At 44.5% G+C, this 72,089-nt stretch overlaps 1 protein-coding gene and 1 long non-coding RNA gene across 2 annotated transcripts; both read left to right on the top strand.

Moving 5' to 3' along the window:
• The first annotated feature begins 42,997 nt into the window (after positions 1–42,997).
• LOC146196830 (mitochondrial sodium/calcium exchanger protein-like) lies at positions 42,998–59,811 on the top strand. Its single transcript, XM_084598556.1, has 16 exons — positions 42,998–43,192; positions 44,426–44,578; positions 46,551–46,603; positions 47,281–47,338; positions 47,739–47,841; positions 48,731–48,898; positions 49,265–49,405; positions 51,812–51,898; positions 52,629–52,760; positions 53,437–53,627; positions 54,305–54,437; positions 55,076–55,275; positions 56,444–56,519; positions 56,943–57,023; positions 57,370–57,434; positions 58,245–59,811. The coding sequence occupies exons 1-16, from the start codon at positions 43,154–43,156 to the stop codon at positions 58,422–58,424; spliced, it is 1,860 nt and encodes a 619-aa protein (XP_084454682.1). The 5' UTR covers positions 42,998–43,153; the 3' UTR covers positions 58,425–59,811.
• On the top strand, positions 49,412–51,704 carry LOC146196831 (uncharacterized). Its single transcript, XR_014706147.1, has 2 exons — positions 49,412–49,731; positions 51,296–51,704. It is a non-coding gene; the product is annotated as an uncharacterized LOC146196831 (long non-coding RNA).
• Positions 59,812–72,089: the final 12,278 nt, after the last annotated feature.

The following is a 72,089-nucleotide window of genomic DNA, read 5'->3' as shown; positions in this document are numbered from 1 at the left end:
AAGGCTTTAGCTGCACCGAGGTTTCGTTCTGTGATGGAAAGCAATTGTAGCACGTCTTCATCTTGAAGGAAGAGAATCTCACGCCCTCCGCGAGATAAATTATAAAGAAAATGCCCTAGCATATGAACTCCTTAGGTTTTCTTCTTGAAATGAACGGCGCGAAAAATTCAGGGCAGATGACAGAAGTAAAATAAAAGCAGAAAAAGTAAAAAGACAGCTGGAAAAGAGGTCTGCTATGTTCTATTGTCTTCAGAGACAGCGCTACCCACCTGCAAATGAAATAAAAATAAGGGGTATGAATTTTCCTTCACATTTTGCACAGTAAAATTTTTGTTCAATGATGGAATACTGAACTTGCTCAAAAGGCAAGTGGGTGACATGCATTGGGCACCCCTTGCAAGCATTTTATTATAATAGTGATATAATTATTTACAAATCGAAAGAAATTCTGCTTCTCTTGTCTCCGTAAAGAACGTTAATTCGTCAGCCAATGCAGCTTCCTAGAAGCGCACCAGCGGGGAGTCGTACGATTTAATTACTCGTCACGGCAGAGTGTCAGAGTCAGATGTTTTCGGTCTTTCGCTTGTCCAGCAAATTCACGACTGTAGAGATGTGAGAAACAGACGCTTTTGTTTGAATATACAAAGGACGATAGCGAAGCTCGAATAATTTTGAGTATTCAGCGCGCATGGATGAAGTAATAGCTCTGGATGGTGGCTCCCTTCAGGCGCAGACCAAACTTTGTTCCATATCAACCCACCTGAGAAGATGTGAGCGCCCTTCAAATTCAGCTGTTGCCAAGGAGGTGTGTTATTCACTGTTATTGCCTGCTGATCAATCCTAGAAAGGGGATGTAGATGGAATAAAAAAAAAAATCTAGCGAACGACATTAGATGATTTGCAGCATTTCGGATATAGCATGCCATGCGTACCCGCTCTGGAGATTAAAACCTAAAAAGTGATAAGACAGCCCTCTTTTTCTTAGCAAGCCTGCTTCTTCCACTTATATCCGAGTACGATGTGCAGTTGACATGCACAAATGTTACGTAGTGTCTCAGCCATTCACTCGGTGCTGATTCTTGAATTTAGGTGGTACGGATGTGACTTTATCTCTCGCGGTTATGGCGCTGTGGTGTGAGCGTTATATTGCCCTAAAGTCCCGCTCTATTGGTGTCCTAACAGCATTTCCAGTAAGAGTCATTTCGGAGTGGTTTTACAGTGCGCTAAACACATAAACAGAAAGGTGTTAATGAAACCAGGTCTCCGCAGTAAAGTACACAACATAAAACACAGGAAGAAACTAACCGAAAAAAAAAATGTATAATAAGAGCATATATGGCGCTCCCTTATCTCCATAACACAAAAGTGCATATAATACGAGCATATATGCTGCTCCCTTATCTCTTCCTTTTTTGCACTCTTGCCAGCAAGAGTTTTTGTGATTGTTTTCGTAGATGTTTACAAGCTTCTTTTTATGGCTCTGTAAACAGAAATGTCAAGCAGCGCCCCATCTAGATGTCACGCAGTTCTCACGCATAATGTCCCGAGCAACGTCATAAAAATTCTGACAGTTTTTCGGGCTTATATAAGATATTTTTATGTTTCATTTCATTTAAGCTGAGGCGTTCGGTAAGCACCACATTATCCCACCACCCGAACCTGGGAGAAGTCTCCTATACCAGTGTGGAAAGTTACCGCAACAGCTCCCACTCCTGCTGAGATGATTTAGTGTTTGCGTAATGTGGCCAATAGTCCAGCTTATCGCGGATGTCCATAGCATAAAATTTTGCAGCCAGGCCGCTGGACGTTGTCATCCGCGCTGTCTGTTAATACGATGCCAACGTCGCAACGCAGTTTTTGTTTCTTTTTTTCTTTTTGGTAAGTGTAACCTTCATATATTTCATCCGTTGCATCAAGTGGTACATCACATAAGCAATAATTGTGCACATAAGCATTTTTATCTAGAACTTATTGAACACATCTATATTTCTGCCTTAAATAGCTATAATCTTGCGGCACAAATGAGATGTTCTCTGGAGGAAGTTATTTATGAGCGCAGTTTTTCTCTATTTTTTTAACATCGTAAATTACACAGTGATAATCAACGTATTGCTAGGTTCCTTCTAACGATGCCTGTATTTTTTTTTTTCATATTCATTCTGAGAACCTTGATTCACTCGTTTTCTCAAGCAGTGTTAACTATTGAGTGTGGGCGCAGGACCAACTTTAAAAACCCAGGTGTGGTACGAATCCGAAGATGGCTATTTTTACCACTTACTTCATGAGGGTATCCCAGAATAATCCGCAGTTACCTTAGAAATAAACGTGAAGTCCAAAAATGTCTCAGTTGACGAATGGAAGCGAGAAGAATGTCCACACTAGAAAGGCTGCCTTCTCCGTTTGTACTCACCTCCGGTCTTTTGTTTCACTTCCACATAGCACATTAGAAGCCGGCTAGGTCTACTGTGTACACAGTCGGTCAAAAGTTTTAAAACTTTGCCGCTTTTATTCCTTTAAATGTAGGGTGGTATACATACACACGACCCGCCACAAAATTTACGCTGAGGGGTTTCCTCATCCAGGAGTTAGAGGAGCTCCATGAGCGATCCGCTGCAAAGCACAAAAAGAAAGCTCTTGCGGCGGCAGACTTTCCACCGAGTATGTACGTACATTGGTTATTTTACTTACGAGTGCGTTTTCACTATCATTCCATTGCATTAGGATTAAGCAACTGGTGAATACTTTTCTGCTTCGAATAATGCCTTCTCAGGTGCTGAGGTCGGGGAAATTGCGTTCCAGAAGAACAAACCTTATATGGGACAGTGATTAAAACTTAACGTATTATTACTAAGCAAGGTGCTCGCCATAATGCTGCAGAATATCTAACGCCTGCCCTAAGGGGCTGTAAAAGCTTGCGATGAGATTGCTGTAGGTTCCTGATGCTCAAGGCTTCAGGCTATTGCAAGAAATTTCAAAACCTGCCTTTTGATTTCAGAGCGCACAAAATAGCGCAAATCTTGCGCACTACGCGCATGGTGGCTGCGCCGATGATGGTGAGCCCGAATCCCGAAATAATGTACAGCCTTGAATGAAGAGCCCGTAAGAACTTAACTGCTGAATGTTTTTCTGTTGAGATGTCGCTTACTGAGCGAATTTGGGAGCATGCAGTCGTATGAAAAAAATCTAAATATTTTTTATAAATTTGAGAAGAAACACATGCGAAAGCTGTGAAATTTGAAAACCAAAATAGATCGAAAGACAAGCGAGAAAAACAATGAAAACACGCCGGTTCCCAAATGTTTAAAAAAATTACGTGCTGTATGTAATGAAAATAGGAGCGATATTTGTCGGCTAAATTTAACGAAGTGTGGCTACCTCACTGAAGGGTTTCGTTTCGATGGATGCATGGTTTCGGTAGCATAGGCACACACACACACACCTTGCAGTGCCCAGGTAGGTGACACGTCAGAGAACAATTCATGATCCGATTAGGTGCATGCAGCATGGGATTGCGCTGCCGGGTGATTTTTCCACCTTACAGTTTACAAAACTCAAGAGGCATCACAAGGAAAAATGAATTCTTGCTCAGTCAGAAAGAGGAGACAAGCGTAGTGGGATAGGCGGTCACCAGCATTTCATTGCACATACGGTCAACCACAGCCTTCCGCTTTCTCTCTGCACATTTGTTTTTCTCCTTAATAAAATTTTATTTCACCCAGCAGTATTACGGTAAATTAGATATTCCAGTATGGCATCACTAGTATATATGCAGTTTATTGAAAATTATTATGTACACTCTACCCCTCAGTTAGGCCCTCTGACCCCAACGTTCGTAAACGCAGTTCCTGGTGAAAAATAGTTAAAGAAATAAGACGCAGCATATCCACGTCATGGCGTTTTCCATCGTTTTACAAACCATGCCACTAGCCTGCGCGGTGTTGCTATTCCTAGAGCGCGCATTTTATTACAACCCGTGCGTCTGATTCTGCTGGTTGACACGTGGCTTCACGACAAAAAAAAAAGTTGTTTGAAGAAACAGGACGGTGGGCACACCTGTGTGTTGTTGTTTTTTCGCCATTTAATTTACCTTTTACAGTTGAGAGCTAGTACTTCTACGTGTGTTTGACCTTGTGATTTGCGCCCTGTTATAAAAAGAATGCTTCCCTGCGGATTGATACGTTTGTGGAGGACGACATCGTCTCAAGAAAAATCACCTTCGTCAGGAGAAGAGCAGATATTCTTGCAAAAAATAAGTTCGCGCACTTGCAATATTTCCCTCCGCACTCCTCTGTCTGCAAATTCCGCATTTTTCCTTTGTTAAGTGGTTGCGGGCAGTAAGACCGGTGGGTGTCTGATATCCAATGCGTTCAGGAAAAAGCAGGCTGTGTGTTGCGACATCGAGTGAGCTGGAAACTGATTATGGGTGCTCATGTTCGTTTGCGCTTGAGCCGCTCCCTCCACTTTATTTATTTATTTTTATTTATTTGATCATACTGCAGACCCAGTGAAGGCTCCTGCCAGGAGGGGCAACAATTCCAAAAGAAAACACAGAAGCATAAAATGCGAAAACATGAACATAAAATTTACACAAGTACAAGCAAGATGTAGAAAACCAGCAAATCAGTGCACGGCCTGTTCCAAAGAATCAAAGTCCTGAAGTGATGATAATGGCAGGCTATTCCATTCGGCTATGGTGCGCGGGAAAAAAGAAAATTTGAAGATGTCAGTTCTGGCGAAGTAAGGTGTTAGTGATTCGATGTGCGTATTTCTTGTTGCCATAAACGATGCCGGTTTAAGATACAAATCAGCGGCCTTGCGATATTCCAAGCTTATGCTCGACAGAAGGTTGCCTTCCTTTCCGTTGTCAGTTTTCTACAGCTATTCTGCGGCGATAGCCAGTGCTTATCTAAAGTATTAGAAATATCCGACCGGAAAGTATTCTTGCAATATACGGCGTCTGTAATTTTCAGTCGGTATGTTTGTAGTTATTCCTCGTGTGGCAGTGGACGCTGGAGACCTAAGGCTATGTTCCCACATACGCTCATTTCAGTCTCAAAGATGGAATATCAAGTGTCTTTTCCACTCAAATGAAAACGGTTTAAACAGCGCTCTATATCTTCTACCATCCACGGAGGGCACATATTTAAAAAAGAAAAATAAAGCATAGTTTTCTTGCGAGCAGAGGAAATTCTTTCAAACGACCGTCATTTCTCTTGCAAAGCGGTGATCACTATGGAGAGAGCCGTATTTTACATATTATGCAGGCGTTGTATAATATGTCTGTTCTCGATCGGCCCTTTGAAAAGTCGGCTTCAAGCTGACTGAGCCTTCATTAACATTCATTCCTCCTTCATAGTTGTAAATGTCATAGTAAATCACGCACTATATACATTACTATGCATTTTCACTCGTTTTCTTGATAAATTCAGCTAGAAGTGATGCACCATGACCTTTCTTTAACCATTTATATGCAAGAACAAAGTCAGAATCGATTATAATGCCGCACAAGAAATAAAAGGGAGCCAATGTATTTTAGGCTGTCTGTGCGGCCCGCCAGAGCACATTCGTACAAGCTTGCAGTAATTTGGAACTGCTGTTAAAATTTACGTATTCTTTTCCTCCTTGCTGTAGAGCTAGGACCAGGGAGCACCTTCACTGTGTTTGCTGCGCGGATATCAGCACATAGTTTTTTTTAAATGACAATGTTTACCACATCGGCATTACACGACCCTAGCGCTTAGGTTTAATTTTGCTGCGAAACATTAAGGATGCCCATCTAAGCTGCTGATAACAACGTTCTTTCGAACGAGTCCAAATAAAAATCAAACAATACTTAAAACCAGAAAATAAGCTCTTGCCTCAGTTACAATAGTGAAGTGGACTTTATTTAGCTAAAACAGACTAAAACAGACGCTTGGGCAAGTTGTTAATCCATTGAGGGTAGACAGCGCAAAAAAAAAAAGACGAGGTCGTATGAAGTAAACAAACAAGCGCTTTTACTTTATACTGATGCTTTATTGCTTGTCCCGCGAAAATATATACACTGGGAACAATCAACAAAAGAAAACTTAATGACAGTGGTATACGAAGATAGATAATCTTTTCAGCTACGGATGACAACAGCGGCGTCATTGCCTTGTGCTCAAAAAGCTCAATTTCTTCGCTGTTAGTGCCACTGAAGCACTACTAACACAATCAACATCTAACCTCGCGTTCGAAATGTAGTTGTTTTCATCGGCGTCTGATATGTACCCGCGTTTAATGAGAGAATTTTGTTTTCTTGTCAAAGTTCCTCCGTTCTTCCAGGTAGCTCTTGTGATACAGGATACGATTACTTCTTTTATCAGTGATTCTTAGTACAGCTTTGACTGCAACTTGTTCCTAAGGAGTGAGAGTAACATGCACGGTGTTTTGTTTTTTTTCCTCCCGCCATAACGGGGGCAAAAAAAGGGCACTAAACTGATAATTCAGATTGGCCGCAGTGTAACCTATAAACGTGGAGAAGCCAGAAGTGACAGCGCAGAAAGCACGTAATAAGTATTTGCACTAATACTGTGCATCGCTTTGAAAGCGTTAGCCAGCGCCAGCCATTACGAAGCATTTCGCTAAATCTTTCGAGCTGCAATTGGCTGGCGTCATTGAATCTGGCCAATCAGGTTGGGGAACGATGCGAACAACAGTGGCGCTGGCCAATCAAAAGCCTCTATTGGCGACTTCAGCTTCGTGGATTCGACAGCTGATTCCCTGGCTCCAGCCGTGCAGTTTCGACAGCAGTGCACGTCTTTTGTGGGACACCAGGGCACAGGAGATGCTGTCGATGGGGAAACCAGGCGAAGCTCTCGTTCACGGGGCTGCGCGTACCGGTGCACGGTGGAGCTGGTCGCTGCCGCTTCGAAGCGGATCAAACCGCTTCGACGCCGTGTCGCCGCGCGCATTTCGACAGGCGCTAGTTGCTACATTATACGCCAGCCGCATCGCCTTTCCTCTCTCTCACCTCTGGTATGGCCGTGTCACGTAACACAGTAGAAGCCACGGGCGCATAGCTCCTCGGGTATCATGCTGCTGTATTCTGTCTCAATCTGAGCCTTGTTATGGGACCCAAAGCGATATAGTCCAAAGAACAGGGGAGAAGTCGCGAAGATGTGCGAGTATAATGTATAAGTTTCGTCCGCCGAGACCAGTGGCGGATCTCAGAGAAAACGAGCAGTAGTTTGATAGCCTAAGTCGCTGACGTTTGAATGAGCGACTAAAAACGAGCTGGATTCAAATCCGCATAACTATATATGACATTCAGCCGCAGTTTCAAGAAAATAATATGGTGAATGGCCATAGACTGACTTATGGCCGAGTGGGCACCAGTGTTAACGCTTACCATTTCCACGCTAAATTTTGCCGGTTTTATTTCAGAAGGCGAGATTTTTGCCAGTTTTAAATCCCGTTGGCTTTTTTTTTTTTCTTTGCGGTTTTAGGTGGTAGCAGTCTACATATTTGGCATAGCATAAATTACTTAATATTAGCGTTTCGGCAAGAGAACGTTGTGTGAGCACATGACATCACTAAGATGCCAAGGTGGCGAATACAGGAATGCTCCTTATAACTTTAATCGATTTTTAAGCAGTCGCCGAGTTTTCTTTTGCTAGGCATGCATTTCGGTGGACTGGGGCCTGCCAAGTGTGTGCCGGAGTTTAAGAATGAGTGGCTGCAGGTCTCTAAAGTTTTCAGGCTACGGGAAGTTCAAATGCAAATCATCGTTTCGTGTTATTAAATGTTCGTCGGTGCCTCTTATGGAATTCATGAGTGCTGTGAACATTAATCGCTGACATTCACTCCTATGGAAAAATCCTCCCTCGTCAGTCGTTACAACTGTAGAAACAAACGATATGGGACGAAGCGAACAAGTTACCGGTATGCTTCCGACACATATTCGAGCCTGGACTCCTAAGGCAGAGTAAATTCTGCTCAATCTAAGAACTGCTTACAGATTTATTCCAAACGATAGGCACAATATGGAGGTGTACGTTGACAACAGTGCTGGAATCCCGCCTAGAACAGGAAGTGCGAGTGGTCGATAGCTCGCAGAGTGCATGGTGATGTAAGGCGAAGTTGACGACTTCTTTTTTACCGGAGAATTAAGTATGCTGCTGCAGATATTATGCCAGAGAAAAATGCTGAACAAAGCGAACAAAAGAAAACGAATTACCAGTTATCGGACGTTGCTTGCAAACATAACGTTTTGTTTCAAGAGGCAGGCCCTGAAATGTGAATATATTGAGCAGCATGCACGTTAGAAAGCGGCCTATTTTTTGTATAATTGCATGTAGAACGTACCTTTGCCTTCAGTTCTTCCGTATACAATTATTCGTGTGGCCTCTTGTGCTTCGTGGACATCAGTTACCTGAAAGGCGTATTTAGTGTTAAGCTTATACGTATGCACAATATTGATCGCATTCATTTTCTCTACTTCGATACTCTGCTGGTTGTACACAGTAGCTAATTTTGTCCTCTTTCCCGGTCTTGCTGAAATGTGGCAATGTTGCAAGTTTAGCACATATATCCGTTCCAATGACTGACCCTAATTCTGATTGGCCAAATGAAATTGTGGTAAGAATGCTATTCTTTCTGTGGATGTGCTTGTCGTTGGATGTGTCCTTCCACTGCCTTCGCTTTCCGTTTTCCAAATCAGGCATTGCAAGCTTAAGTGTATTTAACCTGAGACGATGAGCCGCAGTAGTGTCGAATAAAGTCATTGCATTGAATATAAACACAATGAATAAATAAATACAATTGAATAAAGGCAATCATTGAATATAGTAACATATATCGGAAGGAAAGGGTTAAAACGCTTTCTAGAGGAGTCAACAAAAATGAACTAAAGCAATTTTAAAAAATCTTACTCGAAGAGTTGATATTTAAAGCCAGGGTTAGTCATTTTATTATCTTGAGAAACATGAGAGAAAGTTTATTCTACTCATCTTGTGTGTTCCTATGAATGTGGGGAACTGTTTTCGCAGCCCTCAATTCAACATAATTTCTTTTACGGCCTCTTTTCTTTTTTCTTTTCTTTTTCCTTTTTTGTAGAGAGACATTGGCCACAGTCTCGCCATTTCCCCGTGCCTGTGCAAAGAAAGAAGAAATAAGAAGTCGTTGGAGGCGGTAGCTGGCAGCTGACTTGGCCGAGCAATAACTGGACGTAGGGCTTCCTGACATTACGTTTGGCAGGAGCCGCCGACCCAGCTCTCTCCTTTCATTGGGTGGGTGATATCACGATCAGCCTGCCAAAATTCCCGTTATCTCTAAGCCACGAAGACACGTTCATGTTGGCTAGTATCTTAGGCTATCGCGTCATCGCGAAGGTGGGAGCGAAAACAAAGAGAAAGAGGTGCCATAAGGGAGGGCTTCGGACCACCACGCGATAGAGGCTTTCGCCTCATCGCGCTTTAAGTGGTCAAAAGTGCCCCAGAGGCTTTCGCCTCATCGCGCTCTAGTGGTCAAAAGGGCCCCATATGGCATGAAGCTGAAACGACAGAGCAAACTACAATGTGCAAAAGCCATGTCTTTACTTTCAAAGCGAACCTAGCATAGTCATTGCGTAACTCCAGGTTCAACCACAAGCTAAACTGCAGCTAAATGTTCTTTTGTTTTTTTTTACTCTCTATCGAATCCGTCTTCGTGCCTCCAGAAATATTTAACAGCGCCTTATGACACATTTCCGTTCAATATACTGCGATGAAATGCACCTTATAATAATAAGGAAAGCACTTCCAAAATAATCCCACGGAGAAGTACGATTTAATGGAGAGTTTTCTTCTTATTTTTTTTTTTAAGGCTGCCGTCAAGAGGCTGCTTAGAGAAGTCTGTCACCTTGCAAGGCTGCTCAAAGTTTCGTTACAACTATACGATCCTTGAAAATGTTAATATATGGAAGTCTTAACGAGCATGCGCGGAGATTTTCAATTCGTTAGGCTACAGGACTTGCTTGATTTTCTTTAAATGCTGCAAGAGGCTAACTGGTGTACATTGTACGCGGGGTCTAACGAGAGCATTATAGGTCCAGAACAATAGGGTCCTCCAAATTCGCGTTCACCCAACCATTGAAACATTTTCCATAGTCCTCCAAAGATCGCTTCAGACAATACGCGGTGCTCCATTTCGATAATATTTGGCAGAATAAACCGCGTTGTACAAGCATATGCATGAAAAGCTGATTCGTGCAACGCGATGTCATAAATTCTGCGCCTGAGAGACAAAAACTCATTACGCCCACAATGTCTCCCCACTGCAATGTTCTCTTCTCAGAATTGCCTCATATACCGGCGCTCTCTCGCCGGTGTAAATACACCGAACGAGGGCGTTGCATCACCACATATTGCCCGGTTACCTAGAAATAAAACCGAGGCGATAAAGTAAGCCTGGGTTCCCGCTCTCTTTCGAAGATGCTGCAATAAGCCTGTCTCCATCCGACGACGGCCAACGTGTACCCCGAAGAAAAGAAGATACAAACGACTGGCGGGCTGCCGGGTAAAACGCGCGAATTGTGTGGATCGAGCTTGCTCAAGCGCCACCTATATGCCGTTCTAGGCAAGTGCACATCGTCTTTTTCTCCTCCATGCACCCCCTCTTCAACCCCTGCCTCTAACTTTTCTTTCTGTTTATGGAGCCACCGCACTGTAGAAGATGGGGACTACGTCAATCCAGCGCTGATTCCGAAGAAATGCGCCAGCCGCGACCATATAACGCCCGTCGATATTTACGTGCAGTGGGATGGAGGCTAAGCGAGTCATGTAATTCGATTTTCTCTGGGAAGAATACTCGCATCGTTAAATTCACTTTGGATGCAATGAAGAGGCGTTGACGTTGCCTATGGAGGACAAAGCGGAAAATTTATTGTTCGCAAAACGAAGTGAGAAGTACGATATGGTTAAAGCATAGCCTCCACGTGTCACTGAAGCGCGGACGCGCGAGAAATTTCCTCATACAAAATTGTCACAAAGGTGCACCATGACCCACATCTCCTAGGTAGGGAAGCGTCTAGTGGGTCCGTCGCCATTAGCTCATTCCATCTTCTGTAGCACTGCACCAAACTATTAAGATGCAGTAAAGGTGCCGTGGGCGCTCGGTTGCGCAGGCTCTGCGGCAGGCTGCTCAAGTCTAATTATATCTGCCCGGTGTTCCGAGCACACCGATGCCGCAATGCCTTCATTTCAGGCCCAGGCCTGCATGACTGCGAGTGCTTGTCTAGGATCCATTGGCTTGATGGTACCTGAGCTTCTTTACCTGGCATGTATTTGTTCTCTCCGTTATTGTTTCCTTGTCACCTTTCTGCACTGCGTCTCGTCTGCGTTTATATTTTATTTGCTGTCTTCATAAGAAAGCAACGAAGTGTATTGCATTGCACACTCTATCGAACCACGTTCAGTCCGTGGCGCAACCATTAGGATCAGCCATTGTGCGGCCTCGACTAATTATATTCCAGCATATGGAGCTCACCATCGCCTATCGCACCAATCGTACGTGTTTTTTTTATTATTATTATTTGATCTTAGTCACAACCTTTGCCTCAGCAAGCAATTTTTTAATCTGTGTATTTGCGTCATTGATAAGACACTGTACAAATTGAAGTGACAGCTCTGCTTTAGAGCGGATCTTTTTTGCTTCTTTTCTTGGCCACCTGTGTTTCATTTCAGCCGCTGTGAGAATGTTCCCTGTTCTTCGCGGCTGCGGCGGCCATAGTGAAGAGCGTCTAAATCAATACCTAGAGGCGCGTGCACCATGGTCATGCGAAAAAATAGCGCTTTTTATTTTAAACTGTATTCGAATAACCCGAAGCATGAGTAATGTACATGCCATTACACCAAAGAAAGAAAGAAATTAACCCAAAAGTCATTTTTAGAGGGTTCTATTTCTTACAGAATTTTCTACAACACTGCGCATTAGAGTTGCACATGCAAGAAACCTTCACTTCTGGCGTATACTCAAAATTAATAACTTTATGAAACGGTTTCTTATTTTCGCAGGCGCCCATTTACTATGCATAAACGAAACAAAATTACACGCACGCACACACTGATTTTCTCGGTTCTCACAGAAAAATTATTTGTGTAATCGCTTCCACCGCTATAAAAGAGCAGAATCGTTTTTATTTTTTTTTTATTGCAAAACTGAGATGAACTTCTGGGAATCTCCACCCGCGAAGGAGCAACATCGACCTGTCAAAGCAGCTTCGCCAGAGGACATTATTCACATTTTAAAAATGAACGCTTTCCTCCCAGCACCCGTAGCAAGGATAAAGTAAAATTGACGTTTCTTTGGCAGCAAGGCAACTGGTATATAACGTATTTATTGATTATGTTTCCTGTGGGTTGACGTAGAGCACTTTGAGAATCGCTTGCTGGTTCTCGTCATGGGGTGGGTCGATGCAGCGCTGCGTATGTGGTTTCTTTTACGCTGAACGGAATTATTACTTGGGTGTGACACAGAAAAACAAGCTCACAAAGCATACTGGGATATTAAATGCATTTTCAGGTTTTTTGGGGTATGGTTTCCATTCCAAACAAAACAAAAATAAATTAACAGCCAACCGCGATTCTCAGCTGTCATACCAAGAATTGTTTGACATTTTCTGGAAAAGATTTGCGAACGCAGATTCCTCGAATGTTGCGTAACTTCGCGGTAACAATCAATATAACCGAAGATGTTCCCCCTGCAAGGTTCTAGCTTTTTGCTATTTTCAAAAACGCGACCAATAGGTTTTCTAAGGCAGTATACTGATTTGTCGCGAGCGGGCAAGACAATCTACATACCATAAAAATGTACTCTATCGGAAACTTAGACTCTTTCCACCAACATAGTCATAAAAGTATCTTACAATAAATACTACACAGTTATCTCGCAGCTATTTTCAAAACTGCAGCCAAATGTTTCCCATAAAAGTTTTAACTACTTAGTGGGAGTGCAGGAAACACTTTCACGGCTAATGTTTTCCACTCATCACAAGCTTTGACCATTACCATCATAATGTACATAACAGTACCTTGCAATAGACCATACGGGACTCACTGTTAAAAAGCTTCCCAGAATGCTGACTAAGCATATGTTAAAGAGGCTGTTCCTAAAGTCGGGTCAAAGTTTAAAAACAAGTTTTGCGACCAAAACTTATTTTTTACTTTCTACTTTACGTTCAGAATTTCACGCTTATTGGGTGTTCAGTATACAAAGCCTACACGGCCATTTATGAGCTACTGCCCTGCATATTTATACCGTGTTCAATGCACACCATTTCTTCCTGATAATGCTTGAAACGACATGTTCAACTTTTTGATACACTTGTCTGTGTAATATGCTGGTGTTATTTAGAATTTTACAGCGTTTTAAGTAAATGTCCAATTTCGGCTGTAGAGACGGAGGACTGATTTTCTTTAGTCATTCTAAAACATGTATACTGAAACAAGGTTATCGTCATCAAATCGGTACACTAGTTTAACAATTGTACCTACCAGGCGTTTTTCGAGTGTCCTGTCATTCATTGCAAGAAATAAGTCGCTAAGCAATGGAGAGATGCATGAACCAATGCATGAACCAATGCATATCTAATCTTTGTTTTAATAAAGACCTTCCCTTCCCATTTGGCATAAGTATAGACTGAAGGAAAGTAAATAGTAGGTCTAAAAGTTATCTGCCGCAATACCAGGAGCATTCTGAAATGCTACCGTTCTCTAGCTGGCAATGTCGTCACTAATGCACTAAACAGCTTGTCAATAGGTATAGAATAAAAGAGGCATTTAATGCCAATAGAAAACGCGCGTAATGGCTTGCCCTGGTCATTTTTCAAAAGTTCAGTTACTACGTCCGACTTTTTTACGTAATAAGGATCGTCAATGGTTAGAAGAACTAGATTATTCTGCAAAAACTTTTCCGAGCACTTTTGTCATGTGTCATTCTCTGAAACAATTGCACGTAAAGGCATACCTAATTTATATAATTTTTGCGCTGAAGAACATATTGAGGCTCGGTTTTTCATAATTATTTATCGAGGACAACATGTTTTCTAAATTAAGCCGCTTGCACATTCGTTTCGCCTTCAATTTATCTTCTGCGAGGCAAACCTTTCTACATTGTTTAAAAAGTGAACAAACCGCGTCATTTGCTTTCTGCTTGAAGCCATACTTCAAAAGTACAGCGAAGCGCCCTGCTCGTCCAGGGTTAACAAAACCAGATAATTATTCCGCACGTATCTGACTGTCCACGCTATCGGCAAGTTTTTCTTACCTGATCTCGGGCGCAGCACGACGTCTACTGCATCGGAAAGGCATCTACTGGCTTCAGATTCCTTGGCACATCGGAAAACACGCCTTATTATGGCGAGTAGTTCAGGAGACCGCAATTTAGGCTCAGCGGCAAACTCTAAGCCTAGTTGTAGAACACATTGAACGTCCTCCAATAAGGAGACACTTTCTTCGTTGCGTACTTCGTTCATCATTCATTCTGGTTCTGCCCCGCCGGGGTGGCGCAGAACAGAGAGTTTTAGAATAGGGGGCCCCAAGCTTTGGGGCCCCCAAGGAGCTTGGGGCGTCGAAATGCGCATGCGCAGAACGTAAGGCGCGCTTGGGGTCTTGGGTTAACGCTTGGGGCGGCCCCTATTTTTCCAAAATAGCGTTCGCCCCAAGCCGCCGTTGGGTCGCTTGGGTTACGGCAACATGGCGGCGCTCGGCCCAGCGGCGGCCGCTCGCCTCGGCACACATTCGTCGTCGCCGATCCATGGTGTCACGCGTTCATGGAAAACGAAAGGCCAACGAAGCTGATGCTATGTCTCATGATGCCCGCACAACCAAATTTTAGCGATAAAACGCACTATATTTTCAGATTGCTTCCGGATTTACCGAGCTGTTAGGCTTAGCGAGTTCGCCTCCTTTGGTTGTCATGGGGACCAGACGGCGGAAAGCGCGGAAGGTTCAAATGAGATTTCCCGGTCTCGGTGTGGATTGACAATTGGCCGATTTCGTCTTGTCTGACGAAAACGGTTTATATAACCGGTAGTCTTAAGATAGTTTTTGCACAATAATAGTACTTTTTTATGAATAATATAACGTTGTTTGCTTTTATATATCAAAATTCTTTTCCTTGCCTACCGTCGTGGCGCTGCAATCGACGAACGCAAGCCCGGCTCCGCTGCGTCGGGAAAACCCCTATTCTAAAACTCGCCGCTCGGCTAGCACGTAGCGCTGCCGCGCGCTATTTCCTTGGGGGCCCCAAGCCTTGGGTCCCCCTATTCTAAAACTCCCTACTTTCTTCGTTGCGTACTTCGTTCATCATTCCTTCTGGTTCTGCCCCGCCGGGGTGGCGCAGTGGTTGCGGCGCTCGATTACTGTTCCAAAGGATGCGGGATCGAATCCCGGCCTCGGCGACCGCTTTTCGATGGAGGCGAACGGCAAGGCGCTCGTGTGCTGTGCGATGTCAGTGCACGTTAAAGAACCCCAGGTGGTCGAAATTTCCGGAGTCCTCCACTACGGCGTCTCTCATAGCCCGAGTCGCTTTGAAACGTTAAACCCCACAAACCAAACCAAACGGCCTGGTTTTCTTGAGACGAACCTTCGAAGTGCCCCGCCGTGGAGGCGCAGTGGTTAGGGCGCGCTCGACTACTGTTCCCAAGGATGCGGGATCGAAGCCCGGCCTCCGCGGCCACCTTTCGGTGGAGGCGAAAAGCTAGTGCCCGTTTGCTGTGCGATGTCAGTGCACGTTAAACCCAAGGTGGTCGAAATTTCCGGAGCCTTCCTCTACGGCGTCCCTCATAGCCTGAGTCGCTTTGAGATGTTAAACCCCAAGACCAAGACCAAGAACCTTCGATGTAGCGATGGCATCATGAATAAACCTTTTTTGTCCGTTCAGAGCTGTATTTGTCCCTTTCCCTCGTCTAGGCCTCTTGCCGTTGCGCTGCATCACCTGAAGCTATGTCCGAACAATTAGCCCACCAGTGCACGTTGTCCGGAACTGGCTGCGAAGCGTGACGGCGGCGTTGGAAATGAAGTGGGGAGTGCGGCGATGTTCCGTCTAATGGCCGCACCCAGCGCACTACGCCAAACTTTTACATGGAGAGCTAAATATCAATCCTGTGCCGTGCTGCCTTTAAATGATGCCACCACCCACTTCACGCAAAATCGAGACAATGGCTGATAGCGAAGAAAGGAAGCATGTTGATTTGACGCTCACCAATAAAAAGGAAACAGAGAAATAAACATGAAAAGCAACGAATGCTACAAAGCGTTGAGTGCTTTTATCTGTTTTAACTTTTGTCTCCTGCTGCTCTGAAGGCGTCCGTTTCGTTGATACCCTAGCTATAGCCTCGGAACGGTGCGGCAGGCAGAACTTCAGCCATTGAGTACTAAAGCAAATCTAGCACACTTCTCTTTGAGGATGACTAATGTGCCTGTCAATGAATGAATCCGAATCGTAGAGCTTTCTTTAAGAGTCTACAAAGAAAGGCGAATCACTGCTCTGAGTTCATTTTTATCGCCGAGAATCAAAAACAAACAAAAACTCACTTTTCTGCCACTCGATCAGCCGCTGTCCTGGCTGAGACTTTCAAAAATTCCTAAATATAAATATTTCGACATCTGAAAAAAATATTTGCAGTAACCTTTGCACCGGCGAAAGCACTGTACTGCGCAACTACTCTAACGATACAATTAATTAACTGAAAATCACAAATTACTTCTTTTTTTAATGCATTTCAGTGGTTAGTGTCGATTGGGAATTGAAATCCGTCAACAAGAAGATGCCAAATCAGTTTTTGAAACAACGAAAAACTCAATTTTTTAAACCGCGCCGAGCTAGGAGGTTAGGCTTCTTTGCGCACGAAACCGAAGAAACAAAGCGCATTGGAAACGCAGAAAGCCTGAGTGCTGACAGCCGTCCACTTCTGACCGGTTCCATTGACTGTGGCGGCAAATTCGAACTGCGTGCTCCACTAGGCCGTGTCATGATTATTATTTTAAGTCGCTCTTTCGTGCCGGAAAAGCACCGAAATTCCTCACGTCGAATAGATTTATAAAATGAGTTTTTCGTAGCTTCAAAAACTGATGTGGTGTCTCCTTGTCCACAGCTTCAAACTCCACGTTGACAGTGACAACCTGATTGTGTGAAATAAAAGGATAATTAGTGAGTTGAATTAGTGAGTGAAATGCAAGCAACGCCATTTTAAAACTGTGTATTGCGGAGAGGCAACTCTCCGAGCTAAAAAATGCGTAGATTGGAAGTTAAATATCTCGAACAGCAGTGGCGACAAAAAAGGGACTAAAAGTTTATGTTCGCGGCCTTCAGTTTTTTAATATAGCATGGCTGCTTACTTTCAGAAGTAAAAAAAAAAAAAAGAAAACGATCACTAACATTTAATTTATTAGTCAGGTAGCCTCTGAGCTTTATCACGTACATACTGTCCATCTTGCTCTACAATTAACCTGCAAAGACGATACCGACGTTTCTCTCATGGGGTTTAAAGTAACGATCTGTAAACAGTTAAAAAAACAAACAGCATATTTAAGAGCTTTCGCTCCGCGATCCATTATTTTTAATTACCGTCTGCAAGTTCCAGTTGCCGAATGCGACATGAGAGCCAATTAATGGCGCAAGTTGCTGATGGCAAAGACCTGTAGTAAGGAATCTAGGAAGAATTGTTTCAGATGATCAATCTATATGCGTGTTGTTCAAACTTGTTTCACTCCATTTCTTTTTTTTCTTTTTTTTTTGTGTGTGTGCTCGTGAACTGGCCCCACGCAGTGCTGCTGATAGGAAAGACCTCTATCATTTAAAATGCCGAAAATGTATATGCCACTGTTCTTGTTTTTTCCTTCATGTTATCAGCGGTTGTATACTTTAGCCGATGCCTAATGGATGAAAGTACTTTCGGCAAGTACGAATCGTTATTTTTAGCGCACTTCCGAAGGACTTAAAATAAAAGAGATGGGCACGACGGGGGGCCTGGGCACTCACCGATACCAGACGTCTTTACGGTTGTTTCAAAACTATTTAAGCCTTGATCTATGGCTGTATAGACATCACCGATACAGAAAGAAAACAAAAGCCATTCATGCGTTATTCATTACACTTTTTAGTTAAAGACGCCCGTGTTTCCTTCCTTCTTCGTATGGAAGCACTTTACTGTTTTACTGATAGTCAGTCACGATAGTGTCGATTCATCGGGCTTACTTAAGTTCACTCCTTGGTCGTGTCTAAAAAATCGTCTCCCCAACTCTGTGGTCGTTTTCCATCCGCATGTTTTCCGTACCTCGCTAAAGGAGCGAGTATTTATCTTAAAAATTCTCAAACTCTAATTAGGACACTTTTTTTTCCAGCACGCTGTTGCTGAACAAAAATAAAATGAATTCTGGTTTCAGCCCACTCGGATGTTAGTGACTCCGCTTTCAATTTTGATTTACAGCATTGAAAGTTCTCTCGAATATTTACATCTGCTGATATAATTTTCTTTAAAGAAAATGTCGCTAGGAAGTGCCTTACAGAAAAGCCTGCATTAATCCAGGTAGCTTAGCTACGTTAGGTCCCAACATTACTTGTTTATTGTATATGTACTAATGGAGGAACTTATCCCAGATAGAGTTTCCGGATAAGGTGAAGGACCGAAGGGAAGGTTTATCTGAAGCAATTAAATTCTGCTTCCTGGCTCACTGACATTTTTTTCCACGCTTCCTCTACTTCTTCAACCTCTAGCGGTGTATACTTCCGGTGAGTGTCTGAGAGGTTTCACTTCCAAGTCGCCTTTGACGTCTCCTTCTTTTTGTTATCTTCACTTCCGTCGTGGTGTGTTCACAGGGCTTAATCGGCGCCTATGTATTTATTTATTTTATTTTATTTATTTATTTTAGATGCCCTCAGGGCCAAAACTTTTACTGTGGGGAGTGATCGGAGAAGAAAAATACAGGCATAAATGGTTCCTATGTATACAGTGATAGCTAAAAATTGTTTACAAAGTGTGTTGCTTTCCTAAACTTTATAATCTTGTCTAAGGCACTGCGAAAACGCGAAAGATCAACAGTGGCCGATCCAGGAAGTCAGTTCCAGTACTGTGAAGAACGGGGAATGAATGACTGAAGGGAAGTTTTCGTGTGGCAGAAAGCGATGCCAACTTTTTGGCTGAGACCAATGCGAGGAGAGATTTACAAAGGAGGAATAAGGAGGTCAACGTAGGACGGGATGATAAAATATTTTCTGAAATAAAGAAAAGTGAGAAACTTTACGACGGGATGCGAGCGATGTAAGTTCCAATAAGTTTTTCATTGAAGGTATGCTAGCAATGCGATTATATATGACTAAGAATAAAACGGACGGAGTTATTTTAAACCAAATGGTCATTGTTAACAACTCCGGTACTGGAAGATCCTGCACACTTACTTGCGAGACGACTTTTAATACAGCCGCCCAAACACTTAACTGACGTGCGTGGCGGCCGCGTTATCTGTGTGATTCTGAGCGTTATAGAGGAACTTAACTGCGACAAGTCAAAGCGTAATCAAGGGCTTTTTAAGCCCTTGCTTAATCGTAACCTTCTGGCAAGTTTGATCAACCCTGTGACGCAGGAGCCAGAAAAGGCGGCCATCACGCTCTTCAATTAAAGATTTGGGCGGCTGTAGATGCAGTACGAGAGGACATACACGGTTCATCCGCTGGATACAATAACCATTCAAGAGATATAGTGACGCATGGCAACAATAATTTTTTTTCCAAGAGTGCGCATGCTGTATAAAATTTCTGGTCCCACTAGAACGTCTGCACGTGGCCATGTAAAAAACAACTATTTCTAGAAACGCGTGAATTTTTTCACCGCGTAAGATAACCGCGTGCATCGACAGAACGGTGATTTGTTCAAGTCAAAATTAGCCAGAGGCGCGCTGTGAGAACTGGCTACATGGCGACAGAGAGAAGGAAGATGACACGGCGGGCATGATTTGTCAATGGTTGGTCATTTTTTTGTAAAAAAAAGATGTGGGACCGGCTTGACGAGGGCTTGACGAGAGCAAGCAATAAACGAAGTGCACGCGCGCTCTGTCTACTCGGCTAATAAAGTACGACTTGATGGCAATCTAAAACAGCCGTCAAAAGTAGAGTCCTTTCACTAGCCTCCGATTGTTCAAACTCATCGCACTAGTTAGCGCCCTGAACTCGATTAAGTACGTGCGTATTGAAAAGAGCTTGACAGCGGCCGGCCACCCCTTCTTCTCAACCTCCACCGCAGCCAGTGGTACACATATGCAACCAATGCTTTGCATTACATTGGATTAGCTAGAACTGTTTTTGGCAAACTTATTCATTACAAAGTTTTTTTTTTTTTTTTTCTGTTAGTCGCTTTGAAACACACGATATGAGTTCAAAGGCACTTTTTTATGCTGTCTGCGCCCTGCTCGGGTTTATATAGCACATCTAATCGTGCATACGAACATTTCTCCCGGCACCTGCCTAGATACCCTGAGGTGGCCCCATTTCTGTAGTGGTTCTGCCATATTTTTAAATTGGTATAAGGAGAGCATTGATATTAACGTTTTTCGCATTTATTGGCCCTAACAACCGCGATGCCATCCGAGAGTCTCAAAGCACCTTACAGTGATTTGCTTAGTGATCATCTGATTCTGCTTTCGCATTTCAGAAAGGGACGAAGCGCTAACAAGACATTCACAAGAAAGGGGATACGGACAAGCGCTTGTCCACGTCCCCTTTCTTGTGAATTTGTCGGTGTCCCCTTTCTTGTGAATGTCTTGCTAGCACTTCGTCCATTTTTGAAATGTTGCACCAACTAGCCCAGCAAAAAGTTCCTGAATGCTTTCGCATGATTGCTCAGTCGCACAACGCTAATCAAAATTTTAAACTGCCACACCGATGACCTAAGGGCGACCGGGCAGGTGACGTAATTAATCCCTGGTGCCGCCAGCCAGCAATTGGTTTCCCGTTTGTTGCAAGCAAGTGAAGTAGACGACATTCTTCTACGGGGTAAAATTTTAACAAAAGCAGTTTTTAACCTAACCTCGTCTATGTAGCAAACACTAGTATGCAGTCATCGCGTTCATGGCCAAATATCTGCCATTATAACCATTAAAACTAAAGAATCATCATCGCAAATTATCCTAGAGGACATATCTTTTAAGAACCTAACCCTATCTTCTATGGAAAAAGTCAAATATTAGTTTTCATAGCCGGATGATTGATCAGTTGGTTAACACTTTAGCATGCATAACAGAAATTTGCTGAGAAAAGGTGAGAGAAAACACGACATACAAGGGGCGGTGGCGTGGGTTGTCTCTTTCCTTTTCCGCTTCTACGCACTATATATTTTTTTCATGTTCTGATAGACAAGAACTAAGGACACGTAACAATGTACTCTAAAATAAAATTAAATTACATTAGATAGAATGTTCGTCAAATATTGATCAGTTACTGTAATGTCTTTGTACCTAGAGACCGTATCACTCAGCGTAGTTTCCATCGGCCTCAAGAAGTATTCACAGTTCCACCACATAAGGGCCTTGTGGAGGCCTCTGACCGCATTCTGCGCCGGATGTCTATCCCTCTCTCGCCACGCGCTGTTGAGTGAACTGAACAAAATAAAAGCAGGAACAATGCGAAGGTGAAACGTGCGAGAAGCGACAAGTACCCAGCTTGGCGGGCCCCGCGGCCAAGATGTCCTAGTTATTCTGCTTGGCCGCACATCACTATCGCGCTGTTCGTCATTGCGCAGTCAGAGCCGTGTTTGGACGATGTCGGTTTTATACCCGCACATTTCCGCTGTAAACGCATTGTACGCGCGCGCGCGCGCACCTATTCCCCCCGTCTGTTCCATCTGTTTGTGCGACGGACGGTGTATGGCCTTGTAACAGCTCGTGTACTGAGGAAAAAAGAAAATATGAAAATGGGCTAGAGGTAAAATAAGAGAGAGAGAGAGGGGGGGGGGGGGTGTAAACGTGATCTCTCGCTGTTCCTTGTCCATTGTGAAAACCATGGGGTTGAAGGTGCGGTGAAACGCGCGATGTACAGCTCAATTTACGTGAAGCGTCGCAGCGAGATCTTCAGGCTGTAGTGACCTGTGCATGCTCCGGGAATTGAACTTATATACCAGTACCTCAAAATTATTTAACAGGTATTCTAAACAGCTCAGCTTATGTTGACGCCTCGTATTCTATCCATGCGCTGAAAAAAAAAAAAATAAAGGACGGGTGGTGGAGGGAGGTGGTTAAGGAAATGAAGCACCCTTTAATGGAGACAGAAGATATCTTCCTGGCAGCATTTAGGCAGGCTATATCTGACGAAAAATGTTAACATGTAGCCTTCTCCATAATCGCAAGGAATTCATGGACATATGTCATAAGAACAAGTATAAGTCCTGTATATTTTAAGAATATCTTATAGTCATTTGTGACGCTGTCTTGTGGTGGGAATTATATTAGTTGGGACTGTGGAAGGGTTTTAGTAGGGGCGACATATGACCATATGTGGTAAATAAAACAAACAAATCAATGCACTCAACGCGTTACGATTCTCGCGCTGCTTTCTCAAAATATTCACACTTTGAGAAAAATCTCTATTGTGGACTCGTACCATGCACCTCGTATGTCCGGAATATAAAAATATACGGCGCGTTCTCTATCCTGGGATGATCTCGGTATTCGCGCATGTCCTAAGCAGCCAACGTCAGTGTGCATTGAAGTGCCCGCAGTATTCGAAGGCGAAAGAAAGAGACAAATAAGGCTGGAAAATCAGCGACCCATGCTCTCACTGAGTCACTGAAAGATTGGAAAGTCCAGACATACTGCTAAACTTGGCTCATCATACCGACAAAAATTGAGGTATATCCTTTACAATGCTAAGCTTTTTGAATAGGAAGCAGGCGGACTTCCGCTGAGCACGCACTAATAGTCTCTCCGGGAGCGGTAACCCTCCACTGTGGTTTTACCAGTCCTGAGCAGGCTGCGGACGGGGTCAGTATCACTCAAGCCATATAACTTGGAAGTGGCATAATTTTCGAGGCTTGTCACCTCACCCTTGATGTTCGCTATTTTGTCTCAGGACGTTGTAGCCAACACTGAACGCTATACTGTCGGTCTGACCAGCATTGAAACGTACAAAATTCCAGCGCCAGTCCAAAGCGGACCTTTGCCGGGCAGGGCAGCGTCCCATGCTGCTTCGACGCATGAAAAACATCGGTCTTTCAGAGCGTTATATATAGTTATGTTTGTCAAAATCATGTTTTCCGCAATCCAAGGTCATGTGAGCCATAGTTTCAATATGGTAACCCAGTGTGGCCGCCGCACAGCAACAACGCATATATATATACTAAACGGTCAAGGTGGAGCATACCACTGGACCAAAATGGAACCATACCACATGACTCCGTGACAGTTGCGCGACAGTCGTGTAGTCACGATGTAGCGGCGGTGCTCACGCACCGCAATGCAGACGTATACTTTCATATCGCTATATATAGGCGTGTAGCAGGCATCGAAGTTGGATGGCCCCCTTAGTGCCCCGTTCTATAAAATTTTTGGGCCACCCGTATGACGCAGAAGGTTCGGGTGGTGCCAGGCGATTCGGCGCATCACGGAGCGCAAAATTTCTTGCGCCAAAGCCTAGGCTATGCGGGGTACTCGCAACGTTGGCTTTTGCCCTCCCAAACCATGGCCCGCGAGGATATTGAAACAGCCGTTGCAGCCCAATGGTTTGTCGCTAGATGTTCCGGATGGGATGGAACGATTCGTCCTTGTCCACTGTACTATGGAGCCTGCATGAACCTCGGATATAAATTTATATTTCTTGAATTACGAAGAAAGCCGGAAATTTCTCATCACCTGCTCCTAAACAACTGACATTGGATTACCTGAACCTCAAACATCAACAGCGCATACATGTTTACAAAGATGGCTCAATTAATGCAACCAGTTCCGCGGGGTCTGTGATAATACCGGCCAAGTCAATTCTGATCAAGGTTAAGTCGTCATATCTGACTTCAACTGGTGCTGAACTTGCTGCACTACGCGCAGTAGTCGAATTCATTTGCAAAGAACATCCACACAGTGTTTACAGATTCTAAAGCAGACCTTCAAGGCCTGGAAGCTGCACTACGCCGCGGGTAGCATGACCAACACGTTCGAGAGATCCGCTAGGTGTACCACGATGCAATATTGAAATTTCATAGTATTATTTTCCAGTGGCCACCAGGACACTGCGGTATCAATGGAGACTACCAGGCGGATGAGGCTGCCCGTTCTGCCCACAACGACAGCGTTCCAATCAAAATCCTCGAGGGTTGACGCAGCATGTGCGTTTCGCCCTCAGTATGGCCGTGGAGATCGCACTTTCAGCGTGGAACACGGGGGAGGTTTCCAACTGCCACCTCAGGGCACTGGATCCTGAACTGCGCCTCCATCTTCCCCATAAGACAGCGCGTCGAGAAGCAACGTTGCTGTGTTGTTTGTGGCTGTATGTTGCTTTCACAAACAAGTATGCTTTCAAGATTGGAACGGCCGATAGCGCTGCCTGTGAAAATTGTGGCTGGGAAGAGACAATTGAACATCTCCTATGTGAATGTCCTGCATTTGTGAGTGAAAGACATGAGCTGCGTTGTGCGCTGGGCCGCCTCTATCCTCGCCCTTTAACGGCGGATAAGATCCGTGGTCCGTGGCCACGACATTCGACTGTCTTCGAGGCATACAGGGTACTGTTTATTTATGTAACAGCCACCGGCTTGAGTGACAAATTCTGGCTGTGCTTCAAGTCCCTTTCCTCTTCCCCTCTTTAGTCCATTTATCCCTTTTTCCCAGTGTAGAGTAGCCAACTGGACGCCTTTCTGGTTAACATTGCTGCCTTCCCTCCTCCTCCCTATCTATCTCTAAATTTGGCTCCCAGCGTTCATTTTGGATATAACGAAGGGGTATACCGGAAATAGAAAGGTCGATATGCACCATGTGATTCAGATATATAAACGAAGTTGGTTACAGCAAGCCTAAATCAGTTTAAGCAAGAACGAAAAAACACAATATATTTATACAGATAACGCTCAGTAATCTATTGGCACCTCAGCGGTCACTCTCTATTTTGAAATTCATTAAGCCCGAAATGCTGTTTTCATTCATTTACCTGTCCGTATTTCATGTGAGGGTGCAAGGATTCTTCTCAGTGTAATCTGTGGCAACCGTAACTGAGTAACTGAAATGAATTTTGAAAGAAATTGGACAAACTTCAGCGCCTTGTGTTTTCTGCAGCTCCTACTGGACGCAATTATTTTGACATATATGAAATAATGAATAGGTATGATAGGCACATTGATATGTGTACTCTCACTATATATTTAGCCGCTTTTTCCATGCCTGTATATCCGAATCTTCAGAAGAAGCGCCGTTCACAGGGGTGTCATGTCCCTTTCCCAGCGCATGGCTTTTCCAAATTTTGGTCCGTAGCTGCACGGTTGTTTTAATAGGACAAGTTGTCGGGCTAGTTGTTTTTCCATAGTTTTTGCAGCGCGTAGCCGGACAAGGACAAAGACGGAAGAACGCTCAATTAAAAAGCACCATCCCTGATTACTTCGTTGCGCCAATATCACGAGAGCGGAAGGAAACAAACTGTTTTCATTTTCGTGACTCGTTTCAATAGATTTTTAAACCCAATTAAACAGCAGTTCCCCTGATTACCTTTCGGCGCCACTATCACGACTACCAGCGGAGACAACCTGTTTTTATTGTTGTTTTAAGAGCTTTCAGTAAACACATTTTCCACCCATTTAAAACTCAGTAGCCCTGATTGCCTTTTCGCGTCTCTATCACAATTTCGAGCGGAGAAAACTTTATCATAAAGTTTGTTTCAATAGATTTTTACCCCCAATTAAAGTTCAGCAGCACTGATTACCTTCTGGCAGGAGTATCACGATTGCCAATGAAGAAAAAAGGCTGTTAACATTTTTGTTTTCGCGGCTTGTTTTAATAGATGTTTACACTCAGCTGAAGCATAATACGCCTGATTACTTTCTCGCGCCACTATAGTGAGGCTAAAGGCAGAAGTATGCTTTCATCTGTATTTTCACAGCTTGCTTATGTTGATTTTACACCCAAATAAAAAGTAGCACCCCTGAATACCTTCTCGTCCCTCTATCGCGAGTGCGAACGGGAAGAAGCCTGCTTTCGTTATTATTTTCGCTGCCTTGTTAATACATTTTTACGCCCAATTAAGAAGTAATACCCAAGATTATTTTTTCGTGCCATAATCACAAATGCGAACGAAAAATAAAATGTTCTCTTTCGTTTCAGCGGCTTGATTTAATAAATTTGTACACCCAACTAAAATGTAGTCCTCCTGATTACCTTTTTGTGCCCCTTACGCAAATGCATACGGACAAACTCTGTTTTCATTGCCATTTAAACATTTTATTCAAATACAATTTTCCCCACAATTGAAAATGAGCACCCCTTATTACCTTTTCGTGGCACTATTACGAGTACGAACGGAAAAAGTCTGTTTTCATTTGAATTTTGACAGCTTATTATTATTATTATTATTATTATTATTATTATTATTATTATTATTATTATTATTATTATTATTATTATTATTATTATTATTATTATTATTATTATTATTATTATTATTATTATTATTATTATTATTATTGGTCCCGGAAAAATTATTACAGCACATCACAAAACAAAAATGTTGATTCCGTGGTTAACGGCATTATTACTGCGCAGCTATGCAAATCAATGCCAGGCCGGGACGTACTTATTGCTGGTGATCTTGTTGCGCAAATGTGTTCCAATTCTCGTGCCCCATGGCATCATCCGAACTTCATAACAATGAAGCAGTGTGTGGTGTCTTTTTTTTTTTTTTTTGTACGCAAACTTGCCATAAGACATATTATATAAACTCATGTAAATGGTTTTCCGTGAGGAACCGGAGCAGGCTCCCGCTCTTAGCGTTGTCGGTGAGCCATTTAGAAAAGTCATCTTCCCTTGTTGTGGTTAGACCCACTTCGCGCAGAATCTTTGTCCTTGATTCCCTTGTCCCTGCACAAGTCCATAGCAGGTGACGAACATCCACTTCTGCAGCTGGTGTGGAACACTTTGGGCATGTTGTTGGTCCGATTTCAGCTTGCGATTCCCATCGGCATTTTACCGACGGGGTAAGGGCCGCCCCAGCTCTTATCCTTCTAAGGGAAACCTCCTCCAATCTCGTTAAGTTACGAGGGAGTGGGAATGTACACGGGGGAATAAGGGCACGTGTACTTTTCCTTAAAGAGGATGCTAAAATGGAAACAGCGGAGCGGGCATCGAAAGGGAGCCTGGTGGGGGGCGCATTAGTGTGTGGAACTTCGTGTGTGAGGTGGTCAACTTTTCTCTGCTCAGCGTTCTCAGCATTGCCTTGTGTCCAATGTATCTGGATGCTTATCTTTGTTTTTTTATTGAGTGCGTGGATTTCCTGGGTAACAAATAGCGTCTTCGTCACTTTCTTTAGTTGTTTTATGGCGGCTAAGGAGTCTGTATAGATGTGGGCTTCTGTTATCGAATCTATTTTATTTATGGCCTCCATAGCATCGCGGATTGCATAGAGTTCCATCACAAGCGGGTCCGGGTATTCTAAAAGATATTCTTTATGTACCTTTAGTTCGCTGTGTGTTGGACTAGTAGCTGCTGTTCTACCGTCATTTTCTATAATTGATGCGTCCGTATATGCAATTAAGGTACCTGGAAGTGCATCAACCAGAGGTCGAGATGCCAGCTTTTCTTTGCGACGAAGCCGAGTGGTCTTGTTTGTCGTGATAGTAGTGAATTCCCAAGGAGGGGGGTCAGCCATTGGTGGTGTTCGAACTGCCACTTCGTTGTACAAGGATGCCATGGGCGTAACGTACTTTCGCTTCATATCCCTTGTTGCCTCTCGTTGCTCAATTAATTCTGTCAACGTATTTATCTGTGCAAACTCTTGGAGAATAGGGATAGGGGTAAGTTTTGGTAAGGCCGTGATAGTGCGCATTGCGTTTCTATTTATTGTTTCCAATTTTGCCCATTGCCGCCTCGTGAGTCTTTGGAATTGGGCCTGGTATAGTATCCTCGGCTGTAACACTGATTGTACAAGACGTCTTGCCATGTCCGCTCGAGCTCCTCCTCCCCTAGACGAAATGCGTTTTATCAAGTTTAAGGAAGTCGCAGCTACTTTTTTCACTTTATGAAGCCATTGTGTTCCTTTGCCGGATTTGTGAATTTCTAGGCCAAGAACTCTCAACTCGTCCACCTCTTCCAGTGCCTGATTTCCAATCTTTAGGGAGACTCTTTGCGCTGCCAAATGTTTTCTTCCATTCTTGTTGGCAACATAAATGTAACTGGACTTTTGAGGTGATAATTCCAGGCCTGCACTTTGCACGTACTCATCTATGGTATTTAAAGCCTCTTGCAGATGCCGAATCTGTCTGTCAATTTGTTTATGAACAGACCAAATCGTGACATCATCTGCGTATATCATGAACCCCACTTCTGGTATTTTAGCTAATTTCCACGCCAATGGGATCAGTGCGATATTAAATAATAAAGGTGCTAACACTGACCCTTGTGGCACGCCTCTGTTCGAGGTGTAATTGCCAATTTGTTTTCCGTTTATCCGGATAGAAAACGTCCTGTCCTTAAGCAGATTATGTACTGCTTTTATGACCTGCAAGGGAATGCCCATACATTCCATGTTGCTAAGAATATTGGCATGTAACACGTTGTCGTATGCCTTCGCCATGTCCGTAGCCACTACAGTGCGCACTATGTGGCTATAAGGCGACACGTGTATGACCTCTTCAGCGAGCACAGCCAGTCCATTTTCTGTCCCAAGGTTTGTTCGGAACCCAATTTGTCGAGCATGGTATTTTTTATTACTTTCCAACCACCATGACAGGCGGGTGGCTATCATCTTTTCATAGATTTTGCAAATTGTGGGTGTTAGCGAGATAGGCCGCAAAGATTCTAGACTTGTGGGAGGTTTCCCAGCCTTTGGTATTGTTACCACCACCGAGTGTTTCCAGCCGAGTGGAATGTCTCCTCCTTGCCATACCTCATTTACCACATCCAACAAGCCGTCAACTGCGGCTCCTTCTAAATTCTTGAATACTTCATAAGGAATATCGTCATGTCCAGGCGCAGTTTTACCATTCGCTTCTTCTATAGCAGCCAATAACTCCAATTTTGTAAATGGTAATGTTATTCCTGTTTTATCAACCGCATCCACTGTCGGTGAAGGCGCCGGATAATGTGCGTGGTTCGGGAAGAAAAGGGCAGCAGCCTGATCTGCAAACTCTTCTGGTGTAAGCTGTAATGCGAGTCTAATACTTTCTGCATGATCTTTAACCTGCCGCCTCTTTTCCATGCCATGGAAAGTCCTCCAGAGGGCCTTGTTATTCGTTCCTGAGCCCAAACGACTGCACCACTCATCCCATCTCCTATGAGCCAGCTGTTTTTCATATCGGCGTGCCTGTGCCGCCACTCTGTTTACCTCAATTCTTCTTTGCACGTCTTCAGGATGGCGACCAGCCTGTATCTCGGCCCGCTTTCGGCGTGCCCAAAGTTTTAGTAGGTGCAGGTCGGGAGTTCGCTGATCTTCGTTCACTGTAGTTGTAATGGTGTGATCCTTGAGTACCTTTTGAAGAGGGGTATGAGTATTCGGGTTGACTGAATGCGTTCGAGTATCCTGCCGTACACCATCCCAATGTGTAACAGACGCTTTCTTTCGAATTTTCTTCATATGTCCCAAATTAAGACCAATACCAATGGGGACATGATCACTACCCCACGCATCTAATTCCGCCTGCCATAGTGGTGCACCAGGGCCCTTCCACCACGTCAAGTCTGGTGAGCGTGTTTGTGTTGCAGGTAGTGTTGCGACTCCTGGATGATTTAGCAGTGTAAATTCCATTTCTGTGAAGGCAGTATGAACTTGATCACCCCTTTTAGAATCATAATCATATCCCCATACGGTGTGCGGAGCGTTAAAATCTCCACCGATTAGTATCGCAATTCCAGGGTATGAATGGCGAATATGCTTAACCCATCCAAGATTAAGCACTGTGTTTCTTGGCCTAGCGTACATGGACACTAATATAAGGGGCCCCTATAAACGCCCCTTATATTAGTGTGTGGTGTCGACCTCTCATTTGGCAGGCGTCATTGTGGTAAGCGCAATGGTAAGCTTTATACTTCCGCTTCCTACTCCTCCTTCTTAATGGAGTGTCTTTGCTTGGGACGGCACACATATGCTTCGGGCGTCACATTTGTGCTGTGGGCATCACAGGCGTGCGCAACAGTCAAAGGGCTGCCTGCAACAAAAACATCTGCACCAGCGGTTTCCCCGTAGCGTTAAATATGGAGTACAGTTACAGATGAAGACAGCGTTCAAAAACAAAAACAAAAAAGTAATTTGGTTGCAGGCGGCACGCGAGTATTGTAAATTAATGGAGGGTATACATTCATACTTTGTTTTCGATTCCCCTCTTCTTTAAATAAAACCCAACTAGTCCCACTTTTTGCACCCCCCTTCCCCCACCCCTCAAGTATTACACCCCCCTCCCCCCCCCCTTCACCTCTACTGAGTCACGTTGATGTTAAGTAAAACCCAAATTAATACCAATAACTTCGATTTAGTAAAAGATTTTGCTCCTGCGAATAGCTCAGCTTAAGTACTGAGGACAAGAGGGCAGTTGCATTATACATTGTGGAAGCAAGCTGTGAAAGTATTTGCCATCAATTCTTGCTTGCGTAGCGCTTGTCACCTTCCATTATATTCATTTAGATATCAGTTAGAAAATAATTTATTTCATGGTCCGTTTATGCTGCACCCGTTCTACGTTCGCACTCGAGATACAGATTACAAGCGCTACTGCTGCGGGCATGTGCGCTAACCTAAACATGGTCGCAATTCAAATGGAATATATGTGACGCTAAAAAAAGATTCTCACAACTGGACCACTTCCCGAAATTAGAGCCAGCACAGTCTCTAGAAGAATACAACTATGCCGCTAACCAAGATGTAAATAGTATTGAACTACGCTCCCGCGAACAATGAAAAGTTATTTACGAGAACGTTGCTTGTTGTGGGGCGTCTTTTGTTGCTGGTTTATCGATTAATTGCATTTTATGACCCTCAACAAAACAAGCTTCAGTTTTAAATTGCTTTCATTTTACCAATAACTCGAAGAGAAAGTCCATAATTGGAACACTTCCTCAGAAAACCGAAATTCCTATCACTGAAGCAAATAATGGCACCCGGATCTTCACTTTCCGAATTTACGACAACATACAGCCCAGAAAAGGTCTGCCCTGGGTGAGTCTTGAAAGCACATACAGCCACTGCTTACTTATAAAAAAATTATCGATAGATTAACAACAAATGCCAGCCGCCGACGCGTCATAAATAACATATACAGCCTCTCCTTGTTTTATTGCGAAAGCAATACTACTTCAGGTTTCGAGCCTTCAGCGTAGCGCGGCCGGTAGCCACGTCTTACCCACGTGACGCTGTGACGTCACACCCCACGTGGGCTGGCAGGAGCTGCCAACTTGGGTATCTCGTTTCACATGGGACGGTTGTGTCAGAATCAGCCTGCCAGGACTCTGGCATTCATGTTACCGCTATAGGCAAATAAGGCACATTCAAAGAAGAGGGAGAGAAAGACTCGCGCCGTAACAGCCGTCGTCCACCACCTAAGCGGGGGCGGGGGCAATGACGGCCTACAACAAATAAAAATTTGGTGGCTGGCTAGCCCCTGCCGCAAGCGGCATTGACCTACCGTCCTAGCCCCGTAGGGCTGACAAAAAAGTGGTCGGCATGGCGCGCTAGAGGTACAGCTGGTGCTCACGTGATTCGTGACGTCAGGCACGTTCATACGGCTTAGTTAAAGCGGGGCTTTATATGTGGGCTGGCAGAAGTTGCCAACTTGGGTCTCTCCTTTCACATGGGACGGTTATGTCAGAATCAGCCTGCTAAGACCCTGGCATTCACGTTACCCCTATAGGCCACTAAGGCACGTTCATACGGCTTGGTTAAAGCGGGGCTTTATATGTGGGATGAGGAAGAAGAAAAAGAGAAGAAGAACGCTCGGTCACCCGCAGCTAATGCTTTCGCTCAATATCGGTTCAGCAGCGTTGAACCCTTGCAATTTTTTTTTGGCGATGTGGTTTCTGTCTTGAAAGCTTCCGAAGAAATTGAAACTCAACCCAACGCGAGTAATGCAACTTGCATCGCAGTATGGCGGTCTGAGCAGTGCTACAAAGACCTCCCTACTTGGAGAATCACTTGACGTACGCGATGCTGAAAAAAAAGAAACAGCGTTACACAAAATCTCAAAATACTAAGAGCGCTACGCACAAGAACACAACGCTGTGTCCCCTCTTTGTTTTATTGCGTGTGCGCTTTTGTTATTTCGAGATGAATGTACACTAACTTGCTCAGTTGTTCTGCCTTGATGTTTAACAGTATAAATGGCCCCCATGTTCTGAGAAATCACCGACTTGTAACACCACGTGACAGCCTTAACACAGGTACCGCTCCTAGTCAACGTCCAGTTCCATTAGGAACTTTCCTTCAGGTGCTGAAGTCGGTGCAACAGAAACAGAAAGCATTTAATTTTTTTTTTTTATTCAATCGGAAAAGCGTGTGGTGCATTCTGAATTCTACAGAGTTTATGACATTTGCATGGCGAAAAACACCAAGTAGGCAATGTTTTGATGCACCCCCACGTTTCTAGATTAGATTGTTTTGGTTGCATTTATGCGTGCTTTATTATCGGCCACGTAGGAAAGTAAAGAAAGAACGGGTACACAAGGCAAACAGACCTTATAGTTCCGGTAGCAGTGGTTTGAAAGTCGTAAATCACAGTCTGCGTATCATCTATAACTGTGACCTGTCTTCTATGCGGAAGAGGCGAGACCTTGTCTTGTTGCCAAATACGAGCTCGTACAAAAGCGAATAAATTTGATTATTCTTTCGACCGTTATTGTGCTGCGCCTCAGACCTCGCCTGTTTAAATACTATTTCACGTTATTCCCTTAGAGCCGAAAATTTGTAGTAAAGCAATTTCCCGAGAAAAATATGTCCTTTTGCTAATAGAAGAGCCGTCAATGAGTGTCTTTCATCGCGATTGCCTCCAGCCTAGACGCTTATCTTTTGCAACAAGCCTGTTAAGCTCTTGAGTTATTAATTCAGAAGAAAAGCGGCTTTGACTTGATTCTTGCTACGCGTGGAGTACGCATAACGATCGAATTCGTATCGGTTTATCTTTGTGACAAACGGCTGTTAATATATTGTTGTGGCTGGATATTCTTGCAAAATTGTTGTTTATGTCCGTTTAGTTCACCTTGAAGTCTAATTTTTTCAGGAACTGACGCCCAGAGAAAGGGAGAGAAAAAGCATGTTTGCAAGTCATCTGTTAATGCGTTTCAACAGAGGCTTGGAAATTAATCGCCAAATCACCAACGAGATGAGGGGAAAATGGTGCAGAATAATGCCTATTTACTATTTTTGAATGCTGGCAGCTTTTGTTTACAGCCTAACACTGTATTACTTAGTGCAGTGTAAGGCGGTATTACTTAATACACGGGAATTACAATACAAACAAAAAGTCAACGAGTAAGAGTAATTAAAATAGAAAGATTGCCAAAAAATTAACACAAGAAAGTAAAGACTAGCTCAAAGGCGGGCGCATACTTCGAGAGGAGCCGAGGAATGAGGACTTTTCTGTTAAAACAAAAAAAAAATGTCCGCCTGGTAGAATAGTACGTACCAACTTGTCCCGGAAAGGGCACCTACAGCGCATATTTCAGGGCGGAACCCTTTGAGAAATTTTGCACATAAGGCGAATGCTCACTGTTCGAGTGAAAAATAAAGTGCACAAACTTCAACAAAATTTGGTTTGGCAGAGAACGAGAGGCAGCTGTGATACGAAACGCTGGCCTGCGTCAGCGTGCTGCCTTCGCCAACCTACAGCCGCTTCACTTCCTTTCTGACAAATGTGCTTTTAGAACACACCACGTTCATTTTCCGCCCGCCCGTGAGGAGCCAGAAAGCGAACGCCACCAGCGAGCAAGAAAAAAATACGTCGTGCTGTCATGACAGCCTGACTCGCCGATAACTAGAACCGAGAAACAGCAGCGATTCGGGGCGACGCAAAAGAGAAAAGCTAAAACATGAGCTCTATGCAGGCATGATTGAACTTCCACACGAAACCGTTTCGACGGCAAACAAGAGTAAAAGAGGCTTCACTTGCAACACAGGAAAATTTCGCTGCACGCTACGGCCGGATTACAGACACAGAAGACCCACACACTGACGCACACAAACGAACACAAACATGTGCGAGCGAGTGCGCGCGTTGCGCTCCCTAAATCCTTGACCCAGTTTTGTCAATGTCGAGCACCGCCGTGTTTGGGGATGAAGTAAGGTAAACAAGGGCAAGCAACCGCCTGGAGGCAAAAGGGAGAGTATGCAATGGGAAGGTGAAACCTAGCATAGAAGAAAAAACGCTGCCGCATTTTGAGCACCAAACATGAAAGGTTCTTAAGCTGTAGAGCTAAAGGCGGCTCACAAATGAGCGTCTTGGCGTGTGCGCGTGTCAGATGACGCGGTCTAGTGGGCGCAGGCGTCCTATTCGGTTAACACCTTAATAGGAGGCCCATCTAACGGCTTTTTTGGCGCGCACTCATCGATCGGCCCGCCGCCACTATGGCCGCGCCGTATGATGGCATTGATTACACGAGGCCTTGCCTCCTCGTGCAGAAAGAAAGTGTGGCGAAGCGAACGACTGGTAAGGAACAGCTTGCGAGCACAGAGCGGCTGGCATGGCAGAGGGAATCTGGGGAAGGCTGCTCTCGATCCCGAAAGGAAAAGTAGGGAGACTGGGGAGAGGAGCGCTGGTCGGGGAACACGATGAAGCGCGTGTCCTTCGGCGCATAATTAGCGCGCGAAAGCTCCTGCTCGAGCAATATTGTAACGTTTGCCCGAGCGGCTCTTTTTCCTTGAACTCGGTGAGAGGGAGCGAGTTCGAAATTGCGTCAAACCTCTGGCTGGAAGGTTTCTATAGTGTTCTTAGCTTATCGTGTCTAGAAAGTTCGCAATGTGTGCGCGCCGAGGGAGCCAATAGAAAAGTGAGTGGAAAGCAATTCCTCGATAGCCCAGGAGTGTGGGAACAGCACTCTCTCTCCACATATGTTAACTACCTGCGACTTACGGAAAGGACGCCGCGGAGCGATATGTGGGCCTTTTTTGGGTATAAGTCTGGGCATTTTAGTTGCAGTAATTTGGCGGTGAATGACGAGATTGAAGACGTGCCACTTTTTTTGTGTTGTCTATGAGTGTTGTCCGAACAACTTAGGTGTGATCTCTTTATTTCTGGTAACAAACTATTTGCTCAAATTTCTTTTAGACGATTTTCTGGACATTGTAACTTATATTCTGTTCTATAGTCTGGGTTCAGTGACTTGTTTGATTCAACATTTGTCTATACTACCCATACCAGGGCCAACAAGCAGATTGTCATCTGCATCAATGCATTTATAAGTATGTATGCTGTTACAATTCACTAATTTGGTAAATAACTTCTATAACACAGATATATAAAAAAATTAAGAAACACGGGCTAGAGAGCTGACTCAGAAAAAACAAATCTCGTGTCTCAAATCATCGATCGCAACACACTGGGAAAATACTATCCTCCATCTTATTCGCGGCTCTTATGAGGATCTAAGGTGCTCAAAGTTCGCATTGGTTTTCTTTTATTTTCAGCTCCTCATAGCTGTTGCCGGCAACGTTACTGCGATTTGACATTCACAATTCTATGCAAAATGTTTATTTCTAATACTCCTGCACCCTTTCCACATAAAACGTTGCGCAGGCATTTTAATCGCCTTAAACTTCAATCGCTGAATTACTTTGAAACGTCTTTAGCAAAGCGCCGTTAAGGCTCTCTCGAGTTCCATGTAGGGCGATGTGGCAATACACGATCGGTCGTTTCTGCAAACGATCACGTGGAAACCGGCGAGCAGCTTAGCACATACCCTGAAATTCGCACGCGAAAAGCTCATTATGCGCTTTTAGTGCTGTCGATTTCTCGTTCAATTCCATTGCGACACGTGGCTTTGCATGAAATAGTTTCTTACGCCACACCAAACACGTGCCCTAGCCGTCAAGAGAGGCTCTATTTATTGCAGAATGTTTTTAATAAGTATTTCTTCAATCTTTTCACGCAACTAATCAAATGCTCTAATAATGTTTGAAGAACAACTCCCCGATGTAGAAAGTATCAGCAAAACATTAGTTATTGAATCATGAGTGGTTCATTTGACAGATGACCGGTCGCATACCTTCCGCTCTATTTGTGACTCGGCTTGTTCTGGGAAGCCCTTGACTCCGGCGAACTAAGTATGCTCGACCAAGCACAATTCACGCTCGCCACGTGGGTAGTCACGATACCATATCTACAACAAATTAAATCGCCTTTCATGGCAAGAAAGTTAAGTTTACGTGATCATGAACGTTACTAAATTTTACGGCTATGAAACGGAGTTTAAAGTCTTCGATGAGTGTGACAAGAGCAACCAAAGTATTCCATTGTTATGCTTATACGAGGGTGCTCCATTCGTTCCTGGTCAGTTTTGAACACCTATCGTTGTTATATTAGTAAATAATTTACCGGAAATTGCATTACGTTTCAACACGACCTTTCAAGAGCACTGTAATGCTAAATCATGATCTATTGGCGCAAAGCTTCTGGAAACAGGTAAAACGTTTTCAGCGCATGAAAGGGGGCGTTTTTCCCGCCCGAGTAGCACCTCATGCCCCCAGAGTGCGTAATCTTTCCTACGGCTAATACATTCACTGAAAATAACACGTAATTTTCTCCCACGAGAAAAGTATTCATTAGGGCAATGAGATTTATGCGCTAGCTGTACAGCTGTAGACTCACTGAGCTAAAAACGCTGGTGCTTGTTTTCCGTTTTTCTGGCACGTGCAAAAGGGTACGAAGGCAAATTAAGTAAACGGTCATCGCCCAATATACACTCGAAAGAAATGCAAACGAAGAAAAATGAACGCTAGAATAATAAATGAATGAATGTCAGTTCTGGGACCGAATTCGTGAGCCTTTTCCTCGTGGAATGGGCTCACGACCATAGCAAGTTCCATGCCTGTCGCCTTATCGCCTACCTTTAGGACAGACAAGGGCAAATGTTTTGGCGTATATTGGCGACTAATAAAACCGCGGATGCGTCGCTAGGTGTTCCGGAACAGCTTTAATCAGGTAATTGCTTCGTCCCAGCTTTAAAAACGAGTTTAAATCATTTGCAAAGCAAAGTTTATTCTTGCTTTCTACTGTGTACAAATCTCAACAGTCGCTGAAGCGTGCACACCGGATACCGCTGTGACAGCCGGAGGAGGAAAGGCGGCATGCAAAACGTCGGCGAGAGATGTCGTATCCAGACGTTCCGGAGTTGATAACGTTATATCAGTCGAGCTTCGTGAGAAAGAACAAAAGGCCGTAAACGCGCCAGACATATCCGCGCGTCATATAGGAGAGATTGCGTTCTAGAACCTTCAAGCTACAATTTAGATCCTATACGTGAATAATAAGCGTCAATAAGAATGGAAAACTTTCAGCTAAGTGATGTGAATTGCACAGCGCCGATATTGTGGAGCAAGTATTGGTCGAAGCGGCACGTAAAGTAACTCTACATACTGCTCCCATGCAAATTTCGAGGAGCTCTATCGCTCCAATTGGTGAGCAGCGTCACTTAACAAAACAAAAATAGTTATAGTAACCCCGTCGATCGTCCTACCCTAAGAAAAGAGACGTTGGTTTATGGATTATGGGGATTAACGTACTAGAGCGACTCAGGCGATGAGAGACGCCAAAAGAGACGTTGATTCGAGCGTCTTAGAGACGCTTTCAACCGGAAGTTGACCCTCCATATGTTCTGCACTGCATTATGGGTTTCCGCACTTCGATTTGCGTCCAGGTCGGCGCCATCATTTTCATGGTCTTAGCAACCACAAATGCGACGAGCCTAGTTGAGGGCTCTTTTACGCAAGCCCATTTCGCACTCGGCCCAAAAAACGACAAAATGTCATGCATAACAGACCTCTTGTAAAACATGCGTCGTATTTTAATATGGTTCATGACACTATGTGGAAAAAGAAGAGCAAGGCTAGAAAACTATTAGTCACACATGTCATCCCGGGGTAGAGACAACACGGCGGCGCTTCGCTCGGTACGTCGCAAACATTCGTTCATATCATCGGAAAGCTTCCACGTCATTATGCGGCTACTGCGCATATTGTGCTTAACCATGTGTGGTTTTAATTTGGAACACGAAGGTTTACAGTGCACATCACCAAGCAGACGCCACGGCTGTTAGAAAGCACTCACGATAAAAGATATTACAATGTTTGCTATTGTTCGAAATTTCGAACTGTACTATACACCTAGTCGAAGCTCATCTCACGGTTACATATTGCCACGTGCCTAGCGCCACGCGACCGCCGTGCTCGGTGCCGACGACGTCGAAGTGGTTGTTGGCTCGAGAGGCGCGCTGGTGCTGGACACTGTCATCGGAGCTAGAAGTCGACCTTACGCTCGGGTCTTACCTTCACAGTACTGTGTACCGGTAAGTGCACGGTACCGTGTACCGTGTGCCGTGTACATATTGAAGCTACCCTGAGTGATAAAAAGTCTACCTAAATAGATTAAAATCGACGTGCGTATGCATTCTTGGCATAGTTTGCTGGCGCTTCAGCGTCGAGCGACTTCCACAAGGTTTGCAGGGTGTTAGACGTTCTTTAGTTTATTTTGGTTTGGAGAAAAGGAGGGCGCTTTATCTGTCTCATTCTAGGTGGATACGTATATGAGTGAATTCGCTCTAATAAAACAGAGTTGAAGCATAAGTAAATGTACAGCATACTTAACAATAATGCATGAACTTTAATTGCAGCTCTATTGGGATGAGTACAGCGATAAGGGAGCTGCGGCATAAAGCTTCCCCACTGCAGGAGCGTAATCCAGTGTAAATAAACTGCACGATGAACACAGGCGAATCACGAAAAGACGGATGCAAGCGCGCCAGCATTTGTTAGCAACCACCGTTGTTTCGTTAAGTGCGCAATATCGACTAGCTCGACGCCTCACAATTGTAATCCTAGTGAAGCACGAATTTGCGTGCCAGCATTTCAAAGTGCTGTCAATTTCTCAGGTATATCATATGCGACGTTTAAACGAGGCCACCAGCTTGAGCCGCGCTATGAACGTCAGAAAATAAATTTGTAGTAATAAAAAGGGTTATATCATTTACGCGTGAAGATAATTGTCGATAACGCCCAACAAAGACCAACGGGATAAGCTTAATGGTTAAGTAGAGCACAAATTCACCTCAAGGGTATTTTATTGCTTTATTTCTGTTGGATAGTTCGTCTTTATATTTGCTTTTGCGCCGAGTGTTAAGATGGTTTTGAAGACGAAAAGTCCTTAACTGAACAAATTAATTTATATCTTGCGTGGGAGCAAGCGTTTTCAAAATTAAATTTGAGCAACATAAACCTAAACTGATATGTCTTGCTATATATGATCTTGTTATCTTGATAGGTGACAGGACAGCTACACCTATGACGAATACCCCTAGGCTCCGTTTCAAAGTTTTGATGTTTTTTTCTTCTACTTAATACAGTATTATTACTACATCTCTCTAAAGACACTTCACTTCGCTGCAAAATGTATTACTACATCACGCCACCAGCCTTAATTCTTTTGCGACGTTCAGCCAATCAATTTGCTAACTGTAATTTTTTCATCCCCTTTCGGGCGGAAAACTGTTTTATCAATCAATCAACATTATTTTGCCAGTCAATTAAAAGGAAACTGCCCGTGTACTGTGCCATGTCAGTGCACTTTAAAGAACCCCACGGATGGTCGAAATTTCAGGAGTCTTCTACTCTACGTCCCTCAGCCTGTGACGCTAAGTACGTTAAATCCCACAAACCAAGCGAAACGAAAATAAACGTTTTGTTGGTCGTCAATTCTCCTTGCTTTTTTCTCTAACCTGCTATATTCCCGTTTTTAGTAAAATTTGCGTAATTTACATTCTGAAAGGTATTTTATTCACCTATAACTGGTTACCGACTCCTTAACCACACTCTTCCGCATTTCATCTGGAATATAAGGAATAAAGTTCATTGCGGCTACAATATGCCAGGCTGTGAAACAGGAATGCCGGGGTGCCGCAAAGGTTGTTGCGTCACCGAGGAACCGGCAGGGTACACAGATAAGAACGTGTCGCGCTGCAGTGTGTTTGCCACTCGACGTATAATACGCTCCTCTTTCGACCCTGTTTGCGTTTGCTCTACACTGCCTACTGACGGAATAGGATAACGCCACCGTCCGTGCTCGTCGCTTTTATCACTTACCCTTCGCTCTCGCCTCCGCGCGAATCGGGGCCGGCAGCTGCATGAATGAGCAGCGCTGCGTGCACGTGGCCTGCGTTTTCCCCGCTGGTGGTCGGCCGGCGGGACGCGTTTCACGGAGCGTCAAGTGGCAGGCATAACGTTACGCGCGGTCACGGTTCGCTGCGGCATCCTCCATCAGCAGTCGCGGCCACCGCTCTGGCAGCTTCCGCTCTGTGCCGGGAAGAAGACACGCAAAAAAGGAAAGAAAAGTGGTTACCGTCGCACAAAGTGTGGTTGAAGTCGTGGTGCGTCGCCGGCAGACAACACCGCGAGCTTTGTAACCTTGTATTTATTGGGGGACGTCTTCCTGCTCCCGCGGCTCTGGGATGAGCTGGGATGGGATGGGCTGAGTTTTGGGTTTGGACGTGATGATGCGTAGCACACGAAGCGAAGAATAAGGACGATCGAATACCACGACGACATTGAGTATAAGGACGGAATGTTCCAACGAAATTGCTGTCCAGCGCAATCATACGTCTCCTCGTATCCGGAAGGACAGTACAGGCATCCAGCACGAACTAGCTAGTATACGATGACGTTCCAAAGAAAGGCCACTTCTAGTCTTGGCAATGATTTAAGGCGGGTACCTTTAGGCTTAACCTCCAAAAATTGCAGTGCTCCAAGAAGCTCATGGCGTATTCCAATCTATGATCCGGAGCACTTTTATTTTTTGCTCCACGAACTTTTCGCTTGCTTCAAGGGACAGTTTGATTTCAAATTCTGAGTTCTTGTTCAACTGAGATAACTTTTATGCTTCTCTGTGTATTGGGGATTCTGTTCCGCATCGCCGCTTTGAATACTTGTCTTACAAAGAGCTCGAAAAGGAAGATTTTGATCTGTTATTCTACGCGTATAATCTTATTAGGGGCTACGCGCAATTTTAACTAGGAAACAAATGAGCGACAATACGAGAGTGTTATTAGTTAATTTCAACGAAAAACAAAAAGTCGGCATAGTTTCACGTCCTTCAGACTTGGTTAAGCGGCGCGTCATTTGGGGCAACTTTCATTAGTGTGACTGCTTACTTATGTGCCCACTCGTATGTTGTTTGCACACCGTTAATCATCACGAGCGGTTCGACGTCTTTCTGGTCGCGTAGGGTGTTTTGAACACACACACACTACTCACAAAAACACACGTGTATAATATATATATACGACAGGCTCTCGACTTCCTTTGACGACTGTCGCAACGGCGGTCGCAGATAATCCTTGAAAAACATTTAAAACAATAATACAGACGTATCCTATCATAAGAATGACGTGCAGACATTCCCATGACATCCCGCGGCCGTTCGTATGTACCGCTATGTGTATACGGCGATCTCAAGATGCCCAAGAAATAATCACATGTGGCCATGCGCCTATAGAACGAAATCAGCTTCTAGCAGTTCCTATTTACTGTAGTTCGCTAACAAACCCAGTTAATTAAAAAGATTAAACGTTAGAAACCTTAGTAGATTAAATTATTTTGATGTTCTTCGCGTAAACGAATGAAAACAAGCATGCAAACTATGTGAAACCTATATCGACAATGAGCGCTTAGCGTGTGATGTCACATTCCTGTACGGTATTCCGCGTTTACAAAGACTTGCACTCTCAGCAATGAACTGTTAGCGTCAAATATGCACAAGGGGCAACGTAATTTCACTGCCAACAGTGCACAAAACAATGCCTTCAAAATCGTTCAGACGTGAGCTCGACAAACAGCAGCAAGTTGCTGTTTGTTTTTATTTTGATGCACGTAGAGGTTGTGCGCCATTAAATCTTCGTGCGAGTCCATGCTTCGCATTCATTTCTCTTCGAGTGGGGTGAAACAGGAAAACGTTGCTTCAACAGAATCTTTGTCAAGGAGCAAAATTCCACACCCCTGTATCATCGCGAGCTTCTCGGCACTGGTGCAAGACTTGAACGCCTCAACCAGCCTTATCGCGAGCAGCAGTGTATTTCTCACCGGTCGACAGCGGCCGAAAGAGCGGACGCGAGCGAGACGAGACGGCGTGCCGGCATAACGCGAACGATCCCACGCTATCTACTCCGGAGGTACATATCTGACGACATCATCGCATTCGCCGTCTCACTCTTGAAGCCTACCATGTTCGCACCTCTTCATAGTCCGTGATAAGCGACGCAATGCACAATCGAGCAACCGAGACTTGCGTTGTTTTTACGGCATCTCCTAAATATCCGTCATAAGGGCACTTTTGCATTGGACTGCGAAGATATTACGAGAGTGAGGGTGTAGTGGGTGTCAGAGCTGGTAGGGGAGTGAATGAGGAGGTAGTTGGGAGAAAGGGGGAGGGCAGGATAATGGAACAACAAGAACGACGTATCATCGCATGGCTCGTCCGTCGCGTGTGTTTTGCGGTGCGTTGGGTCCAAAGTACGCGCACTGATGCCCCGTGATTGGCACTCGGGGCGAGACCGGATAAGCACGGGCACCACGTGATCGCCTATCCTGAACCAATGGCGAAGAGGGGAGCGGCTTCCGTGTGCGGGTACTTAAGCGCCAGTCGGCTCGGCGTTTGCAGCACGGGTTGGCCCTTTCAGTCGATGCATCCGCGTGGACGAATTTGGAGCGACTTTTACGTGGTACCTTTTCGTCCAGATCAGTTCTCTGAGGCAACCTCGTGTTTGAGACCTCGTGTAAGCGTCTACCATACTCCGGAATGGTGTCCACAGCTGCGATCGAGTTTATGGCGGTTTCGGTGAGTTTCTCAATCTTCCTGTTCTGTTTCTGGAAGGTTCCAGAAATTTGTAAATATTCATTTCAGATACCAATGGTGGTGGAAAGCACAATGCATTGCATCGTTGTCCGTGGTAGCTATGCGTCTTATATTTAGGAATAATTATTTCAAGGTTACATGTTTGTACATGCTATTTTTCCTGGTTTTGACTGGAGTCCTGGCGTGTCCAGCTGCATCTAGATAATGTTTAAGTGTTTGAGAAATGCTTGACTAATATATGACTTTCCCAAGAATTTGTTCTCTAGTGCACTCATATGGTATCGCTCCGTAATAATTTGATAAAACCAGAATCAAGCTTACGATTTTTTCGTTTACAGGCCTTGATAAATGACATTCTCTATGCCAATTTGAGGACCGGATAGTACGATGGACAACTGTAGGCTTGATATGCAGTTTGCTTTTTCCTTTCTACTTTTCCCGTCAAGGCGAAAATGCAGTTTTTATGACCCGACAGCAATCGTTAACTTTGGATCAATGTTCGCATTGTCGTTAACGCGTGCTCGTGCTTTTTCCTTTAAAATGTTTACAAATTTTCTCTTTTCTTACATGGGCTGGCTAGACTGATTATTTCTGCCTACCAAACGGAAGAATGTAGTGTCTATGAGTACTAAAGCTTTCGGAAGTAATCGAAATTTTTAGAAGCATGAAATATTCCCTGACCTTCTTGCGTACAAGTTGACAGCAAGTGTAAATGGAAGCATTTTATTCTGGCTCCCTGCAGAGAGAATTAATTAGCATAGTTCAGATTTTATACTAAGGTAGAATTACTAATTTAGTGGCAAAGCACTTACGCGTTTCTTGAGTTCATGATTCGCCGGCACCTCTATCAACGTCGAACGTGATTGCGTTATCACTAAATTGGTTTTACCTAGCGCACGTGCGTAAGATAACAGAGCAACTTTCGCATTTAAGACACATTTAGTGGGTCAGGTGATTCATATCATCATGCTCAGCAATTTCTAGCGTAGGTGACGCCAGAACTCTTTGGCAGGTAGGACTCTGTGCGACACTTATCTAAGTGACACATTCTTCAAAGTCTCTTCAGTATCATCAAAAAGCATGTCCCCGTGCGAAAATTCTACAGTCGCTCTCCTGTAAACCTCCAGAGATTTATTTTGCAGTGATTTTAGCACTATACAGCAAATGGAGAAGCCGAATAATCCCCATACAACTCTTCCGGGTCGTTTTGTGCAGTGTCGGGACGTGACGAGCTTGAACCTGACTGACAGGTGTGAGTTCGTTCGTTCTGAACCATCATGCGTGCCAAATATGGGCCTCGTGAACTACCTGGAGATAATCTACTGCCTCCTGGGCCCGGAACACTACGTGGAATCTCTTCTGCTCACTGTAAGTGCCTCTTTACAATATACTTGTACAAAAGCTACGCGGCAACTAAATGTCTTTTCGTGCGTGCAACCATATAATAAGGGAGTACGTATTATTTTTTGTTCTTTTATTGATAAACACGCTGCTTAAGGTCACTTTCACTAAGGGTCGTTTAGGCTCCTTAATTGGCGATGCAAGCTTTTCCGGCTGAGAAAGTGTGCGCCCAGTACCTGGTGTAATTTTAAGTGAAACGGAATTAAAAGAAATACCCACGACGTTCTGAGATATCGCTGAAAGTTAGCAAATAAGTCAGAGGTCCAAAAGGTGGAGATTTCGGGGGCGGAAATTAATAAAATTTATCCGAGAACGCAAAAGATCAGCATGCAGAGTCGGTTTTCCTTTAACGGTAGAAAACTTGTTCGGGATGCCGAAACATAAAATGTGTTGTATATGTTAATTAAATTAAGTTTGTTTTATTCCTCCATGCCTACAATCTGCGAAGGGTGCTTCACTCTCTACTTGACCTGTACAAGCGCCAGTACAGCAGATGTTGCGTCATTTTATAGACGTGCAATACGCAGCATTGTGGACGTCATAATGGTGGCACGCAAACAAGATTATAAGCAGTCCTGGTGGAGATAAGAGCAATCGTGTCGGCTTATGGCTGGACTGGTGAGATTGTACCATCATGCGTTAAACTTTGATGACCCAGACTACGCCTTAAGGGCACTCCTGGAAAGCTTTATGGAAAGTAGCCAAAGGACAGGGATCCACGTACAGTCAACACATCTTTAAGATGCCAGGAATTCAAATTGAACACGCATGGTGAGACATGCTGGGTGCAAGAACTCATGAACAAATTTTGAGCAAAGCTGCAACGATCAAGTTCAGCATAGCAACAATAAGTGTGCATACTATATGCAAGAGCAAAAATGCATTATCATTGAGTCGTTAAGTGGCACCGCTATGCGCAAAGAACATAATCGAAGGCAGTAAAATTTTTATAGCCCCCGAAATCACAACTTTCTTTTATATACAATGGAGGAAAGATGTGATGTAAGAAATGTTTCTACGTGATAAACGAAACGTTTCCGGGAAAAGAACACCTGTTGATGCAACAGTAATGTGCGACAAGACTGCGCGTGGCCTATTCTTTTCAATGCTCAATACACGTAGGGCTGCTGCTTGAGGTTTTTGTCCACAAATTTGGAAAAGAAAAAAAATTCAATTAGTACCAGTACTTTGAACTGTAACAAAGAATATAATAATATAACCTACAAACACCCTACAACACAAACCTGATATTCCTGTGAGGTTTATTATACACCTACAGCACCCAAGGAGAAGAGATTGGAACCTGCTGAGAAAGCAAATACATCTGTGACTTTCACGTCGATGGACCTTCCATAGGTTCTTTCCTTGCAGACTGCTTTGGCGGAAGTAAACTGAATCGCAATTTTTTCAAGGAATTGTTTCTGGTGGTCACATCTGTATATTTCCATGACATCAGCCTAAAGTTGCGAATTAGTTGCTTTCCTCGATCTCTCTCCTGGCTCGCTATAGCTTTTCTTTCTGTCTCGGCGCACTCCGGTCATGTCAGGCCCGGCTAAACTGCGCTTCGTCGCAGCCTGAGTGACGTGTACATAACAGCGGATCTCCGATGAAACCGCGACATCGCAGATTGTTTATTTAGACCTCCACCCAGCTCTTATTAGAAAACAGATGAGCTCACAGGAACCGCAAATACAGAAGTCTTAAGCGGTGATTATCGGTCGTAGTAACTTTTTACACCGCCTCTAGATTTGTGCATAAATTACAAGCTCCCCGTTTTAGTTTTGCGAAGACACAAAGGACACTCTCTGGCCGCGATCCCATTTGATTAATAAAGGCAGCACCGCTTGCATAAAAAATAGCGCATGTATTACTTCTAGTTTCGCGTTATGGTTACACAACGTCGACTTCTTCGCGCACCCCCTTTTTTTTTCACTCCCAGGTGGCCTGGTTGCTGGTGCTCTTCGTAGGTCTTGGAGTTACATCAGGAGACTTGTAAGTAATAGAAGTAATTACTTATTTATTTTCAATCACCCGTGTATTTTGCCACAGTTATACCATCCCTGAACTTCAAAAGCAATCTCCAATTACTGAAAAGCGTACCTATAGTACAGTTCATGAGGTTCAGAAAAGGGTGTTGATTAATGTAAACACTTAATATATCATTTAAAACAGCCAATTGCAGGAACTGAGCTCAGAGGAAAAGGCCGTAGAAAGACATGCAGCTAGAACAAGAGAGTATAAAATGAGGGGTCCCGGCCTGTGCCACTGAATTCAGAAGGACGGCTTGATTTGATGTTTTCCTACTTATTGGTGCATCAAGTGCCGCAACATAGCTAGGGCAACGCGAGAGCTAGGTGACCATTTTGCTCAGATGTTAAGAATATGCACTGCAAATAAAACACATTTTACTGCCTCAATCCGGCGTGCGTCACTCTGAGACGAAGTGCAGTGTAAATCTAATCGAATATTTCTCGGCACCTTGCTCGGTGCTCTTTCTGCGACGTCGACAACTCTATTTTCGTGAGAAAGCCATTCTGACAGTCCTAGTGCTTGAGTATGCATTCTAAGGCCAGTTTTTGTGGTAGAATAAGGTATCCCTCTCTCTTAGTTGCAAGTCAGACTTAAACTGTCGTACTTACTTAAGTAACGGTATGTCACTTTCTTTTCAGCCTTACGCCAGCGCTCTTCGTGATCTCAAAGACGCTCCATATGTCCCAAAACATGGCAGTATCCTTTGACGACGAAACTGAGTGGGCTATAGTGGTAAATCATACCAATGTGCAATAATAATACTTTGTTACTAACAAATTACCCTGCGTTCTTCATATGCAAGCTGCAACCATGCACCCCCGTTTCAAAGCAATCAATGTGCATGTTGCCTACGTGTAACTAAAATTTAGCAATGCTAGCTGTTTCTCCATTTTTCATCAGTCCTGACTCCTGAGCAAACAGTTATTACGTCACAGATATGCATTAGTGTTTGTGAGTGCAGCAAACTTAGAGTCTAGAACTGCAAATTGTTTTTCGAATCGTTCACATAAACTTTCACCCAATCTGTTACCGTTACGAAATATTTACAAAGCTACACGTTCTGCGAAGCACATATTCTGCCTTGACTAAGGCGCAGGGCGTAACACTCCTGGCGTTCGGGAATGGCTCACCGGACATTTTTGCCGCTCTAGCCGGAGTAAGGCAAGGATCGTACGAGCTCGTCATTGGAGGCCTCATCGGTGGGTATCTTCGTTTTGCAAGTCTAAATCTTTGTTATGTTTGTTTCAGAGACTCATTTTGCAATATGCTGTTCAGATAGCAAATAGTGCAGAAATCTTTCCTTTTTTGTGTAACGTCCTTTCTACTAGATATTGAGCAAGTGCTTCCACCAAGGAATCTTTGACTTGATCAAAATAGTTGTTCACGTGTAAAGGATGCAAATATAGATGAAATATGAGCTATCACGGGAGGGACAGAAGCTTACAGCTACTGCGGTTGGATTATGATTCATCATCTCTATATCGTGTATTATGTTGCTTCTATTAATGTATTTGATGAACTGCGAATTTAATTCACCGAATGAAGGGTGCATTAGCCGTTACGTGATCTACTTACTCGCAGGAGCATTAGTTCCACGTGCTTTCGCGTTGTTAAGTGAAATATTAGTGAAATTGCTCAACAAGGTTGAAGCTCAAATATGAATGCATGCGCACAGTATGCGGTCCTATAAGTGCTGCGACTACAGGATGGCTTGTTTAATCACACACAATACACAACCGGTTGATTACAGTTGCCTGACAGTATTTAATAATATCTCGACATGCTCTAGGAAAAAGCAGTGCACTAGCACAAACAAGAGGGAGGAAGAGACAAGACACAGCGCTGTGTCTTGCCCCTTCCTCCCTCTCGTTTGTACTAGTGAGCGGCCTTTATCTAGTACGTCGTACCAACTCGCCCATCAGTTTTCGCTTTTGGTATGTTGTTCTTCACTTTCGGTTCCCGTCAAAATTTGTATATACGTAGCTAGGTACACAGCAAAAGGACCTTTCTGAATTGAAGTTGTAGCTACGCTTATTAATATTTCATTTTTGCAGTGCCTTTTTGACATGGTTGCTTGCTTATATGCAGGCGGCGGGATATTTGTCACAACAGTCGTGGCTGGCTCGGTGTTTCTGACAAAACCATTTAAGCTGGCGGGCCGGCCTTTCACGAGAGACTGCGTTTTCTACTTTTCTGCTGCGGCCTGGGCTTTCTACATGTTCTACACTGGCGCGATCACTATGCTGCACGCTATAGGTAAGGATAAGGGCTGATTCAAGTCCCCTTTGTGAAACCCGCGCCTGGAAGTGAGTTGTGCACAACTGTCCATACCCTTCTGAACTTGAGTCTCCATATGAGGATATGCTGTCTTGAGACTCCAAGCAGATATTCACCTTGTCAATTTTCACCGCATGTGGTGTTAAATTTAATGGCAAAATTGCAGTGCAAAGCCATTCAGGGAACGAGAAACACTTTGTTGTGTTCCCTTGAAACTAGCACTACGTGACTGTGACTTGCATTCTCTAGAATTCTGACGATGGAAGCTTTTAATGTTCCCTACAGCCGAGTAGCAGTGTTATAACGGAGTTCAGAAGTATTTTTTTTTTCTCATCTCCTGCGCAGGTTTCATTTGCCTTTATTGCGTGTATATGGCTTTGGTCGTCGTGAGTGGAATACTTTACCAGAGATACCTGGCCAAAGAGCAGGATTGCAAACAGCGAGACCAAGAAAAAGCGTGCCAGGACGAAAAGCCCGCCAAGAACGGTAGGTGATTTGCCGCAAGACCAGCGGTTACTGGTGCCGACGGTTTCCAGCTCGCTCTGGCAAACCAGACGCCATGTCTTGACAGCAGCCCTGTCACACCAGCGCCTCGGTTGCTTTGCGCCGCCGCCGCTGCAGCTGGTGCGTGGGACGCAGAAACTTGTATCTGAGCTTTTGGCAGACGGCTTCGCACGAAAGTGCTACGAGAGTCGCCTTTATTCCCTGCGATGGAAGAGGTGTGCCCCCACAGCATCACGAGGGCACTTTCACCAAAGGCGTGGCTGCTAAAAGGTGGATCCGACGTTTCTGTGCCCTCATGCACACGTAAGGTATACAACACCGCCCTCTAGATCCCCTTCTTAATTGAACCTCTTCATTATGGCTGTTGATTATTCTCCTTATCATGTTTGCATGGCTTCTTGCAGGGACACCTCGAGAGTCGTAAGCTCTCAGAGTTCCTTTGTTTTTCGCTCTGGTGGAGGTGTTTTAACTGTGATCAATCGTGAAGAAAAAAATGTCCTTTCGATCTTTATGCTTTGGACCAACCCATTTCGGTTACTCATGAGAGTGCTCTTGGTGTTTGTCTGCCTTCTTGCAGGGGAACCTCGAGAGTCGTAAGCTCTCCGAGTTCTTTTCTTTCATATAGGTGCTTACGGCGCAGGGGTATACAAGGGATACCTTTCGTGTAGAAAACGCAGCCATCGCGACCGTCCTCTTACTTCCACCTGTCCATATTTCACGCTCATGAGAGTTCTCGTGCTGTTTGTCTGCCTTTTTGCAGGGGAACCTCGAGAGTCGTAAGCTCTCTGAGTTTTTTGCTTCTGATTTACCTCGAATTCTAGCTAGCTCTGAGCATGATGTTCTGTTGATACCCTATCAGGTTTTCCATGAATACTCTCCTTTTCCAAGCCTGGCACCAAATCCTCCAGTTATGAAAACTGGTAGAATGCCATCATTAAATTGGCATGATTTCTGCTGTTTCTTCAGTTTAGGCTTGTTTTTGTCCTCTTTTCCCACGTCTGTTTCTGCTAAGTAGAATGTTTTGTGCATCTTGAAATGCATACGTTGTGTATTTTGTGGATGTGGGCACATGGGTTGAGAATGTCATCGTGGTATTCAGTTTGTTAACAGTTTGTGCTGACATCAGCTCGCAGAAGGGAAGAAATGCTATGCCCAGTTGCTTCCATTGTGCAGTAATTGCTAAACTAGGAAATGCGCGTCAGATGGCTTTGGCGCTCTGCAAATGTTATAGTAAGATGTTATTCTGCGCTGACTGCGCGAATTTGTAGCGAATGCACAATCTTTCAGGTTCGCTTCCTGCTGCTGGAATTTCAATGAATAAAAACAAGTCAAGCGGTCACTTTCCGCTGGCGCTTTTTCCTGCCACTGTGCAAAAGAGCTTTGAACTGCTGCTTTCGAAGACCTCTACACAGCATGCTGAACATGGCGTTCTTCATGAATCATGCCATTTGCGTTTTTTATATGAGCTGCTGCATCAAGAGCATGTCCTTCTTCTGAATTTTACTCCTGAGTGCCAAACATTGCCTGCATATCCTGCGTTCGAGTATCAAGTTTCACAACCATACATACTGCAGTGACAGGGGCCAAAAGACCGCCTTCGTCACTGTATCTCTCGAATATTCGACAAATAAAGAACTTAACAATTACTTAGAGCGCATATCTTTGTTGCAGCTCTAGAAGCGAAAAACGTTTGCCACTTCAAAGCAATCTAAGAGCTTGAGTTTGAAATGCTAATGCGCTCTAGTTCTTTTCCTAAAAACTCTGAATTGCTGCAATGATGTCAGACTTAGCGACATCAGTTTTGTCAGAAGTTATCTGTACATTGCTCGAACGCAGGACAAATGCCTTAATTCTTGGGTCTTTGTCTTCCAGGCCCCAGCGCTAAGGTGGCGCCTCACCGCCTACAGTGTGGTGTCCCGCCCAAGAGCGTTATAGCCCCCAAAACACACGCTGGCAAATGCCAACCATAAACGTTAAGACACGAATGAGTACGTACCACACGGCCAAGCTACCCCCCAAAAAAGAAAACCATCAGGTATCACATTCTTGGTCACAAGAACAGGTACATCGCAACAAACAGAAAAAGAACAGGCAACGCGGACAGTACTTTGAATTTAGCATGAAGGGACGTTGAGAAGATCGACGCAAGGACACGCCTGACACAAACGCTGCTACCTCTCCGGAGGCCTAAATGAAAGAACGATCGCCGATGGAGACTGCGAGTGCGTGAAGCGTGTTCTTGTGGCGGTCTTCTCGAGTCCGTTTATGCTTAACCCTTTGGTATGTGCCGAAGGTACCTGTTCTCGCGAGTTATCTTGTTTTACGTAGAAACTTGTCACGAGTCACTTTTCTTACAGAATTATCTTTGGCCCTCCCTTTCGCTTACAGAGACAGGCGTGATTGCAACACAAACTACGTTTAATGGAAGACGAGCCGTTCTTGATGATCCTGAGCGCAGCTACGTCGTCCCTATTGGTAAGTGTACTTATTATCTGTTTTCTTTTTGTATTCATACGTTACTACTCATGCTCTCGCTGCCTTCATTTTCTTTATATGTTTATTTTTTTTTTCGAAGAGTTTGCCACAAGGCATAAGTTGAGAGAGAGGCAATGGGATGCAAGAGATAGAAAGTTAAAAGAAGGAGCGAAGATACATAAGCGCAACTGGACTTTTATATGCTTATGTTTTCCCCCTTCATTCATCTCACAGTTCTAATGCACCTCGTTAGTTTTGATTGCCGCTTTAATCCAATAAACGGACCAGTTAACTAAACTGGTTAAAGAATTACCGACTAGTTCTTAACCTGCAAAAAACTGTTCTATTAATTTTGTGAGATAATTGCTTCCATGAACTCTTAAATGAAATGGCTTAGTGGAGTCTTCTATAAGTGAACAAATTAAAGTTGCAACTAGTTCTTGATGATCATAAGCATTTGTGAAACGTCACAAAAAAAAAAACTGAACAAGCAATTGGAATAAAGCGGCATTAACCAGAAATCAAAGCGATGAAATGAAAATAAGGAAGATGGGAAGTCGCTATTTAATGTCAAAAATACATCGCAATACAATGTAGTTAACAATGACAAGAAGAGGTAAAAATGCTCAGGTAAAAAAAAAGTGTGGACGTAAATTTTATGTTAAAGATCGTATCTTTGAATGCAGCTGTTCGCAATCTAACGGTTTCCTCTGAATACACACTTGTGCAGCATTCAGGTACTTGAACACTGAGCCACGCTACGACATTGAAGTGGCCGAGAAAAACAACTTGGAATCAGAGTCTGGAGAAGGCATCTACTACATCAATCTTGGTGCCGACTGTCTTGAAGAGGAAGTCGACGGTAAGGAAAGCACTCGAATCAGTCCGCATTGTGAACGCTCTATTCTTAAAGATGGGTCCACTACGTCTATCAGCCAATTTTTTGCACTGCCCATGGCTCATATTTAGCAAGCCTAGAGTTTGCACAGAGGTATTTGTTATCTTTACACAGTCACGTTTTCCTCTTTAAAGTTATAAGTCCTCATACGTACGCGATTCTTGTCATGGTACAAAAGTGTCTTAAGATATATTTGTTTTTCGTGGGGCATAAAAGGCTTAAGAAGTTAAGGCCCTAAAGATCCTCAATACAGTTTAGGGCAATATAATGCCAGTTAGGCGTAGCCATTTCATTTTGCAGGCTAACAGTACACTATGCACGTATAAGATTAAAAGGTAAACGCGGCAAATTATATATGCACGTGATATTTAGCCTTGAAATTCAGCAACTCTTTGCTGGCCCCAGGCACTTGGTTGCATACTAAGGGTTCATTGACGGTGATAGCGTAAGCGGTATGAATAAGTTTAGGCTTAGTGACAGCGTCCTCTATTAACCGCTCGATAAAGCGTGGTCATCATAATTAGACTTGCCATGAGCATACCTGTAACAGAGCTCTACTTGCGTGGTCCTCTTCGCAATTTTTCTCTATTTCTAACCAAGCTGAAGCTTTGCTGGACTAAATGAAGAAGTTTCATTGCAGTGGACACACTCACCATCGTAGTCGACAAACCAAGGAGGAGCTCAAGTGTGGACAAGACTCCTTGCATAGTGGAAGAAAAAGAGGAATACTCGACAGGTCTCGTACTTGACGTGATCAATAAGCTCCTGTCGGTGAACTTGGATGAAAAGGAGAAGGAGCCATTCCTGATGTACCTCGTCAGCATATTTAAGGTGAGAGTTTGCTATCAGAGTCATCGATGTTTTTTGTATAATGAAATATAAGTCTGTGTAGATACAGACGTTGTAATATAGCCTTTTTTTATCAGCACGCGTTCAGAATTCAGACGTACTCAGTGAACACTTAGGCTGCAACCATAAATGTTCCATGCTTGTATAGCTACAGTTTCACAGCTAAACTAAAGTCGTTAAACTTCGCCAGTCGGTCACCTCTAGTTAAAATATCATATCTTATGCTCGACACTTGACGCAATATTTGACTAGCGAGTCATGTGGTCTCTCCACGTGTTTTCCATGTTTCTGTATCTGTCGGTGTCAGGACGGATACAGACGCTTTTTAAGCTCCTCCAACAAGCCAGACAACAAATGTTCGCCAGAAAGTTTCGTCCGCGTGCATACTGATGTGCTGTAGGCAGCTTCCTGGCCCTTCTTTCGAGCAGACTTCGCTCAGTGGAAAGCTGAACAGAACTCGGGCACATTCTGCTCATGAATAGAAGGCCATGCTACTTTTGCGTGACAAAATACGCTAAGAAGCGTTGAAGTGCCACTCTGTGCGACGTGAACGAATGCTAGAGAGATAAAATAATTTCATTTCCCTGTTTCCTGGGGAGGCACGCATGCTTACTTGCCGAAAACATCGCTCAGAAAATGTCAATATTTATTTTGAACAGATTCCAGTTTTCTTCGCACTGGCAATCACGACTCCCGTAGTAGACCTCACAAAGAAGAACAACAACTGGTGCCGCCCTCTCAACGTCATCCACTGCGTCACTGTCCCGGTGTTCCTCGTCTTCGTCTTTGGACGTAAGCAATGAGTTTACAACATTTTGCAGGGCTTGAGGGTGTCTTGGAACGACAGAGTGAATTCAAAGCGAATAGGGACTCTTAACTTAAGTGGAAAGATATTAAGGGATACTCCACAAGAAATTGACTCAGAATAAGGTACGCGAAATTAGAAATTTTTAGGGTGGTTAAGTTACGGGAGGAATGGTAATGTGCCCTCCCGGCAGCAAAATAAAAAAAAAGTATCTTGCGAATCTTGTGGCAAGGCCTACCCTTGTGTGTTCTGATCGAGACTACAAGATTTTTATTTACTTAACAGAGAACAATTAGCAGTTCGGAACGTTATTTAGTAAGCAAAGCATACGTTACACCTCTAAGCAATCAAGGCATAAAATTTCGCTGTCCATGGCAGCATCTTCTTATATATGGCCCCCGTTGCCAGCGCAAGTCTGTGTCCGGTGAAGAATATTGTGCCGTTCGTGTCTTCCTCTAAGCAGCTTGAAATACGTCGAAAATTTTGCTGAAAATGTTGCTCACTTTGATCCACAATATTAAAGACCCACATCACTTTGTAGAAGTCTCGCGTCATGATTCAAGATCCTTGAGCCATAGCTTGACTGAAAGCGTCTCAATTATTCTTTTTTTTTTCCTCTCCGCAGTGGGCCGAGTGTCCATCGGTGGCCAAGTACCTCTGTGGACGGTGGTAGCCGCCGTTGGCGCTCTCATCGGCACTGCCGTTCTGCTAACGTCTGAGAACGACAAGGCACCAAAGTACCACTCAGCGTTTGCATATGCCGGCTTTTTTGTCGGTGTCGTATGGATATATGTAATCTCTATGGAGATTGTTGTTCTACTTCAGGTGAGAAAGCATGCTATAAAGTGTAGAGAAAAGACAGCAAGCTATTTTAGAGGGAAGTTTCGCGCTTGTGTAAGATAAATTTATGCTCAGAGGCATGCATCATTGCGAGACCGGTCCACTGGTGAGGCCCGAAAGATTATGCTGTGCTAGACTTACAAATTTCAAACTAAAGGTCGCCATGCTTAGTTGTACCAAATGTTGAAGATAGGTGTTTTTTTTTAACATGGCAATGGAAAAGAGGACACTGAAACATGCTCCTAGCGTTATAGTTTGAACCAAGATCACTAAGCTAAGAACGAAAAGGACGAACGACGCTGTTGGTTTGAAGTTTTCAGTACTGAGAAACCTTTTGAAGCATTTTTGCTTATTTACCCAGTAACTTTCATTTCAGTTTCAGTGAACTTAGAGCAATCAGTTTACAAGGTTTCTGTATGTTCGATGTCCTAAGAAAGCCTAGTGAAATTTGTAGTTCTTTTGAACCATTCAACAAAATAAACCACGAAATCATTTGCTGTTCGCCTCTCCCAAGCTGGCACGGTCAGCTCGGCATTCAGTCATATTGTCACGTGGTGGTGACAGCCATTGGTAACAAAAGAGGATACTTGATAATCACAGGAATCAACTTTCTATTGGACTGACTTGAGCCCTTAAAAGAACTAAGCAATCGGCGACGGCGATAGCAACAATCGTGCTCAGTGGTCCTCGATCTACGAATGCCAGTTTCACTTGTCAGCATTGAATTTAAAGGTGGTAAGGAAATATCTAGATAAAGCCGCAAATGGTGACTAGCATGACCTGGAACATTGTAGAAACACACGCGAGCAGCTGGAATTTTCGAGATACGTCTCGGCGCATCTTGCACGACAAAGAAAATGATACAGTGTGGTCTCGCGACAAAGAGCGTGAACCAACACGAAATACAGCAATGATCCGCGCGCTAGAATCATAATGATAAGGCCGCACGCCAGCGGCTATCGAAAAAGAACAAATAACTATTTTAATAGTTCGCGGTAATATCCAATCTGAATAACCAGTGATTATATTAAATGTACTTGTTTAGCTGTTCCGAAAGCCTTTTTGGTCATTCGTTTCTGCTCCACTTCATATCCGAATTCTGGACACCTATTTCGAGCATTATTTCTAAAACAGCTTTTATCCATCATTTCAGGCCGTCGGGATTGTGTTTCGGATCAGTGATGCCATACTAGGACTCACAATACTCGCATGGGGAAATGGGCTTCTAGGTTTGTATGGACTTTTTTTTTTCTTTGCCTTCAGAGAGCGCTGAAACATCTGCGATGGGAACAAGTTTAAAGCAGTAATGCATTTATACCCAGTAATATGTTATAATCCCGCGCGCCAGTATCACATCAAAAATAAGTTGAATTTATAACATTCGAAAATGTAATGCTATTTCAACACTATAATGATGAAAAAACTTGTTTTATCAAAATCATTCCTAAAATCAAACCAGTAATTCTCGCGAATGGCTGAAATTCCCGGAGAGGTGGTGACTGCCAAAGAGGCATGGAATTCCTTGTTCAAAATCAAATAACACATGATTGCATATTTCTAGAACAACACATTTGATTTGTTTATGTTCATTTCTAAGCAGAAAGAGTTAGTGAAATTGACTCTTCACTATGCACATTTCTTATATTTTCCAGATTTTCTCGCCAATGTGAACATCGCAAGAAAAGGCTACCCAAGGATGTCAATATCTGCATGCTTCGGAACACCCTGTTTGAGTATCCTTTCCAAAAGGACAATATTTCTCGACTGATATAATGTATATTTTTTAATGTATATAGCAAATCTAAGCTAACACACTGGAACAATTTTATCACCCCTGGGGAAAACAAATATATCATTCTCGAAAAGCCTTAAGCTATAATTATTACCTTTATTTTCGGAAGTAAGTGTTTTTCTCAAAGAAGAAATCTCGAGCAAATGCTTGCACATTTTGCACCTATGGTCTTTTATTTCTTTTTTCTCAAGTCTCATTCAGTGTATGAGATTTTGCATTTAATGCAAAGCAATTTGTGTTACAATGAGCGCATGACATGTTTAAAGGATCCTTGACTGTCACCGCAGCCCTCTTGCTTGGCGTAGGGATTCCGTCCATCATTCAGCTAGCAGGAACAAACAACGTTCTCGTGGTAAGTATTCATAAACTAATTACTTAAATGTGTCTTCTCTAGAGTTTGTAGAGCAACACGAACTCTTTCCGCCTATTAAATCACAATGCCATATTGTCGCCGAGAATAATGTTAACATCACTGTCATCACAAAGCTAGTGTCCGTGTCCTTTTGAACACTTCACAGACGACGTTCTCAAATAATGATTATGAGAGCCAGTCTTTAGGCATTATACTGTGCCATGTCATTGATCTCCAGCCATAAGGATTTGGCACTTATGTATCATCAACACTTCTTTGGGGCCTTTAGAAACTACTCTTCTAACAAATGTGTTAATAGTAGTAGAGTAGAAATAAGAACTAAACACTGCATGGTTAAGCCTAATTTTTGCCCTCTTGACCAATTAGGCACGCAGATGGTGCTATTTTGAAAAAGTACACGGGACGATTTATATTCGATGCTTCCCGGAACTACTTTGAGCTTTGAATGCCTTTATCTGTCCCTCACAGTGGAGACAACAGGTGTACATCTAGGACAAATTTTACCAATTTTTAGCTGTTCATTTTGGCACTTCAGATGCCAAGATGCCAATAAAAGTTTCGGTGCTCTCAGGCGTGACAACGGTATCTTTTCCAACCCTGGGCTGAGACCTTCAGATTTAGAGACGTCGTAACTACGTATCCTACTGCTCGACTACATTATGGCCTGGGAACTTATGAATAAGCTTAACTGTACAATTGCCCCTCTTAAGCAACTCCATACAGCTGCATTCGAAATGCTTGGTGCTCTATTCACATTTTCCTGTATGTCGTGTCCTTTTTCTTCTTCAGCTCCATTACAGCAAGCTTATGACGGTGCTCTTTTCTGGCCTGGCCACGAGCCTCCTGTTGTCCCTTGGCACGATGATGGTCACAAGGTTCCAGAGCAAGCGCTTCTACGGCGGCATACTGCTTGGCCTGTACTTCACCTTCCTTGTGGTCGCCGTACTTGTGGAGTCTGGATTCGTGTGAAAAGCGGACGTCCAAAATACTTGTCATACACACACAAGCAACGCGTGTAAACAAACGTATCCACTGTCCACTGAAAACTTTCTGAGGAAGGAAATAAGTACAGTGGCTGGATACCTAAAGTTTACGACACGCATCCTTCAAGCTAGAGAGTCTTTTCGGCTGAGGTGTTCGCCTAGTTGTGGCGGTGGTTATTTATTACCTCTTTATTCGGTTGGCCAGGAAAATGTGCTCAAAATTGTCGGCATCCTCTTGGTAAAAGCACAAGGAAATGAATTATGTGCCTATAATTGTGAATTTCGGCAATTTGGGCCTGGAAAAGAGGTGGCACAGAAGCTATCATTTAGCTTGTCTTTGAGGATGCGACAGTGCGCATAAATGCTCGCATGACGCCCTTCATTGTTAAAAGGATATGCAGTGGAAAGTAGACATTTTCCTGCTCACGGCCATCACTGGGAACGGTATAGCCTTTATTGTGCAGAAAACCATGACGTATTTCTGCTTGTGCGGAGCTAGTCGCCCGAAAAGCCACGACTCCGTAATGCGACTGCGTGAATTATATCCTCGGCTGTAAATAACGCAAAGTTTTGTTGTAGGTTGTGTATTCCTAGGCAGCTCTCTGCAACAGATCTGGTGCAGAGGCAGGGCTTCGACAAGAGTGTTCGGTATGTGCTAATTATTCAAGTAATGATTTCTGAAGCGTTCGCTGTCACAAAAATATTTTTACACCATGTTTGATGTATATTTTATACAGATATTTATTAGGATTTTTAATGCCCCGTGTATGTGCATTTTCAACGCCCTATTGCGTGTTAGTTCTCTTTTTACAAGAGTAAATATTAGATTTTTATGGCAAGTTAGAAGGTTAAAGAAAGCTACGCGTGCCTAGAGCATGTAGACGTTCCTATGATGTGAAGGCGTAGTGTTGCAAGACAGATCAAAGAAGCAAATCGTAAATGCTGTGATGAAAGAGGTTTTACTTCTACAAGTCTGAATCTCTGGCAGCTGCGATGTCTGATAGATTTTTGTTCGTGTTCATCTTTTTTTCTTAGATAAGCATGTCGCGATGTTTCGCATTAAAAATGCATGAACGTATTTTTACGTCTTTGAAGAAGCTGGCTGTGGTGATTCCTGAGCTCTATTGAGCAAGCACTTCAATGGTCAACAAGACGAATGCTAGAGTAAGAACTCGTTGATTTGTGCTTTCTTTGACGGAGCCCCGTCGCCGCAAAGTCTCCGCTATGAGTACATACATGAAATCCAGTCGCCAAAATACGTTTCGAAACTTGTTTCTGCAACGTGCATTTCTTGACTTTGCCCAATTTTTACATAAATTTTGTTCATATTGTTTTCCTGTATTCAATAAAATATGCTAATTTCTTCAACTTTATTCTCGTTTTCTTGTGTTCTGTACAATTATTGCCCCAGCAGAGTGTAAACCCGGGCTTACAAAAGTCCACCGTGTGAGCCTGGTCGATTAAGAACACCACTTGTTGCTCTCTTATCATTAGGAATTCAAACAATGTCGTCTAATTTGGTTTGGGTTTGTTTGGTTTATAGGTTTTAACATTCCTAAACGACTCAGGCTATAAAAGACGCCGTAGTGAGGTCCCCCAAATATATCGACCACCTGGGGTCATTTAATGCTCACTGGCATCGCACATTGCACGGACGCCTTGCTTTTTCGCCTCCATTAAAAAGCGGCTGTCGCGGCCAGGATTCGATTCTGCCACCTTGATTAAGTAGTCCAGCGCGCTAACCACGGAGCCACCACGAAGAGCAAAAATTATACCTCCCTAAAAGCGCAAATTAAAACAGCGCATGCGCATACGACGTGTGAACGAAAACCGATCACAGATTGAGCAGCCTTCGGAAATAGAGTGCATTGCTAGATAGCAATAATAAAGCCGTATTTGTCGACAACATTTCGTTAAGTTGGCATTGCAGCAGCAGCTAGAAAGAAGCATTTGCTTAATAACTGCATACGTAAATGGAAATTGTGAAAACTCTTGCAAAGTAGTCTCCAACGTGACATCGTCAATGCTGCAACCCTTGGCCAATTCTCACCCACGCAGTTGCAAATGTAAAGTTGCATTTGTGCCGTAAATGCTGGGTATACAGAGATCATTTCACGAACGGGATCCAGAAGTGCTGCGTATGGCCGGAGCATATATTTATATTTCCAGCATAAGCGAATTCAAGTTCATTACTCTTCGCTCATGCCGCTGCAGGCATTCGCGATGCCTACGCAAAGGAAAGATTAATGCTGGTTTTTTTTTGTTGTTTTTTTTTCGCCCGGCGACAGCCGCAGAAAACAGCGTAGAGCCATTATTTAGACCGCGCGTATTTTGAGACACATTTGTCATCGCTTTGACGTTTGCAAGGACTTTTGCGCCAGAAGGCTGTCAGAAAAACACAAACAAGAGCAGTTCCGTTTGAACACCGCCTGCTATATTCATGTACACGTCTGTTTCCGTGCCTTGCCACAATACAGTATCCTCTAAAGCAAGCAATACCGGAAGAATCGTTGAAGCGCAAATCGTTTATCTAAATAAGGCGTATGGAAAGCAGTCCTTGGGAGAATGTAACTTTTGCGTAGGTGATTGAAAACGGAAACAAGCTCTCTGAGTGTCATTAGATGACGTATGTCGACATGGTTGACTTCATGATAAATAAAAGAAGAAATCGGGAACATCTAAAATGCATTGGACGAAGTGAAAACCGCTGAAACTGATGACCACGCAACAGAAAAGAACACTGAAAAATGTATAAATAAGAGCCGTTAATTAACTCATGTATCTCTTCCCTGCTTCATTGCGAGCTTTTCGTCGGCTTACTTCAAAAAAAGGTAAAGTTGGCTTTTTCTTCCCGCTTTATCTCTCTCTTTTTATTTTATTTTCACTCGATACACTAAAAACCACGCTTCTGATGCACCAGGATGGGAACGCATCTACTCGGCTTTTGTCACTGCTTGCTTGAAACTAAGGATGTATATCTGGGAATTAAATTAACGTTCTGGTATCGCGAGCCCCATGAAGTTTTACCGTGAGGCCTATCGAACAAATGACAATTTCACGACAACGCAAGGCAGAATGTGGCTTGAGACGATATTTCCTTCGTTCCGTGATCACTGCTGTCGATGTTTTAAAACACTGCTGTCTACCCTGGATGAACATGTATTTTGGGCTCAACACCTGGCCTATACTATAGGAATGAATACAATGAAAACAATGAATAGGCAGCGCGATTAGCACAATTATGTGTAACTGTTCTTGGCTTTTTAGAGGGGTATACAAAACTTGTGACTAGAATTAAACAGCATAATTTCCTTAAATTGTGTCATATGCAGAACTATGACAGTGATGCTACTGACCCATTTATCTGGTGTTCGATCTGCGCGAAGATAATTCTAAGTGTCGCTGGAAGCCTAATCAAAGCAACGATACAGTCTTCGTACAAATGCAGTCATACGATGTTTGAACAGGAGCGATACCAAACTTCCTACGCGGTTTTCGTGTGAACTGCTCACTCTCGGCGAATCAAAACGCAGAATGCATGAATACCGAAAATTGATTGATTGATTGATTGATTGATTGATTGATTGATTGATTGGTAGACCAACTGATTGATTGATTGATTGATTGATTGATTGATTGATTGATTGATTGATTGATTGATTGGCTTATCCAGCAAAATCTCGGTTTCTAAAGCATTAAAACTTAGTACGTATGCAAAGGGAATAGGCAGTCCACGCGGTTAATAAAATCATAAAGGAGTTATCTCTTATTTATGGTTTAGATGAAAGAGAAATTGTTAGTGAAATCGTTTCCTCGGTTAAAGCTACCCGCAAAAACAGAAAGTTAACGCCCATCCATGGACATACGGAGGTCGTGGTTTCAGATTCCACACGACATGTTGTTGTCCTCTCGACGTATAGTTACCTTCATCCATAAACTCATTGCAATAATAATATCGCCTTTGATCATTGCCACCAAATGAGGAAATAAAATTCCCAAATTGATTCCTTTGGTTTTAGTTACCGAGTCCTTTTTAGGCCTGTCGTAACGAGCCTCTGAATTCCGTGCACTTTTCTGCCTATTCACAAAACTGCGCGAAGTTCATAATATATAGGAAGATACTGACTGTAGTAATCTAAGAAATTTTACGTGTTCGTTTTCGTCTTAGCACGACTAATAATAATTGTAGACTTGTTGTTGTGGCTGTAGGAAGAAGGAAAAGAAAATGCACGGGCCTGCTACTGGCTCTGTAGCTGAGCCACCTCTGCTCCCTCGTGCAGACAGAAGAGAAAATAGACAAGAAAGAAAAAGAAGAGAGAGAGAAAGACGCGCGTCGCAACAACAGCCGTCGTCCACCACCACCGAAGCGGTGGCGGATGCAATGACGGCCTACAACAAATAAAAATTCAGTGGCAGGCCAGACCCCGCCTCAAGCGGTGGTGACCTACCTGTCCCAGCCCCCTCAGGGGAAACCATAAGAAGGTGACTTCGATACGTTAACCTCGGACAACGACCTGACGGCTCAAGTCGCGGTGAAATGTGACTGGTAGAAAAACATCCAAAATTTGTCAGTCTTCTCATTCTCTTATAAACCAACGGTCCGTTTGATTTCAGTTACCATTGTTTTGTTTTTTTTTTTACAGAGAAAGTTGTTATACTATAGCGAATAAAAAAAAATCCTATATGGAGCTTCAGCTTTGGGTCCGCTTCTTTCCGCTCTCATTGTTTTTTGTTCTTAAAGTGAAGTTAAGTTAAATTGGTTCACAGGAAGGGAAAGGCGCAGTAACTGTCACACTTGCTCTGTGGACACCCGAACCGCGCCGTAAGGGAAGGGAGGAAGGTGGGAATGAAAGTGGAAAGAGAGAAAGAGGAGCCGTAGTGGAGGGCTACGGAGTAATTTTGACCACCTGGGGATCTTTAACGTGCGCTGACATCGCACAGCACACGGACGCCACTTCGTTTCGCCTCCTTCGAACGCGCATTTGTGCGTACGCGCGCGCCTGTGCGTGTTTGTGTGTGCGCGTGCGTGCGTACGCATGTGTGCGTGCGTGCGTGTGTGTGTGTGTGTGTGTGTGTGTGTGTGTGTGTGTGTGTGTGTGTGTGTGTGTGTGTGTGTGTGTGTGTGTGTGTGTGTGTGTGTGTGTGTGTGTGTGTGTGTGTGTGTGTGTGTGTGTGTGTGTGTGTGTGTGTGTGTGTGTGTGTGTGTGTGTGTGTGTGTGTGTGTGTGTGTGTGTGTGTGTGTGTGTGTGTGTGTGTGTGTGTGTGTGTGTGTGTGCGTGCGTGCGTGCGTGCGTGCGTGCGTGCGTGGGTGGATGGATGGATGGGTGGGTGCGTGCGTGCGAGCGCGCGCAGAATGCAAACTTAGAGCTGCATTTGGTTTTCGACTTAATTTGGTTTATAATGTTTCGCGACGCAATGCAACGTCGGCTATGAGCTACGCTGTAGTTAGAGCTCCGTTCATTTCTAGCACCCGGAGCTCTTTAACGACCACTGACAATGCACCGTATACGGACACCTTGCATTTCGCCTCCACCGAAACGCGGCCGCCGTGAACGGGAACGAACCCACCTGCTCGGAATCAGCACTCAAGGCCCCTATTCATTCAGCGACCACAGTGGCTTGGTTTTCAGGGATGCATCAAAATGCACCCAAGCATGAGCCACGTCCCGTGATGAATTCATAATGGATTAAAAATAAACGAAAGCCCCTCACGGACGTTTTACCTCAAAGCTTAGGGAACTTTACGAAATATAGCCAAGAATGTACGAAACAAATGAATTCACCTTTCCAAATTCGTGCTTTGCTCACAGTGACGTCAGTTTTGTATCTTGTCAACCGCGCATGCATGTTCATTTTTAAACTGGCTAAATAATATAAACAAGCGTTGGAGAGAATTCTCAGTACTGTGTCAAACGCCTCTGCAAGAGGATTTTTCTTATTCAGATGCGAAGGTTGCATTTTGGAGTCAGCAAAATGTTTCCCCATTATCCTCCTAAAACGGCCTTCATTTAGGAACGTATATATAGAAACGTCAAAATTGAAGCAACGGTTGCTTAATGAAAGAAGTTACGCGTTTGAAGCTTGGGCGATTAGCTTTTATGGTTCTGCTTGAGTGCAGACGGCTCTTAGATGTCGCCATTAGCAACTTTCACTGAGTTTCCTAGCTGTTGCATCATAAGACAAGCTTCTGCGCAAGGCTGAGCTCGCGCCACTGACCGCTTCGAGTTGCTACAGCGCATTGTGAAATTAGATCGATCGCGCAGCGCAGACAGTACGGTTCGGAGAACGTGGAGCGCAAGCAACTAAGGCCCCTGGGACGTTGGGTTGTGCGCGGTCCTGTATGCTATAAGAGTGCTACATAGGATCTTTTTCTCAAGAAAAGAGAACTATTTGAGTGCACTTCGATTTATTGCCATTTAAGAAGTTTTATTTGTTTTTTTCTTTTTTCCCTGGTTCTGGAACAACATCAGGGGCCGTATTACGGACCGCTCTATAGTTGAGAGCGCTCTAAAACGCCCGCTCCTATTGGTCGCCGTCGCCATCTTGAAAAGTTGCGTCACGGGATGCTGCGATTGCGTCGCGGAGGCGAAAAAACAGATGACGTCGCGCACCTAATTATGCCCGTGGTTTTAGACTATTTTTGTAGAGCGCGATGAGACGGTCTAAAACGTTTTAGAGCGAGTTATAGAGCGAAAATGGCGGCGGCGTCCGCGGTGGAGTGGTGTGAGTGGTGGCTGCGGCGCTGAAGCGGCAACGCCGGCGCGAGCAACGACGCAGGGCGGTGTGTGAGAATGCGTTCTACTTGTTCGGCGAGTTGTTGCGACGCCTATTTCGACTTGAAAATGCGAAAGCGGAATGGTGGTGCGATGAATGCGCCGATGAACTGTGATGAAGCTCGCAGTCGACCGCTCTTGACGGTGCGACTGTCATGCGTGCTTCGATCTTTTTTTTTTTTTTTGCCTCCGGAGGATTTCGTCTCCACAGGTAGTCGGCCTCTCATAACTGACGGTGAGCAAGTGCGTGCGTCAAATGGCTGAACTCAACTACTGCAAAGTTGGCGCTGAAGGGTGGTTGGGCTCCGCAGTGCGCCCAAAGCAAAAGGCGGAGGCGAAGGCGACATACAGTGCAAAACAAATGAAAACGAGCGAGGTTGGTAGTGTACGCTCAACCGCGTTGCTTTTCCCCGTGCTCGTTCTAACTGAAGCATTTGTGTGTGAGACGTTCGTGTGGACATAAAAGTTTATTTTGCCTGTGCTCCGCGATCGATCTTTCTTTTGTTTCTGTTTCCTAAAGAAAAATAAACAAAGCCCCGATTACACTGCTTTCGATATGATTTCTCCGCGAATTTAGGATCATCACACAGTACCTTGACATCAGACCATGCGCAAAAGCCGGCACTATAGCCGTGGAATCAGCTGTTTTACTGAAAATCGCCATTTTTAAGGTTTGTTTACCTCTGCCAGCGCGCCCTCACGGCAAAAGAAGCTACCCACGAGAGCGTTTAATTGCAAAACTGTAGCTGCTTCTTGATTTTTTTTATGACATTGAACTTTAAATGCGGCTTCTTGAAAATATAAAACTTTAGTTAATTTATTCACACGCTATATCTATACAAAAGTTAGCAAATGGCTCCTTGACGTGCGAATAAACCTGTTGCCGTGAAAATAAGCGGCCCGGGGCGGCACCCTGGCGATCATTGGTTGATTCCGATTTTCGTCACGCGTTGACGTCTCGCCAAGACGTCACGGCGTCGTCATTTTGACGTCACGCTCTATAACTTTAGAGCGAGAACCGTAATTCGGCCCCAGGATACGTTTTCGGCACACAGCAAGATAATTATATTCGACACACGGTGTTGTGCCTGGCCAAAGCCGCCTAGAAATTCAGCCGGACGCCAAACTTCTTCGGCGAACGCCTCCTTCACAAACTCTGGATACTTCTCTTCTCTACTGGAGGCGAGCCGTACCAAAGGGACAGAAGCGACGTGTTTCAACATGCGCTGAACGTCCAGACAGCACGGCGCGCCGTGGCCCTGACGGTGAACCCCTTCTCGCCCCGCGGCATATTTGAAGCGAGAGCGCAGCAAGCTCTCCCATTGGCCCTGCGAAAGTGCTGCCGTCGGATTGGACCATTTTGAGCGTCAACGGTTCTCGGCAACGGAGTCTCAAGTGCTTCCGTTCGAGACTCCGAGTGTGAGTTCGTCACGAGCGTCCATCGGGAGCAGTTCGCCCTCTGACAGTGCGGACGCGGCGGAATCTCCCCGGCCGTAGCTGCGCGAGAACAGTCGCGTATGGCTATGTTAGCTTTCGGCCCCAGAGCCGATCTTGTTGTGTAAATACCTGTAAATAGTGTATGAAGCCTTTTCTTCATCTCACCAACGCCGACTAGGATTCATCGCTACCGCCCAGGGAGCTGACAGCCCTCGTTCACGAAACGGGTGACGAGCGCTGCGTTACCAACTCCTTGGGCACAACCCTGTTGACGGTGGGCTACTGTGTGATAACCCCACCGGCACAACATTGGATGGCAGCTGCGGGATTGACCGGCGTCAGGCACCTCGGCGCGGTGAGTACCTGAAGTTTCCCTCAAACGCCAGACTTCTCTAACACACAGGGTAGCTTAGAGAAAGGCTGAGCGTAGCATTGTGTTAACCTTGCGTGTTTCAAGCCTACAGGAAGTGTTTTGAAAACCAGGGGATGCTGAGAAGGGAATCAGTGTGAGAAAGGCTTGCGCATCTCTTGCTAGGAGCGAGATAGCGAACGTATAGTACACTATTCTAAAAAGGCAAACAACAAGAGGCCGGTAAAAGATGGAGAGTTACAAGGTCAAAGAACTTCTCCAAATTTGTGAGGAGTTGGGCATCGATTTGGGCTCAACAAAAAGAAAAAAGGAAATTCATGAGATCATGCAGGCAGAGGACGTGACGGTTGAGGAAGCCGCAGAGGCCTGGGATGATATTCAGGAGAGAAAAGGGAAGGAGGAAGCCAAAAGGCTAGAACTGCTAGAACGCCAAGAGCGCGATGAGCGTAGGTTAGAACGCGAAAAGCGGTTTTCCCGCTTAAAGAAACTTTGGCAGCTCGAGCTTTCGGCATATGATAAAAGTGTTGAAAGACATGACGCTTTAATTGCCTATAAAGGTAACAGTTCGAAGCCGCGGGAGAGTCTGCAACCGTTCCTCATCGCCGAGGATATGGCAGAGTACTTGGCAGATTTCGAGCGTGTCTGCAAAAGTAAGCGCTTCGAGCGAGATACTTGGGCACAAAAATTGGTCGCTCTTCTCTCCGCTGAGGTGTCGGAGGAAATCAAGCGCGTGTTAAACGTTGACTTGAAAAACTACGATTACCTGAAAGAGTCTTTACTGAAAAGACATCGGCTGTCACCAATGGAGCTTGGGGACAGGTATCGGCGTGAGAAAAACTGTACCAAAACGCACTTCGATTTGGCGTATCAATTGAAAGCCGATGTAACCGAATGGCTAGACAGTCAGGAAGTTTCGGAGCAAACTGTACTTGCACCGGAGAATGAGGCACAGCTTGGGGAAGCGGCCGAGCAAAGCGACCGCAGCAGCGAGCCGATCGAACCTCGAACAGAAGTATCTGGGGTTACCTTGGTCGAGCCACTGGCAGCTGAGACGGTTGGAGCCGACTCCATCGGCGAGAAGTCCGAAGTGACAACGTCCTGCACGCATTTCCACGTAGCTGTAGGCATTCCACCAATCGAGAGTGAGGAACTGGCAGTAAATCAACCGCCTGACAACTCAGAAGCAGAAGTTGTCAAGCATGGCGGAGATGTAGTCAGGCTAATAGACGACAAATTGGCGATTTCCTCAGAAGCAGCAGTTGTACAGCGTGGCGGAGATGTAGTCAGGCTAGGAGACGAAAAATTGGTGATTTCCGAAATCAGCGTTGTCGTAAATCATGACACACAGAAAGACGAAGTGCCGTTCATGGAAACTGCGCAGCCCACGAGTGGTGAACAGCGAAGGCAAACCCATGACGCGGACGCTGTCGAGAACCACACCTGTGAAGTCGACAGCGAGCGACTAGACAGGAGCCATGAATCTTCCTGTCCTGACGCGCTCAATTGTATTGGCGAAAACAACCTTGGTGCGAACATGGACCTCACGCGATCCGAAACGCCCCAGCTATCAGACGACCTTGATCGTGCGCCGGTTAGCGCTGAGCGATGCTGCACACCGGCGGATCAGTGTAACTTGAGTGGCGAGCCTGCAGAGGATATGCCTAGCTTGGGGGCTGGCGTGAGAGAGCCTTGTCCTTGTTCGGAGTCATGCGCTGCTGGCCGCGATGCAGGCGCGGCGCCGAACTCCGACGATGTCGGCGCCATACTAGCTCCGGTTACCGGCAGCTTGAAAGAGTTGGCACAAAAAGAAAGTAAGCAAAAACTCAAGTGCCGCCACCGAAAAGAGCGGAAAGGCAGGTGCATGAAAGAATGCTCTCATCGAAAGGTGAGAAAACGCAAACGATCGCGAAAGGAAAAGCGGCAATCTCAGCGGCACAAATGCACCCGTGCTGAGAAAATGCGCGATTGGTGCGCAAAGCGTAAGGAACGAGACAGATCGTTCAACAAAGCGAGTAACTTGTGCTCGTCTGTTCTTTCACATACAAAGTGGAAAGAAAGGTCTCGTAGAGAAATGGACAGCCGAAGCTGTAGCGGAGGGAGGAGAACCAAACCGCCCGAATACTGCTTCGCGTTCTGCCGCTTGCGGAAGAGAGCAGCACAATGCGAACTCGGATGCTTTCAGTCATGCATTTGAGACGTAGCTACCTTCAACGAGCGTTTCGTCGCTAACGGTAACTTTGTAGGCAGATCGGGGCAAAATTGAATGACCTCCTTGCTTCCTCAGTTGTGGTTTACGGTCTAAGTGATTTGAAGGAGACTTTTTTCCATTACTGATTAATAATTTTCCTTGCTATTTAATGTATCATTAATGTGCAAAATTGTTGTTTGAACCTTGTGTACTGCATCGTATACACTTGTCTCTTGTTGTAGTGGGAGCGAAAAGGGGACAACAATTTAGCTAATTGAATTTGAAATTTTGCCTCTGTCTGGTGTTTGACGGGTGGCCGAGGGTACTTGCTTGTGTTGGGTGTTGCCTGTTGTCGGTCAGTTTTGCAAGCCGCAGAAAAGTCTACCGTTACCAGTGGCGAGTGGCAAGGGCATCGGAGCGACCCGAGCGAAGTTGATCGGCGTGCCCCGGCAAGAAGGCTGTCGGCAGAGATCCTGACCTGGCGAGTGGAACCCGAGGCACGTGAGGCTACCTGGCGCCCGGACACTGTACGTGAGCTTGGAGGAACCTGGCGAACGAGCGCGCCCGGCATCCGAGCCACATGCGAGCAGCTCGTCTTCCCGGCGCATTGTCTGATGGCGGGGGTGCTGGGGGGTGCTGTTGTGCCTGGCCAAAGCCGCCTAGAAATTCAGCCGGACGCCAAACTTCTTCGGCGAACGCCTCCTTCACAAACTCTGGATACTTCTCTTCTCTACTGGAGGCGAGCCGTACGAAAGGGACAGAAGCGACGTGTTTCAACATGCGCTGAACGTCCAGACAGCACGGCGCGCCGTGGCCCTGACGGTGAACCCCTTCTCGCCCCGCGGCATATTTGAAGCGAGAGCGCAGCAAGCTCTCCCATTGGCCCTGCGAAAGTGCTGCCGTCGGATTGGACCATTTTGAGCGTCAACGGTTCTCGGCAACGGAGTCTCAAGTGCTTCCGTTCGAGACTCCGAGTGTGAGTTCGTCACGAGCGTCCATCGGGAGCAGTTCGCCCTCTGACAGTGCGGACACGGCGGAATCTCCCCGGCCGTAGCTGCGCGAGAACAGTCGCGTATGGCTATGTTAGCTTTCGGCCCCAGAGCCGATCTTGTTGTGTAAATACCTGTAAATAGTGTATGAAGCCTTTTCTTCATCTCACCAACGCCGACTCGGATTCATCGCTACCGCCCAGGGAGCTGACAGCCCTCGTTCACGAAACGGGTGACGAGCGCTGCGTTACCAACTCCTTGGGCACAACCCTGTTGACGGTGGGCTACTGTGTGATAACCCCACCGGCACAACAACGGTTTGGAATTCTCAAGGAATCCTAGTAAAAATCAACATACTCGCTTGTTTTGTTCAACATAAGAACATTAGATATGGGGACGGCTTCCTCTGAAGTAGACGGCACCTTTGATTGGAGAGATACAGTCAGAAATGAGAGGCTACGGCCGGAGAGGCACTGCCTTATCAGCTGAATAATATGAAGCGAAACGTCCACGAGCAATAAACGATCGTTCTCAAACACTATAAGGTAGGATCCAAATGAAACTCGACAAAAACTGAAATGGCAAGGAAATATGACGACTTGTTATACGACATACTAGAGCCAATAAAGCTGTCTTTGTCGCTTCCGCAGCCAGATTGAAAACGGCGAAAGAAAAAGTTTTATTGTTGGGCCCTACGGTATGCAGTGAACCTGCCTTGCTGACTAAATACTACGTTGCGACTTCTAAGCCTCCATGCTCCTGGATCTCCTCAATACCGAGGCATTTTTGAAGTGCGTAAAATTTTCAAAACTGTCTAGGTTCTCTTATCTTGATTTCAGTACTTGATCTTGATAGCTTCGATGCTTCTCAGTCTTGCTGGCAACTGAACCAAGCGAGGTGATGGAGAGGGGGGGGGGGGGGGGAGTATATAGCGTGTTTCGTACGAGGATCATTACTGCCTATTATGTAATTCATGCTACAGGACCATATTCTATCGAGAGTACCTGCTTCTCATTGAGTTTACTGCTCTATTTGCTGCGTTATGAGGCTAGCTCCGCTGTACCGACACTTTCGAAGTTTCGTCGATCTGACGATTCCTTTCATCATATTTCCATCTTTTTAGAGCGCAGCTCTTTAGCGCCAGTTCCTGCGTTTCGCGTCATTGTCGCCGTTGTCCCTCATAACCAGCTCCGCAGCCGGGGCAGCGCACGCTCCTGCCGCCACCGTTCGCCGTTGTTCGCCTGGCAGAAGATTGCAAAACATGCAAAAAATGCAAACCAAGTTAACAGCAGTTCAACGCCACACGCACGTGTTGTAAAGGAAACAATAACGTTTGCAGAGAGATTATAGAAGCGCACTGCACTAAAAAACTAAAAAAAAAAAAAAAAGCTGGAAAATGTGTCAGCGCTCCCTCCCTAACCTTATCACGAAAAGAAATCGCTTATCTAGATGCTTCTTTCAGCAGTATCCATGTGCATTAATGGCCAAACATTTTGCATATGGGGAATCATTTTTGCACCTATCTATGTATGTAAATAAGTGTCTTTTCCCAGGAAACAATTAGTTGATGTCCAGCGATTGTCCCGTGTATCTCTTCTTTGTGCTCATCTTCTGCTCACGCAAGTTCAATCATTCCTCATTCTTCTGCGGCGCGTCTCAGCACACGACGTTTCTTTAGCACATGATGCATCGCATGCCATGCGCCTTTGTTCATGGCTTGCATTTGCACTTTAACGTTTTTGCCAAAGCTTCTGGCGACAAATGTAGATGTGTTGCAACACAAAGAATCTCGGCACGCTGCCATTTTCAGTTCAGAGAATCTTTGAGGAAGCACTAAGATATATTTTCAAGTTCGGAATGAATCGCTTTGGCAGGGATCAAGATTTTTTTTTTA

This window comes from Amblyomma maculatum, chromosome 3 (genome assembly GCF_055883805.1).
Source record: "Amblyomma maculatum isolate TAMU_Amacu chromosome 3, ASM5588380v1, whole genome shotgun sequence".
Classification (NCBI taxonomy): domain Eukaryota; kingdom Metazoa; phylum Arthropoda; class Arachnida; order Ixodida; family Ixodidae; genus Amblyomma; species Amblyomma maculatum.
The sequence above is the reverse complement of the archived record's forward strand: the minus strand, read 5'-3'. Positions and strand labels throughout refer to the sequence as shown.

Excerpts from the sequence above, each read along its gene's own strand:
- LOC146196830 (XM_084598556.1), top strand. The coding sequence starts at position 43,154 with ATGGTGTCCACAGCTGCGATCGAGTTTATGGCGGTTTCG. Across the intron at positions 46,604-47,280 it reads GGAGTTACATCAGGAGACTT|CCTTACGCCAGCGCTCTTCG; the intron begins GTAAGTAATAGA and ends CTTTCTTTTCAG. Across the intron at positions 56,520-56,942 it reads ATGGGGAAATGGGCTTCTAG|ATTTTCTCGCCAATGTGAAC; the intron begins GTTTGTATGGAC and ends TATATTTTCCAG.